This window comes from Tenrec ecaudatus, chromosome 16 (genome assembly GCF_050624435.1).
Source record: "Tenrec ecaudatus isolate mTenEca1 chromosome 16, mTenEca1.hap1, whole genome shotgun sequence".
In the NCBI taxonomy this organism is placed as follows: Eukaryota; Metazoa; Chordata; class Mammalia; order Afrosoricida; family Tenrecidae; genus Tenrec; species Tenrec ecaudatus.
In genome coordinates, this window is record NC_134545.1 from 20,889,619 (window position 1) to 20,958,153 (window position 68,535).

The 68,535-nt window shown below is 56.1% G+C and overlaps 3 protein-coding genes across 4 annotated transcripts in view; 2 read left to right on the forward strand and 1 right to left on the reverse strand.

Moving 5' to 3' along the window:
* The first annotated feature begins 15,713 nt into the window (after positions 1–15,713).
* LOC142429132 (glutathione hydrolase 1 proenzyme-like) lies at positions 15,714–26,389 on the forward strand. Its single transcript, XM_075534118.1, has 13 exons — positions 15,714–15,851; positions 16,115–16,279; positions 17,780–17,910; positions 18,052–18,138; positions 18,936–19,131; positions 19,381–19,538; positions 21,400–21,549; positions 21,814–21,950; positions 24,896–25,083; positions 25,560–25,687; positions 25,792–25,904; positions 26,003–26,116; positions 26,211–26,389. Exons 2-13 carry the CDS (start codon positions 16,119–16,121, stop codon positions 26,355–26,357), a joined length of 1,710 nt encoding a protein of 569 aa, XP_075390233.1. The 5' UTR covers positions 15,714–15,851; positions 16,115–16,118; the 3' UTR covers positions 26,358–26,389.
* A 3,595-nt stretch (positions 26,390–29,984) lies between these two features.
* On the forward strand, positions 29,985–54,502 carry GGT5 (gamma-glutamyltransferase 5). Of its 2 annotated transcripts, XM_075534433.1 has the most exons (12): positions 29,987–30,326; positions 43,242–43,372; positions 43,557–43,652; positions 43,835–44,030; positions 44,328–44,485; positions 45,016–45,162; positions 46,009–46,145; positions 46,249–46,439; positions 46,788–46,894; positions 47,074–47,192; positions 47,273–47,383; positions 54,122–54,500. In XM_075534433.1, the coding sequence occupies exons 1-12, from the start codon at positions 30,019–30,021 to the stop codon at positions 54,266–54,268; spliced, it is 1,848 nt and encodes a 615-aa protein (XP_075390548.1). In that variant the 5' UTR covers positions 29,987–30,018; the 3' UTR covers positions 54,269–54,500. The 2 variants fall into 2 exon arrangements, with proteins under 2 accessions (XP_075390549.1, XP_075390548.1); XM_075534434.1 differs by lacking the exon at positions 45,016–45,162 and having other exon boundaries at positions 29,985–30,326; positions 54,122–54,502.
* An 11,770-nt stretch (positions 54,503–66,272) lies between these two features.
* SUSD2 (sushi domain containing 2) overlaps positions 66,273–68,535 on the reverse strand; it is a 6,554-nt gene continuing 4,291 nt past the window's right edge. The window contains exons 11-16 of the mRNA XM_075533586.1: positions 68,419–68,535; positions 67,878–68,123; positions 67,533–67,793; positions 67,240–67,416; positions 67,044–67,146; positions 66,273–66,854 (exon numbers count right to left, since the gene is read on the reverse strand). The exon at positions 68,419–68,535 is cut by the window's right edge and continues 45 nt beyond it. Of these exons, the coding sequence (XP_075389701.1) occupies positions 66,827–66,854; positions 67,044–67,146; positions 67,240–67,416; positions 67,533–67,793; positions 67,878–68,123; positions 68,419–68,535 (932 nt within the window). The 3' untranslated portion in view covers positions 66,273–66,826. The remainder of the gene's footprint in view (positions 66,855–67,043; positions 67,147–67,239; positions 67,417–67,532; positions 67,794–67,877; positions 68,124–68,418) is intronic.

Below are 68,535 nucleotides of genomic sequence, written 5' to 3' on the forward strand. Positions count from 1 at the left end.
CGAGCTGCCAAGGTCTAGGCAGGCAGCCAGGGGCAATACAAAGAAGAACCTGCCTGGGCCTCAGTTTCCCTCTGGTAAATGGGGCATGGCCGTTGTGAGGCCCAAACACACAGGTTCAGCGGGGTTCAGGCACCGTGCCTGTCCCAAGCCCTCTGGGGGCCAGTGCAGCCATGACACCAAAGTGGTTATTTTTATAGTGGGAACAGCTGACCCCTGCTCCAGCTGGGTCCCTGCTCCAGCAGTGGAGGCAGCTGACCCACAGTCACACGCAAGTCACACACGGCAGCTCTCTGGGTGTCCCCATGGGCCTAGGGGACAGAGGAAGACAGGAGCAGGGAGGTTAGCAGGACAGAGCTGGAGGTGTGGCTGTGTGGAAAAAGGAGACCCCCATTGTGCCCCACCTCTAATGGAACCAGCCTGGCAGGCAAAGGGGTGGGTCAGCATGGGGTGCCCCACAGATGTGCAGGGGCCTCTGTGGGCTGTGGCGGCTCCAGGCTGAGCTGGGGATGACAGGCTGCAGAAACACGGGCAGGGTGGCCTCTCCAGACCTCATGCTTCTTCCCTGTAAAATGGGAATTGCACCCTGGTGGTCTCCGGAGGGAGGGCTTACCCATTGGGCTGCTAGCCTCAGATGGAGCAGTTTGCAACCTCCAGCCGCCCAATGGGAGAGGGACTTGGCTTTCTGCTCCTGTGAAGAGTCACGGTTGGAAGCTGGCAGGGGTGGCTCCATCCTGCTCTGTATGGTCTGGTTGCTATGAGTCAGTATTGAACTTGGTGTTTGTTTATTCACTTCCATTACAGCCCCCCGGGGAGAGAGACATCCAGGGCCTGCTGGGGCAACAGGGTGATGAGACCGGCCACACCTGGATGGAGGTGGGAGATGAGGGAAGCTGGGCTGGAGTGATGGGGGGCAGGTAGGGAGTCTTATAGGATGGGGCCCCAGAGAATTGGGCATAGGGGCCAGTTCTTCACTGGCTCCTATGTCAGCTGGAGCACCAGGGGCCGGGGGCCAGCCGAGGGGGTTCCCCTTGCAGTCGGGGTTTAGGCTGAGCTGGCAGACAAGCTGCAGGATGATCTTGTCCAAAGAAGGACCAGGTCTCAATGGCTCAGGGGCAGCATGGCCAGCAGGAGGCCAAGCCCCGCCCTCCAAGGTGTGTGTCCAAGTGTTATATATCTGGAAAGAGCACCCCCGCCAGCTCCCTATCCTGGTGGCAGCCTGGCCTCGGCCCAGGGAGGCCGCCCCACTGGGAACTGGGCAGGCTGCTCCGAGGCCTACAGACAATGGGCCCTTGTTCCTGGCCTTGAAGCTGGGGCCAGCTTCTCGGGCCACCGGCCAGCTGCCAGCCACCCTTGGTGCCCTTGGGGCTTGGAGCAGGGGCGGCCACAGCAGAGAACCCCCCTCAGGGAGCAGCAGCAGCCCAGGTCAGCCTGCCATCTCCTCTCTCCAAGCTGGATGGCACTGATGGGGCTGGGGCTGGGGCTGGGACAGTGGGCTGGGCGGTAAGTCTCCTACCTGGTGACATGGAGGGTCTGTGAGTCCCTGCTTCCTCCGGTCCCTGCCAGCAGCTCCCTCGGCTCAAGCTCTGGGTTGCTGTGACAGTGTGGGTGTCCAGGATGGGGAGGACACGTAGTGGCCATGCCTGCCTCCTGTGGGAGAGTCCTGTGGAGACTCCCCAGCGGGCGCAGCACACAGCAGGGACTGCCGTGGGAAGCATGCTGCTCTGAGAGGGGGACTTGCAGACAGGACTCCTTCCGGCCTGGTGTCAGCAAAGCCTGGGTTCCCAAGCCTCACCCTGCACCCACCCCCTGTGGAACTTCTGCCTGCCCCTGAGAAATGGGCCAGCCTTGCACACTGTGAGGCAGGGACACTGGCTCCCTGGTGCTCAGCTGCTGACCAGCTTCTGACAGGGACCAGGCACCAGGCCACCGAGAGGGGCATGGCCTGCCTCCACTACACAGCAGACCCTGCCATGGGAGGTAGAGTCTCCTGGCTGAAGGGGTCACATGCGTGTGGAGCCTGTGGGTAAGGAAAGTCCCCTGGAGCACCGTGGGGGGTGCTGAGAGTCAAGGAAAGGGGGATCCCTTTTCCAAGATTATCCGCCCCCCCCCCCCCCCCCGACTGAAAGGACTCACTCCTTGGGTTCCTCTGCCCCCATCTCCAGCCAACTATCCAGGATGGGGCAACCCTGCAGGTGACACCTGGGAGAGAGGCTTGTTCAGAGAATTCTCTGGGGGGGCCCTTAAATGCCGCTGTCCCCTGGTGTCCCCTGTTGAGCAGTGTCTGCTGACAGGTTCTGTGGGGGGCCCCTCTCCCCCTCTGGACCCCTCCCCTAGACACTGGGCATCACCAGCATTCTTCCTCCCTCCCTCCTCCCCCTCTACTGCCCCTGCCCAAACAGCGCCCCCTCCCCTCCCCCCAGCCTGCCCTGGCCTTCCTGCCCCACTCACGGGTCTCCTCTGTCCACACCCACAGGCCCAGCCTGGGTCTGAGCGCTGCAGGTCTCCTGGTGGCGCCCTGACTTAAGCGTTGTTCTGTTCATGGGAACTCACTTCTTGTTAGCTCGTGTGTGATTTTTTTTCCCTTCCTTTTCCTTAAAAAAAAAACCAAAACACCAACAAACCAAAAACCGTTCACCACTTCCTTGGCATCTCGACACGCCGTGCAGTAGTTTAAACCAACGGAGGCGTACTGCCATCACCTCCACAATCCACCCTCTCATTGCTATTAGCCCCTCATCCCCCCAACCCCAAGAAACACGAATGGAAGTTGAGAATGTGTCTTCAAACCAAGGCGACAATGAGTCAGATGAATTGATGTGAATGGAGCTTTGAAGGATGTGAATTTGGGGACAGTTGCAGACATGCTGACATCCGCTGTGTTCTGAATTCCCAAATACAAAACTACCCAAACTCTACTTGCATTCTATACAATTACTGATTTTGGAGATTAAAAAATAATTCTCTTTTTTGCTGATAGAAAAGGAGTGGATATACATAAAATAGAGTATTTATTGCCAGAGCATGTATCTCTGGAAAGTTGGCTGCCCACCCCTCTGTTTAATGTAGACGTAGAAAGAATTAACTCTGAAAAATAAGTCTTTTAATTGGCCTCCCCTTGAAAGATGATTCCTAACAAGTTTTTTTATATCTTGTCCTCTGTTGAGAAGAATGTGTTGGTGAATGTTCTCCCACCCCTGATTAGGGGAAAGAAAAAAAAAAAAGCATGGAAGCCCATCGGCCCTGGTGCTGGTGGCATCTTCTGAAGGCAGCTGGCGTCAGCATCCCTGTTCTATGGTGTCCTCTTAGTCTGCCAGCACAGTGGTCCTCAGACTCGGCTCACCCAAGCTTCCTTTGACAGAGAGTCTAAGGAATAGTTGCTATTGGTCAAGGTTGAGCCTAGAGGAAGTGAATCATCTGGAGGTGGAGATTACCGGAAATGGAGTCTTGGGATGTGGCCTGAAGCAAAAATTTATCTTATCATTCAGGAAACCCTCCCCCACCCCACCCCCGTCTGTCCCGCCCAAAGAATCAAGTATTTCACCAGCCTGCCAAGCGGAGATCAGCTGTCTTCATTGCAGATTCAGTGATTTTAAGAAGTCACATGATGCCTCATATCACTTGCTTCCCACGGGGATGCTGAATAGCAGGTGCCTGACTGTGATGGGATGCCCTGCAAGGAAACCAGCACTGGCCAGCTGGGCAAGGGAAGAGAAGAGGCCTGCAGAGTGGGGGGATGGAAATTCACATCCCTCCAGGCCCCACCCGGAATTCCCCGGGGAACACCATGTTCTTCTATTCTTAGCTGGACTCTCATCCAGCCAATGGGAAATGCACTACCTGGAACAGCACTTAGGAAGACTAGGAATTCAAATTGCTGGAGCGAACTGGAAATTTCCCTTGAGACAATTCCTCTTTGGCCAGCTTTTGAGGAGGTATAGAAGACGATTCCAGAGATTAGTGATCGAGAGAGAGAGAGTGTGTGTGTGTGTGTGTGTGTGTGTGTGTGTGTGTGTGTGAGAGAGAGAGAGAGAGAGAGAGAGAGAGAGAGAGAGAGAGAGAGAGAGAGAGAGAGAGAGAGATGATATTTGGGTTGGTGTTCTGGATTTTTTTTTTAAAGTATCACTTTTTACTTCGAAGGACAAAAAAAAATGTAGCTCTAACTTCCTGAGGAACTGCCAACTGTTTGCGAGCAACATTTTCACATCAATTTACATGCACAACGTCAGTGGGAAAGGGTTCTTTCCTCCGCATTTTTGCCAACACTTAGTATTGTCTGTGTTCTTGAGACAGAGGTATGTGAGCTCACTCTTCCTGCCAGCTAGTTGTGTTGTTTTTCTCCCTCGGATCCGCCGGTGGTTTTGAACTGCTGACCTTTGGGTGAGCAGCCCAACATGTAACTACCCCCACACCCAGACTCCTTGCTAATGGAAAGAATTGGTGGTTCAAGCCCCCCAGGGGCTCCTGAGGAGAAACAGGAGGCTGTGTGTGTCTGTGAGGATTGACGGCCTCAGAAACCCACAGGGTCATGCTATGGCATTGCTCTGAGTCAGGAAAGTCTGAGCGATAGTGGGTTTAGAGTAGGTTTGGCCAGCTGTGGCGGAGCTCTGGTGGCTTGCTGTTCAAACACTCTGCTGCTAAGCACAAGGTCAGCAGTTCAAAACCACCAGCCCCTTCTGATGAGAAAACTGAGCTTTCTACTCCCGTAAAGGGTCCCAGTCCCAGAAACGCACAGGGTCAGCTCTGCCCTGTCCTATTGGGTCACCGTGAGTCAGCATCAACTTGATGGCAGTGAGTCTAGTTTAGCTTTGTGTTTTCTTTGAGGACCAGCTGGGGGACAGACACAGCTGGGAGGGGCTCCAGGTCCCTTAGGTCAAGAAGGGCCAGATGCAGAGTCTGAGGCCCGGCCTGTGGGTGGCACCCTCTCATAGCCCCAACCCCTGGCACCTGGGGGAGCAGGAGGGGGCCTCTTCCTGCTAAAACCCAGCTGTTGGCTTAGGGCAAGTTCATCCCTCCTCTGCTCTTTGCATTTAAACTCCCAAGGTGCCAGGTAGGAAGGGTGGGGGCAGGAAGGGTGGCTGGTGCCTGGGCTGACCCAGACTGGGCCCCAGACCACAGCCTGCTTCCCAGGCCTGGCAGTGTCTCTTAAAGGGCCAGCTCCACAGTGGAGCCCAGGGAGCCCAGGGAAAGAAACCCAGGATGCTGGCTGGAGGGCTCTGGAGCCTGGGCCAGCTCTCTGCTCTAAGACACCACCCCCCCCACCCCCCGGCCACCTTCTGCAGGCCAGCACCCAGCATGTGGGATGGGGATCCAGGAGCTGTCAGGAGGCTGTGAAGAGTACACCCCCTGCCCAGGGGAGCCCAGGCATCAGGGTCTGGTTTTAGTGGTGTGTAGAGATGTGTGTATGTAGGGGGGGGGGGTTCGTGTGTGCACGCACATGTGCGCGTGGCAGGGGCTGTGGCCTCTCCCCACACCCTCTCAACATAAAGAGAGGGGCATCCTGCCTGGCTTCTCCAGGACCTGGGTTCTGTGCTCAGACTGGGTCTCATTTCCACCCCACCCCACCCCCTTCCACTACCCTGGAGCCCCTCCACTGGCAGTGACCCCCATGGGACTGAGGAAGGAGAGCTGTTAGAACTGACAGATGCAGATGGCAAAGCCTTGTCCTGTAGACAGGAGGAAGGGGGTGAGGGCGTGTTCCCATCATCCGCCCCTCTCAACGCTTAACACACTGCGCCACCAGGACTCCTTGGTCCTGAAAACAAGAAAGCAGATCCACGTCCTCAACGTGGGTGCCAACTCTGAGTGGCCCTCTACCCACTTTCTCAGACTGCCATCCTTTAGGGAAGTGCGCAGCCTCTTCCTGGTCTCAGGGAGCGGCTGGTAGGTTCGAACCGCTGACTTGTTGCTGAGCAGCCCAGCCCCAAAGCCACTGCGCCACCAAGGCTCCTAAGAGACAGAGAGAGAGAGCAAGACAGGCACCACCCAGCCCAGAGCCCTGGACAAAGCCAGCAGCCTCCACAGCTTCCCTTCCCCCACCCAGCAAGACCCCCCCCCCCCACTATGCATCGCCCGCCCCAGACAGTTCCCATCGCTGTCCCTCCCAGGTGCCCCGCCCGGGCCAGCCCCATCCCCTTCTCCCACCTGGCTGGGCACAGGCTAGCGCAACGGGTTCTGGGCGGCTCTAAAGGCAGGGAGGCCACCACGGCCCGCTGGGCTGGCTGCCCCGAGGGCGCCAGGCAGGCGGGAGGCTGAGCGTGATGGCCGGGCCAGGCGGTGGGCAGAGGCCCCCCTGTGGTGGCGCGCGAGGTCCGTCCGGAATGGCAGGGTGTGGTGCAGGGAGGAGACCAGGAGGTCGTGGGGAAGGGTGAGGGGGCTCAGGACCCCGTTTGTGGGGTGAGGGGGGTCAGAAGGGATTTCCGGGACAGGGTGGGCGCCGCCGAAGCCACTGTAGGGAAGGGTTGCCCCTCGGGCGTCGGTGGCATCTGGTTCAGCGCTGGCCCTCAGGCCTAGGCTTTAACTGAGCAAAGAGCACTGGGCATGGGGTCCACTGGCCACCTGCTGTAGAACTGTCCCGGAAGCAAGCAGACTATCTGAGGATCTGAACCTCTTCCTGCCCCAGAAGCAAGCAGGCTATCTGAGGATCTGAACCTCTCCCTGCCTGCCCCCACCCCACCCCCCAGCGTTCACTGCACTGCCATTACTGCCATCCTCGGGTGACAGATGGCGAGTGGGGTGGGGCTGCTAACGAGCCCTGCCTGGGGTCCTGGGAGAACTGTTTAAACGGCTGGGAGGAGGCACTGGGAGGTGCAATCTGTCTTCCAGGGACTAGGTGCGGACCCTTGGGTGGGGGAGGGGGCGGGGCATGGAAAAGTAGGAAAGGTGGGTTCCCAACTTTGGACGGGCACAGGTGTGTGATGTGCGTGCATGTGTGTGTCTACTCCTGACCGCAGTGGTGAGGGCAGTGTGGCCTGGCCGTTGGGTAATCAGGACCCACCCAGCACCCTGCTCTTCTGGAGCTCTGGCATGAGTCTAAGACCAAGGAGTCCTGATCTTTGACCGCCACCCCCAGTCTCCACTGCCTGCTTCCACACCCTGCTAGAGCCTTGCAGGCCCTTCTTCAGGGTCCTGCCAGTTGGACCAGCTGCCCAACTGCACCCCCACCCACCCCCAGCCAGGCCACTGTACAAGGTGGCCAGGCTCTCAGGTGCCCAGAGGACTCTCACGGCACCTCGCCCCCTCAGGCTGTCCCTCCTGCCCCCTCAGGAACGGAGCTTGGGCTGGGGCATCTCCAGGTTCTGACCATGTCCTCCCTGGACAGCAGCCCGGGGAGTGTGAGAGGCTGACCCAGGTGGAGGGCAGAGGTGACCAGGGAAAGAGGGCTGAGCTGAGGTTTCACCAAGGGGACATATTGGCAGGGGCATGGAGGGTGCTCAGAGTGTAGAATTGTCACCTGCCAGCCTCTGGGGGTCTAGCTGAGACAGCTCTTTGCTCCCCAAGGGCTTGTGATCCTTGGTGGATCCCCCTCAGTTTGTGGTTGCTGGTTTGACCAGATGTGGGTTGGGGGCACTTAAAGTCAGAACAGCCTCCACCTCCAAGCCTCCTTGTATATTGAGCCATCTACTGCTAACCACAAGATCAGCAGTTCGAAACCACCAGCCTTTTTGCAGGAGAAAGACGGGGCTTTCTGCTTCCATGGGAAGTTACTGCCTTGGAAAACTACAAGGGTGGTTCTCAGCATCTCGGCAGACAGTGGGATGAATTTGTGCTGAATCTGTCTGGCCATGATGTGCCGTCATCGGTCCACTCAGTGTGGCTGCTGGGCGCTGTGTGTGGTTGTTCGGTGGCTTCGAGTCAGCTCCGACCCATAGCAACCGTGTGTGCTGCATAACAGAAGGAAACACTGCCCGTCCACGCCAGCCTCACAATCATGGTTCTGTGTGAGCCCACCGTCGCAGCCACGGGGTCTGTCCATCTCCTTGAGGCCCTTCCTCTCCTTGGCTGTCCGTCGACCTTCAGAACGCAATGTCCTTCTCCAGGGACTGGTCTCTGCTGACAGCATGTCCAAAGTACGTGAGATGGAGTCTCGCCATCCTTGCCTCCCAGGAGCATTCTAGCTGTACTTCTAAGATCCCTTTGTCCTTTTAGCATTTCAGCAGTACTTTTCTTCTCTGGAAGCACCATTTCAAGTGGGTTGATTTTTCCTGCAGGAGAAAGTGGGGGCTTTCTACTTCCATAGAGAGTGACTGCCCACAGGGGCAGTTCTCCCCTGTCCTGTGGGATCAGGGTCTTCCTTAGTCAATGTCCAGCATGCACGCGAGGCCACGGGAAATACCATGGCTTGCGTTATGACCACCTTAGTCCTGAAAGTAGCATCCTTGCTTCCGGACACTCTAGAGAGGTCTTGGGCAGCACATTGATCTCATGCGCTTCATCTTTTGGCCCCTGGACTGCTGCTTTCATGATCGATCACCAATTGTGGATCCAAGCAAGGCGAGAGCCTTGACCACGGCGACCTTTCCTCTGTGGAGGATGATGCAGTGAGCATTGGGGAGACTGAGTTGTGATCAAGGCCGTGCTCCCAGTCTTCCTCACTTTCGGCGAGCAAGGTTGTAGAATCTGCTTATGGCAGGTTGTTAATCAAGCGTCCCCGCCAATCCCGAGGCCTCTTCTTCATCGAGGAATGATCCAGGCACCGGGAAAACCCAGCCAATGTGCATGGGAGCAGCGGTCGCGAGATCAAATAGCTCATCGCACCAGCCAGTCTGCTTGCGTACGATCTCTTTGGAGTGTTGGAGAGCCAGGCTGTCCCTTTGAGGAATACCAAGTTATGGTGTCTCTGCGCGCTTTCACATCTGAAAATATGGACAACAGACGCGGAAGACGGCAGAGGGACGGCTGTATTTGGACATGGTGCCGGCAAAGAACAGCCAAGCTGTCTGGGAAGAGGTACAGCCAGAGGCAAGGCTGGTGAGATTTGGTCTCGTGGACCTTGGACGTACGTGTTCTCAGGAGAGCCAGCCAGTCCCTAAAGAAGGACGTCATGCTTGGTGGAGTAGATGGGCAGCGAACACGAGGAAAGTCCTCAAGGAGATGGATGGACGCAGTGGCTGCAAACAGAATGCCTGCTTGTGAGGACCCGCGGGACCCAGCGCGGGACCCAGCAGTGTTTTGCTCTCTTGCGCATAAGATCGCTACAGGGTGGCCCGGAGGCCAGGAGGGTTGGGAGGAGGGAATCATTCGGAGGGGTGGGGTCTGATGGCAGAGAATTTCCAAATAATAATGAGAGCAGGGGGGTAGGGGCTGGAGAAGGCAGGTCGAAGAGATGAGGCAGGCAGGACAGCAGGGCTGGAATTTATCCTCAGGCAGAAAGGACTACTGAAGGTTCTCCGGAAGGGTGGGGGCTGTCCTGAACTCCCTGAGGGCACTGTAGCTGCTGATGGGAGATGGTGAGGGGCTGGCCCACGAGGCTGGAGCCCAGTGGGGCGGGAACTGGGGGTGGAGTGGGGGCGGAGGCAGCTGGCCCGGACCCGCCGAGAGGCAAGGCACGGGCCAATGGGACACCGTCCTGGAATGGCCAAGGCGGGCAGGTCTGAGGTCAGGTTTGGGCTTGCTGGTCCAGGGGGTGAGGCGGCAGTGGTGGCAGGCCGGCAGGCAGGCAGCATCAGCCGTGGGACCTGCACTCCGCATGTGAGGGGGACCCAGCCTGAGCCGAGGTGGGGGCCGAGAGACAGGTGAGGACCCGGGGAGCCCATTTGGGCTGGCACAGACCGGAATCTGGAACAGTTTGGAGCAGGACAGGCTGGTGTGGAGAGGGAAAGAGGTGGGGGGTGCAGGAGGATGGAGGGGCCCTGAAAGTGGACACAGCAGATGATTATGGGGTGCAGCCTTGCTAGGTGTGGGGGGGATAGAGGAGGAGACTGTCTGCGGTCATAACCAGCACCTGGGTTTGGGGGCTGGGCTGGGCTAAGAGCCTTGAGTACTTCCTGCAAGCTGTGTCTCAGGGTGGGGGAGGGGGAGGAGGGAGTGGAGCCGATCCCCCCCCAGGCTGGAAGCTGAGGGCAGGAAGTACAGATTGGATCTCAGGGCTTCCAGGTGGCTTCTCAAGAGTTGACATCCTCTAGCGGAGTCCCAGCTTGGGCCCCACTCCAGCCCATCCTCACACTCAGGTAGGCGCTGGTCGCCCAGGTAGGGGCTGGTCGGGCCATTGACCAGACTCTCTGGGAGGTGAATGGGGGTGTAGGCTCAGTCTGGAGGAATGGGGGGCTCTGGGTAGGTCCTACCCCACCCCCCTGCCCTATGACCTCAGAGTCTAGGTCAAGTCCACCCATGCTGCTGCTGCTGCTCAGATGGTCCAAAAAGGCAGATCAGAATGCAGCACCCATTACCAGCCCCACACCCACCCAAAGCGCTGCCCTACCCCTACCTTCTCTGGAGGGCCTGGACAAAGCTCTCCTTCCAGCCAGCCCTGCTCCCTGGAGGTCACCGAAATGGCAGATCACAGACCAAAGCTTGTGATTTTATGATCCTAGAGTAGATTAATACTATAATGTTTGAGTTCGAAGTCAGTTTCGTCCAACCAGTTTGCCAAGTGCCTCCTTCCTGCTTCCAGACAGGAGGGACATGCAGCATGATGGTGGGGTGAGGGGGTAGGAGGTCCCCATCTGCACCATCCACAGTATTGGGGGCTGAATCAGGACTTGACCCCCTGGCCACCCCACCCGCTTCAGCAGAGACATCTTGTGAGATGATGTCTCATCCAGTGAGGCACGGGGCCTGCGGGGCTTCCTGACTGACAAGGGTGGGCCTGGGGAGGGCCCTCCAGAGCCGCCACTGTAGGACATGGCACGCAGGTGGGCTGGCCTGTCTGTCCTGGGTCACTGGCCTGCCCAGGCCAACTCCTTCTCCTTGGCTGTACTTTTCTGTACCACCTCACCTTCTTGTCCCCCCCTTCCCACAGCCTACTCTGGCGAACAGGAAGGGCTGGGAGGGGAGCACCTCTGAGGAGAGCTGGGCCACCCACCCACCTGCAGGCTGGCTCAGTCTGGGCTGTCTGGCCAAGACCCCTGAGGCCCTTTGGCAGAGGGGACCGTGTCAGTAAATCAGAGGTGCTTCTGCCCAGAGCTGCCTCTGACTGGAGGCCAGTGGACTCTAGGACATGGACTAAAGACACAAGTGCCCCGGCACCTCTTCCTGGCCCCTGAGCCCGGCCAGCTACTAGCAGGTAGCCCTGGCATGGTTAATGGCTTACCAGCCGGTGACACATTCAAAACCTGTGTGAGCTCTCAAAGTCCAGCATTGCCGCCTCCCTTCCCAGCCAAACACTTCAGGCTCAGGAAGGGCTGGGGCCAAGGGGCATGCCCTCTCCCTGGCCCTAGACCAGCTGCTGTTCCTGGAGACTCCAGGCCATGATTCAAGTGGGGGCCCTCTGCCTCGCTTGTCTCAGTCTCGAAACGCCGCTCCTGACCTCTCTGTCCTTGGTGATTTGTCCCTCGGGGCAGAAGGGAACGTTCTTTAAGAGAAGGCCCAGAGAACAGTCAGCACGGTGAATGAATGAATGAATGGATGCTACTCTGCAGGGCCAGGTGGGGGTGGGGTGCATCATGGCAGGTGGCAGGCTGCATGCATAGGGACGTGATCAGGGATAGGCAGGCCAATTGGGTGCCAGTCCCCCTACCCTTCTGGCCTTCACTGCCCCCTGAACCCCAGCACACCTGTCAACACCTCTGGAAGTTGGGGGACAGAGGCAGGCTCCCTTTTACCGAGATGGGACACTCCCCTACAGCCCTAGCGATGGGAGGGGGCACAGGGCATGTTTGGGGGGTACCCCAACCCTGGAGTTGTGCAGGGACCTAAGGTATAGGTGCTCACACTCTTCATCTGACCCAGAGCTCACCTCCTCCCAGCACCTGTAGATCTGACCCTTGGGCTTAGCCTTGGTCTCTATGGAAGCACCGCTTGCTTTGCCCAGCCCAGAGGATTCAATAGCTCAGGAGCCACCCTAGGACTCACAGCCTCCCCTCACCTGGAACAACTGTCCTGTGCCTTTAATGCCGCCCTCCCCCGGGGAGGGGGGGCGAAGGGAGGAGCTACCGTGGCCCAGGACCAGGCTCTGAGCTGGAACTCCATGGGACTGGCCAGAACCTGAGCTAAAAGCCTGCTGGCGGGAGTGTGGCTGCGACCCCTTGTGCCGTGACCTCTCTGAGTGGTTGAATGTCACAGGTGAGAGAGCTGGACTCTGCCAGCCCCAGCCTACTTGCAAGCTTCAGTTTATGCATCTGCGAAATGGGCCTAAGCTGACCAAGGGGAAGATTGTTAGCGAGTGTGTGGGTTGAGCTTCATGTTCCTGGTGGCAGTGGCAGCGTTGTTTACTCAATGGGCTACTCACAGCCAGCGAGGTCAGCAGTTCAAGCCCACCAGATGCTCGGATGAAGAAAGATGAGGCAGTTTGCTGTCATAAAGACTTGCCGCTTTGGAGGCTCCACGGGCCAGTTTTCTGTTCTGTAGAGGTGCCTGTGGGTCGGAGTGGACTGGGCAGCAGTGGATTTGGGTGCGTTTGATCCAGGCTGGCTGTGTGGAATGGGGGTGCGTGTGGGGGGGTGCAGGGGGAGATGAAGACTCTGACTTCTCCGAAGCAACTTCCTGGAAGCAAGTGGATCTCTTGGAATTGATCAGGAGGGGTGCCCTCCAATCTCTGGTGCTCAGTGGGGGTGCGCCAGCCCTGGGGTGCCAGGTGGCAGCTGGGTCAGGGGCTGGGTAGGGTGGGGGATGGGGTAGGGTCTGTTGTTCAAGGGGCGTTGCCGCCACTTAGTGGTTGCGACAGTTTCCTCTGTAAGTCTGGTATCACATCCTGGCTTTGCCTAATCCCAGCCCAGTGCCACCTGAGGCAGGGCAGTGTCCAGCTTCAGGCTGGGGAAGCACCTTGGAGCCCACCTGGATCCAGGAGCCTCTGAGATGTCTAAGCCTCTGTTTCCTAGCCAGGCTCTGGGGTGAATGACACCAGGCTGACACATCATGGACTGGGCTGCAGGATCAGCTGGGGAACTTCAATTCTTCCTGCTCTGTTCTCAATTCTCCAGCATCCCAGGGGCTGCTCCACCCAGAGTCCATTGTGTGTGTGTGTGTGTGTGTGTGTGTGTGTGTGTATGTGTGTGTGTGTGTAGGAGAGAGAGAGAGAGAGAGAGAGGGACCCATGGTGCCCCTCATCATTCCCCAGGCTGCCTGGGGCAGAATCTCCTCCTTCATTCTGTGCCTCATACCTCTTGTGATATGACCCTTGATTAAACATTTCCCCTTTTGGGGGTGACTGGCAGCTGCTGCTAGTCATCCCGTGGGCTCCACCACAGGATCTCTCCCAATTGGCCCCCTTTGGAGACTGGGTTGCCTTATGCCCCCTGCTTCTGATCCTGATGCCCCCAGCCATCCAGGGTAGAGAAGATGCAGGAGTTCGTCCTGTAGCTCAGCCCCATAGCCTCCCAGCTTTGACCCTGGAGGGCCAGGTCCCCTTGGGGCTAGATACTGAGCCTCCTGTCCATGGATTCTGCCCCATCCACCCTTGGAGTCTTCAAGAGTCAGCTGGGGGGAGGAGGGAGATTGGAGAGGGGCAGGGCTCTGCATGTGCTGCGGGGGGGGGGGGGGGGACGGGGACTAATGGGAATTTCAGGGAGGGTGTGTTGAGGGGTTCCCTCCTGACTTAGCCAGAGGTGCTGGGGATCAAAGCAGGTCCTGTGGGGGGGGGGGAAGCTCTGTCATGGCAGGGAGTGAGGTGGCTGAAGGGCCTGTGCACAGTGGGTCTGGGGTGGGGTGGGCAGTGATTCAGGAGATACTGACCCTTGTCCTTGGCAGACTGGAGTGAGGAGCAGTGTCCAAGGTCTAGACACTGAGCTGGTTGGGGACGCACAGGGGCAGGGGTGGAGTGGCCAGGCATGTGGGCAGGGAGTGGCCCTGGCTCCTTTGGGCCAGGCTCTGTTCAGCTGTCAGACACTGGGTTCCCTTGGCCTCGGGCGCTAACCTTCCAGTTCCAGGACAGGTGGGGAAACTAGCCCTGGAGTGCTGGATGCAGGAGGCTACCATGGCCTCGGGCTTGGGGTGTGGTAAGGCGGCTGTGCCCAGGTTCTGAGCTGCTTCCAGAACCTTCTCTGCCAGACAAGGGGCTTGCTTCCCTGGAATTCGACTCTCGGAGGAGCAGGAACAGTGGGAGCCTGGGGGTGGGTGGGTTGGAGCTCCCCAGGGGGCATGGAGTCTAAGAGAGCTGGAGGGCCCCCTGAGGCATCCTGTGGGAGGCGAAGGCGGGGCTCTGAATGCTCCTGGGGGGAGGGGGGAAGGCTGCTGACCCCGTGATGAGATTTTCCCAGGCGGCCAGTCGGCCTCCTTCCCTAGTCCAGCCAGCTGCCTGAGAGAGGGGCTGCCTGGCCTCAGGTAAGCAGGGCAGCCTATATTGCAGGCTGAGGACAGGGCCCCCACTCGCCTGCCTCTGGATCCCCTCTTGATGCCCACTTGGGGCTGGGCTGGACCTCTGGGCTTGGATGTGGGGCTGTGGAGTCTTTGTGAACTTGGGTGGGGGTGCAGGGGCTGGAAAGCGGAAGCTAGGCGCCCAGCAGGGTGTCTTCCGTAGGGGGTGGGGGTATGGGGGACGGCTGTCTGCAGGGGCTGGGCTGCCCTCCCGCTGTCTGACCCTTCCCCCATTCCTGGCAGACTGCTATCAGTAGAAAGGCTGCTGTGGGAGGAGAGGACCACAGGTGCCCACCCCAAGGTCCTGGGTGGGCAGCAAGTGTCCAAGGGAGTCTTGCTCTGGCTGTACAGCTCAGGAATGATGAGCCTGCGCCCCCTATGACTGACCAAAGTGGCAGCCACTGAGCCTCTGGGGCTCGGGGACTGGCTAGCTCGACCCCACTGACTCAGCCACCTGGTCTGAAGGCCAGTAGCCCCCCCGGGACTTCTGTGACTTACACACGGGCTGGGGTGCGCTGTATGCTGGGCGGTGGGGGCGGGGCATGCCCTGGAGGGCACTGTTCTGTGGCTTTGGGTTTTGATGGGGACCTGGTTTGGAGCTGTGGGAAGGAGACGCAGTAGCCAGTCCCTCAGCATCACTGCTTGCTACAGGGAGGACAGCGGTCCTCTCACAAATGAGGTCCCACACACATCACCCCCATGTTCCCTGTGTCACAAGGACCCCTCCAACTGGATCCCACCTCTCTCCCTCACATCAGGGTCAGGTGCCTGGGCCACTGGCACCGCCACAGGGGCCCAAAGTCCTCCTGCCTGTCCTTGCCCAGGCTGGGCGAAGGCAGAGGGAGAGAGGACACAGCACTTGGGGGGCTGGCTGCTCAACTCTCTTGGGAGTCCCCAAACTTTCCACTGTCGTGCCCATCCTCACCCCTACCCTCACACGGCCCTGGGCAAGGGGGCTGGTGGCCGGGCCCACCGGCTGAGTGGACAGTCCAGCTTCTTGGAGGCCCCTCTGGCTGCCTGGCTGTGCCATCTGCTCTGGAGACAATTGAGCCTACCCTCTGCTGGTAACCCCTGGGGTGGAGGAGAGCTAACAGGCTTTAGGGGAGCAGAAGCCTCATCCTTCTGCGCCCCAGGGATTCCAGAGCAATTCTAACACCTTGTTCAAAGTCACCCCACCCCATTTCACCTGGGAGGTGAGCTAGAAGCAGCCCAGGAGGTGTGTGGAAATGTAAGTCCCATGCCTCACCATTTCAGGAGGAGCCAGGGGGCTGCCTAGTTGGGAGGCGTGGAGAAGACCCTTGCATGTCCTGAGGGAGACCCCAGTTACCTCACTGGCCCTGTCAGCTGAGCCCTCCCCCCTTTCCTGAACCCCTCCAACAGTGGTGCCCACCCCGGAACAAGAGGTAAGTCCCATCCATCCTTTGGTGGGAAACTGTGGGGCACCCCTTCGAAGGCAGTGGGGTGTGCTGGGCCTGGGTCCAGGTGGAGAGACATGGGTGGGCTGGGCCCCTTGGCAGTGAGGGGGCAGTTCCTGGCCCACCCAAGATGAGCAGTGAGGATTTCTGGGTAACAGGGAGGCCAGGGGAGAGGGCCGGGGCCTGGGGGAGACCCAGGCTATGTCTGGGAGCTGGAAGTACACCCTGACTCTGCTCCCTCCCGCGTCCAGAGCCATGAAGAAGCGGTATGCAGCGCTGGGCCTAGTGGCCATCGCCTTAGTGGTCCTCATCGTGGTCCTCTGCCTCTGTCTGCCCTCGTCCCCCCAGCATACCGACCATGTGTACCCCCGAGCGGCTGTGGCTACAGATGCCAAGCGGTGCTCAGAGATTGGGAGGTGAGTGGGCCCTGCCTCACTCATCCAGGACAGGGTGTGGGGTCTGCGAGGTGGCCCAGGCCCAGGGCCACCCACCCCTCACACATGGCCCTGGACAAGACCCTCACATGCAGAGACCGACTTCTCTGCTGTCTGAGGAGCGCGGCATACGGGGAGTCCCTTGGGGGTTTGGAGAGGAGGAGGGTGCTGACCCTGAGGTCAGCCTCCATACTGACTCTTTGTGGGTCAGCTCCGCTGTGAGCATTAATTTCCAACCAACTTACTTCACGCTGCCCTATAATCCCACCACTGCTACCACCACCTCCATCTTTACCTCCATCTCCGCCACCAGCACCACCTCCTGTTCTACCTCCACCTTGACCTCCATTTCCACCGCCACCACCTCTGCCTCCACTTCCTCCTCCTCCTCCTCTTCCACCCTACCCCCACCATGGTCAGCAGTCTATCTGGAGTCCCAGTGCCCCCGCCTGAGTCAGAGAACCCGTCCCCACAGAGGTGTTGGTCAAGGGCTGCGCTTGGGGGCAGTCTGTCACGGGCCTTCCTTCCTTCCTCCCAAGCCGGGCGGCCTTGGCCCTCCAACCTTTTGGTCAGCAGCCCGGCACATGAACCATTCACACCCCTCCCACACGGCCGGGGACAAAGCCCAGTTTTCACTTAATTAAAGATTCTAACAGGAAAAGAAAAAGTTATTAATTAAAGAACCAGGTTTTGTTTCTTTTCAATGCCAGTCGGCTCAGGGTGTCAGAGGAGCGGCTCGGGGCCAAGGCTGGTGGTTCTGACTGCAGCTGAGAATGTGGCACCCCACGGGGCAGGTCTACTGTATGGAGAGGGGGCTTCAGGATTGCTTTCAGAGGCTTCAGAAAACCCACAGATAACTGCTTTCTGACAAAGGGCTGAAAGACATTAAAAGGAGCAGAGCCCCTTCAGCTGAGTTAACTTGGCTTCAGAGAGCTCATGGGGGTGGGAGGGCTGGTTCAGGGAGCTCTCGGGTGTGGACTGTGCGGAGCCTGAGCAGCCTCCATGGACCTGCCCCCAGGTCCCTCCCAGTGTGGTTGCCAGGCCACTCTTTTGCGGCCTCTTTGACCTCTGCCAGGCGGGAATCCAGCCCTCCACCATGTGGGTCACCAGGGCCTCCCATTTTAGCTTGGCAAACCCGCTATTGAAAGAACAACTATACAATCCACATCCCTACTGGTGCTCAGAGGAGCTGTGGTGGGCAATGGCTTAAGCACTGGGTTCGAGACAAGGTCAGTGGTTCGAACCCAAGAGCCTCTGTGAAGGAGCAAGATGAGGCTGTCTGCTCCTGGAAGACGGGCAGGCTCGGACACCATTGGGAGACTCTGCTCTGCCCTGCATGGTTGCTGTGAGTTGAAATTGACTCCATAGCAGCAGTGGGATTTAGGGGTCCTCTTAGCCCCCTCTGGCAGTAGGGTTTAGGGGGCCTCATAGCCCCGATCCCGCAGTGGGTGTCTGGGGTCCTCACTGCCCCCTCCTCTGCAGGGACGCACTGCGAGATGGCGGCTCGGCAGTGGATGCGGCCATCGCGGCTCTGCTGTGTGTGGGTCTCATGAACGCCCACAGCATGGGGATCGGGGGCGGCCTGTTCTTCACCATCTATAACAGTACCACCCGTGAGTGCCCGGCCTGGGGGCGGGGGGCACGAGGGGCTGGCTCTTCTGGGGCTGGTCTTAGGCCTCAGGCTGCCCCTGGTGCCCATGGGGAGAGGGTCCCTGTGTTGGTCTGTGTCAACAACCACCGGCCTCCCCCCCCAGGGAAAGCAGAGGTCATCAACGCCCGGGAGGTGGCCCCTGCGCTGGCCACCACCACCATGTTCAACAGCTCGGAGCAGTCGAAGGAAGGTATGGGGGTGGGCGGGAGGCTGGGGCAGGCGCTGCACTTACCCAGAGGGGGAAAGTGAGGTCCAGCCAGCACAAGGGGGGGGGCGGGTCTGGGCTCTGGGGTGGGGGGTCTGGCTCAGCCTTGGGGAGGGGCCCAGCCTGGCTTTTGGGGAGGTGTTGGGCACCAGAGGACTGAACAAAGGAGGCCAGCACCCATGCCCTCACCCCTCTTTCATCAGCCAGCCTGCTCGTGGCAACCCCATAGAGCAGTGGTTCTCAACCTTCCTATGCTGCGTCCTTTTAATACAGTTCCTGAGGTGGTGGCGACCCCCCCAACCATAAAATTATTTTCATTGCTACTTTATCACTGTCATTTTGCAATGTTATGAATCAGGTGACCCCTGTGAAAGGGTCATTCGACCCCCTCCCCAAAGGGGTCGAGACCCACAGGTTGAGGTCACCAGTTTGGTTGCATGCTGGTGATCTGCTAACTATAAGATCGCCGGTTCAAATCCACCAGCTGCTCCTCAGGGGAAAGACTGGGCTTTCTACTCCCATAAAGAATTACAGTCTCGGAAACCCATAGGGACAGATCTACCCTGACCCAGGGTCCCTATGGGTCGGGACCCACTTGGTGGCAGGGAGTTTGGTTTGGAATCGGGGGAGCAGACAGTCTTATCTTTGTCCATCAGAGCAGCTAGTGGGTTTGAACCGACGACCTTGCAGCGAGCAGCCCACCAAGTCCCTCTCCAGATGAACAGGTCACGTCACAAGGAGGTGCCCTGATGCCCCTTCTTGCAACGGGTCTCTTCCCACAGGGGGGCTCTCCGTGGCCGTCCCAGGGGAGATCCGAGGCTATGAGTTGGCCCACCTGCGACACGGGCGGCTGCCCTGGGCCCGCCTCTTCCAGCCCAGCATCCAGCTGGCGCGGAATGGCTTCCCTGTGGGCAAGGGCCTGGCTGCGGCCCTGGAGAGACAGCGGGTCACCATTGAGCAGCAGCAACCGGCACTGTGGTGAGTCTACACCTGGTCAAGGTCCTTGGGCACAGGTGTGTGTGTGTGTGTTGGGGGGTGGGGATGCGGGGTGGACAAGTATGGCCTCCAGGACCCCGAGAGGATGAGTATGCGGTACTCCTAGCATGAAGGGGGTGGGGACACCTCCTGAGTCTGAGGAATTGGGAGCTGGACGATCGAGACAATGACCATGCTGGGGCCTCGATTTCCCTGCACGGTGAGGGTTTCACCTGAGCACCCTCTGCCCAGTGAGGTGTTCTGCCGGAACGGGAAGGTGTTGCGGGAGGGCGAGCTGCTGACCCTGCCAAAGCTGGCAGACACCTACGAGACGCTGGCCCGAGAGGGTGCCCAGGCTTTCTACAATGGGAGCCTCACCGCCCAGATCGTCCGGGACGTCCAGGCTGCTGGTGAGGGGTCACCCCGGCTGAGGGTGGGGGTCCACGAGGGAACCTGGGCCGAGGGCGGGCAGGTGTGTCACCCTGTTGTTGGTCCCCAAGGGGTTCAGGAGAGCCTGTCACCGGAGCCAAAAAAACGGAGACCAGGATGATCGCAGACATCCTGGTGCTAGGTTGATTGGTTGATACCAGCAGCCAGGTTCCCCAGCTCCCTCCTGAGTCCTGCAAGTTCAAAGGCCAGAAGCTGTGCTTCACAGCAGGTGGCCACCTTGTCCCAGGATGCCCCTGATGGCCCACGAAGGGGTTAGCTTTCTGGGCTGGTTCCTGCTTCCAAGAGTTCCCGCAGCAGAAGCACGTTTGAGGGAAAGGGAAGTCTTGCAGGTATGACGGTCTCAGACAGCACACGCTCTCTCTGGAAAGCATGCAAGCCCCTGGAGCTTGCAACTGATGGCGGCCACTTCAGGAGAGCGTGCAAACCACACCTGTGAGCAGGAAGTCCCCAGAGGCCGAGCCTGGGGAGTGGGGGGGCCCTGAGAAACCCCTGAATGGTGGCATGACAGCTCATTCAGGAAGACCACCCCCTTTGCCCCTAATCTGTGAAAGGCAGGTCTTGCAGTGGTCCCTAGAAAGTTCTCTATGCCTCTAGTTCCCTTCCCCTGGGGCCCTGAGACCAGCCCTGCCACCCCACCCCCCACCCTGAAGCCTCACTTGCTCTTGTAGATGCTGGACAGCCCATCCCTGCTGCTGAAGCTTAAAAGGAATTTACTGCAGGGAGGAGAGGGGCTGTCCCATGTTGGGTGTTTCACCAACTAAATCGTAATTTGCATTCTATTTCTAATATTGATTTTCCCCTATGTCAGCACTACCCCCGGGGAAGCCCCACCCCCTTGCAGGGTGGGCAGGAGTCTGGGGGAGGGGTTCGGTTCCCCAGGCAGGCTGATTCTCCTGGAAGAGACAGGGGTGGCTTGTCCATCAGAGAGGACTAGCACCCTGGCTGCGGCGGCTGGAGAGAGGGCTGTCGTTCCCCAGGGACGGGCTTGTCAGTGTCTGTGGGGTGGGGTGTCTCTGGGAGCACAGCAAGAGAATTCAAGGAGGAGAGGCTTGCTTCAAGGGAGTGACTCTAAATGGCCAAAGGTCAGGGGGCAAACGGGAGACCCAGGTCTGGTGATGAAGAGAATGCAGTGGGGGAGGAAGAGAGAGAGAGGAGGGGAGGGCCGAGGGAGGGGGAAGAGGAGTAGAGGCCAGAGAGGAAGTGGGGGAGGGGAGGAAGGGCTAGGGCCGAAGGGAGAGTGAGAGACCCCTGCCACACATTGATTTTTTGGGGGGGGGCGGGGTTTTACTGAGACAGACTTCACCCCCCTGAAAAAGACCCCTTCTTCCTTGGACTGGCTGGTCCGTCCCCTCCTGGCAGGTTTTGTGGGCTGACAGAACTGTCCAATGTCTGTCTACATCCTGAGAGCCCCAGTCAACCTGGGTGGGACAACCTGGGTGGGACTGGTGGGAGAGATTACAGCTGAAAGGCTGAGTCTAGGGTGGGGCCACTTTCCCCGCACTGGCTAGGGTGGTTCGCTCAGAGTTTACTCAGCCCTGGGAAGACTGACTGCCATGGATCATCTGCCTTAGAAGCAGGGGCAGGGCAGGGTGAGGAGGGAGAGGCCACCTGGCAGGGAAGGTTGTCCCCCCTCTGGGCACCTGGTCCCAGAGGGGGGCTGGCTTGGTCCTGACTGGGAGGGCAGGCTCAACTGTGGGGGACTGGAGTAACTGGGGAGGTGGCAGGGGGTAGTAGAGAGTATCCTAGCTGGGTGGGTGTGGGGGGGAACCCCCACAGTGAGCCCCCTTACCTCCGCTGGGCTCAGCTATGCCCACCTCACAGGGGGCATCCTGACGGCCGAGGACCTGTACAGATACCGAGCCGAGCTGATTGAGCACCCTCTGAATATCAGCCTTGGGGACTGGGTGGTCTACATGCCCAGTGCCCCCCTCAGCGGGCCCGTGCTGTCCCTCATCCTCCATACCCTACAGGGTGAGATACTGCTGCCCACCCCTCACCTACCCCGGGGGCACATATTCAGGGGTCCAGGAGGCCAGGCTGGGTGGAATCAGGGAGCAGATGTGGGGCCCTGAGGGTTGGGGCACCTCTCCTGCCAGGTTGCCAGAAGGAACCCTTATCCAGCCTGGCCCTCACCCCACCCACAGCTTCCCAAGGTGGGCGGAGGCACTGGGACACCCAGGGCAGCTCCCTCTCTGCCCCAGGGCCTGTAATGGGGGTCTGACTTTGCCCAACCAGGGTACAACTTTTCCCGGGCCAGTGTGGAGACCCCCGAGCAGAAGGGCTTGACATACCACCGCATCGTGGAGGCCTTCCGATTTGCCTACGCCAAGAGGACCTTACTTGGGGATCCCAAGTTCGTTGATGTCACTGAGGTGAGGGGCACCCCAGCCTCACTGGTGGTAGGCCTGCTCTGGGCCAGGAATGGGACAGAGACATAGTATGTGTCCTGCTCTGGCCTTCTACTGGGGGTGGCCCATTGCCCTGAAGTCACGTGCCTGTGCCCCTCTAGAGAGACCCCTACTGGTCAGCTCTGTCGTTCCTGCCCTCTGAACCCACTACTGTAGGCTCTACGGTTGGGCTCTCTGGTGCCCCATCCAGTCTCACCACACATCACTCCCTGTCTCCAAAATGTCCCAACTCATGGAGACAGAGGACAGGGCCGAGCTGCTCCCTGGGGCTTCGGAGGCTGTGAATCCATGCTGCTTTCCAAGGCAGGCCCTGGTACTGGGTATCATCTTTGTGCGCGCCGCAATTCAGAGGCATGGCCTTTTCTTTGGTCTTCCTTATTCCAAGTCCAAGTTTCACAAGCATATGAGGGAATGGAACATTGATAGGCATGTGACCCGTGGCTTGGGTCAGGCACTCTTCCTTAGTGTTCAAAGTAATACACGTGCTTTTCAGCTAAAGAGGTCTCGGGCGGCAGATTCACCCACCGCAACGGGCCATCCGATGTCTTGACTGTGGCCTCCACGAGCACGCATGGGGGATCCAAGCAAGACCATGTCCGTCTTTTTCTCTGTTTATCATGGTGTCAGCCACTGTGAGGATTTAGGTGGTCTTTGCACGGGGCCATAACCCAAACTGAAGGCGGCAGGCCTGGATCTTCATCAGCAAGTGCGTTAAGTCCTTCTCGCTTTCAGCAAGCCAGGTTGAGTCATCTGCATGTCCCAGGTTGTCAGGAAGCCTTCCTGTAATCCTGACGCCACATTCTTCTTCATGCACACCCAGCTTCTCGGATAGTTGCTCAGCACACAGATCAAATAAGTATGAGGAGAGGAGACAAGCCAGACACACACCTGGCCTGATTTTAAACCATGCTTGTTCCGTTCACACCACTGCCTCAGAGGCCCAGGTAAAGGCCCTCCCTGAGCACAGTCAAGGGCTCCGGGATTCTCATTCTTCTCAGGGCTCTCCTTAGTCTGTTATGGTCCACACGGGCATTCACATCGTCAGTGAGACACAAGCACATCTTTCTGCTCTCAGCAAAGATGACACCCACAACGATATCCCTTAATCCCCATCCTCTTTTGAATCTGTCCTGAACCTTTGGCAGTTCCCTGTCAATGTACCGTAACTGTTATTCAGTGATCTTGGCAGTTCCCTGTCAATGTACCGTAACTGTTATTGAATGATCTTGGCAGTTCCCCGTCAATGTACCGGAACTGTTGTTGAGTGATCTTGGCAGTTCCCCGTCAATGTACCGGAACTGTTGTTGAGTGATCTTGGCAGTTCCCCGTCAATGTACCGGAACTGTTGTTGAGTGATCTTGGCAGTTCCCCGTCAATGTACCGGAACTGTTGTTGAGTGATCTTGGCAGTTCCCCGTCAATGTACTGTAACTGTTATTGAGTGATCTTGGCAGTTCCCCGTCAAATATACCGTAACTGTTATTGAGTGATCTTGGCAATTCCCTGTCAATGTATCGTAACTGTTATTGAGTGATCCTCCGCAAACCTTTACTTGCGTGCAATATTTCTCGATAATCTGTTTTCTATTGGGTCACCTTTCTTTGGAATGGGCACCGGTATGGTTCTCTTCCAGTCAGTTGGCCAAGTAGCTGTCTCAAATTTCCTGTCATAGACAATGAGTGCTTCCAGTGCTTTGCAGATGTCGTTGAAACATCTCAGTTGGTGTCCCATCAATTCCTGGAGCTTTGTTTTTGGCTAATGCGTTCAGTGCAGCTGGCCTTCTTCCTTCAGAGTGTGTGTGTGTGTGTGTGTGTGTGTGTGTGTGTGTGTGTGTGTGTGAATTAGGTTGGGAGTAACATTGGTTCTTGCTCACATGCTACCTCTTTAAATGGTGGAATGTCGACTAGCTCCTTTTGGTAGTGACTCTGTGTATTCCTACCATCTTCCTTGGATGTACCTTGCATCAGTCAGTAATTTGTCCATAGAATCCTTCAATACTACAACTCAACACTTGAATTCTTTTTTCTTGTGTTCTTTCCATTTAAGATATGCTGAGAGTGTTCTTCCTTTTTTGGTTTTCTGACTCTAGGTCTTCGCACATGTCATTATAATGCTTGACTTTGTCTTCTGGATCTGCCCTTTGGAGTTTTCTGCTCAGCTCTTTGATGGCATCCTTCCTTCCATTGACTTTGGCTACTCTACCACCGAATGCAAGCTTCATGGTCTCTTCTGACATCTGCCACGAGTGGGAGTTAGGGATCGAGAGCTAATCACAATCAAACAGCTCTGACCTTGTCCACGATTTCCACCACCTACCCCGGGGCCGTGTCCGGTATCCAGTGGGCAGTCCCTGCCTGTCCCTAGCATGGCTTTTCTGCACCTAGCTCCCTGGCCATAGCAATTTCAGGTACAGGCTGTCTTGACTGCTACCTGAATCACCTTACTCTTTTCCCCTGGCCCCTTCCTAACTGGGTACCCCTTGAACACAGCTCAGTCAGCTAACTGCTCCACTTCCTGTTCCACAGTCCTCCCTCAGCCTCAGTCTTCCCTCATTCCTCTGACACATTCCCGGCCCACTGAATTCCTCTTCCCTGAGAGCCAGGTGTCACCTCCACCTCCCTGACCACCCCCCTAGGCTCCTGCACCCTGGCCTGCTATTGTGTTTCCTGGGGTCAGCGTGTCAGTGCCCCCCGAGTGAAAGAATGAATGCTGAGGGAGGCTGGGAGCTGGGGGACAGCACTGATGTTGCTGGGGTGCAGGAGACGGGCTACACAGTGGTTGGTCAGCCAGCTGGCCAGGGACATAGGTGTGAGGGTGCAGGAGGCTCAGAGTCAAGGTGGTGGGCTTTCTGAGACCCTGTGCCCGTCCCACCCTCCCACCTCCTCAGGCCAGCTCTGGGGTCTCCTGCAGGTGGTCCGAAACTTGACCTCCGAGTTCTTCGCCAACCAGCTCCGGGCACGCATCACAGACAACACCACGCACCCCGAGTCCTACTACGAGCCCGAGTTCTACACGCCCAATGATGGGGGCACGGCGCACCTGTCCGTGGTCTCAGAGGATGGCAGCGCCGTGTCAGCCACCAGTACCATCAATCTCTAGTAGGGTGCCAGCACGTGGGGCGCAGGGGATGTAATCACAATCAAACTGGGAGCATGGGGGCTGGAAGCAGGAGTTGGGGGACAGGGCCTGCCTGTCCTCCATAGGTGGCCTCAGTAGGGGGGCTGGTGTAGTGTGGGCAGAACCCTAGGAGGGGCCTCAGTTGTGGTGGATTGCAGTGGATTGCTGAGGGCCTTCAGGGTCATGGCCATGGCCCATTGCCAGTAGGGCCAGCAGGGAGACCCCACTGAGGTTGGGAGATTAGGGTAGGATGAGGGTCTACAAAAGCACAGGTTAGGGGGCGGTTCCAGTGGGTGGGCCTACCCCTAGGTGGTGTGTTTCAGCATAGGCGACTCTAGGGTTTGGTCACGGTGGAATGGGTGGAGGCTGGCATGAGGGGCAGGGTGGGGGAAGGGCGGCGCGCTGCGTCTGCCCAGCACCTGCCATCACTGCCTGACTCTAACTCCGCCCTCTGAAGTTTCGGCTCCAAGATCCGCTCGAGGACCAGCGGGATACTATTCAACGATGAGATGGACGACTTCAGCTCCCCGAACATCATCAACGACTTCGGGGTGCCCCCCTCCCCCGCCAACTTCATCCAGCCAGGTGTGGAAGGAGGGGGTACGGTGGAGCCAGGTGGGGTGGGGGCGGCCCCTGGTGCAGCCCGGCTGACCCGCCCCTGCCCATCCGCCCCTCTCCCGCGGCCTCAGGGAAGCAGCCCCTCTCGTCCATGTGTCCGACCATCGTCGTGGGCAGGGACGGCCGGGTCCACATGGTGGTGGGCGCCTCCGGGGGCACGCAGATCACCACGGCCACGGCTCTGGTAAGGGCCCCCGCCCCCTCCTGCCTCCCTTCCCCCGCTGCGCCTGTGCCAACCGCCTCGGGTCCCCCCTTCCCCACGCTGTCTGTCCCCCCCACCAGGCCATCATTCACCACCTGTGGTTCGGCTATGACGTGAAACGCGCGGTGGAGGAACCCAGGCTGCATAACCAGCTCTTGCCCAACACCACCACGCTGGAGAGGGACATGGACCAGGTGGGCGCGGGTGGGCACGCCCGGGGGTGGCGGCCCGAGCCCACGGTGCCAGTCCCCGCCCTCTGAACACCACCCCGCCCCCCACCTCCCCCAGGCGGTGATATCGGCCCTGAAGAGCCGCCTTCACCAAACCGAGTTCACGTCCACCTTCATCGCCGTGGTGCAGGCTGTCGTGCGGACAGCCGGCGGCTGGGCGGCTGCGTCCGACTCGCGGAAAGGCGGGGAGCCTGCGGGATACTGATGAGCCTGCGGCTGCGCTGACCCGTGACCCAGGGACGGATGCCCTTCGGGGCCAGGAGCGGGACTTTGGGGCCTGCTTGGTCCCCGGGATGGCCAAGCTGTGCAATAAACAGGATGATGGCGCCAGGCAGGCTGGTCACCGGGTCTCCGAGTCCCCTCACGGGGACAGCGCCGCTTCCTCGTGTGGGCCACCAGGGGGCGCGACCGCCCAGGCTAAAGCCTGTGGGCGGGACTGGGAGCTGGTGGGCGTGGCTGGGAGCCGGTGGGCGGGGCTGGGAACTTGGGGTGGGGCTGGGGCGGTGGGCGGGGCTGGGAACTTGGGGTGGGCGCCGCTGGCCTGCGCTGGAGGGAGAGAGGCTGGGCGCTGAGGTCTGAACCCGGGTCCACATGGGGAGCTCCGGCGTGGCTGGGGGAATGTTCGGTCTGGAGAGTGGAGAAAGCATTGCCAGGAGGAGCTCAGCAGGGTTTTTCCAAGCACAAACCTCCTATCCCCCAACCCCCCAAACTGGGGTCACCTCCAGCAGGCTTGGTTCCCAGGGAGCAGGGCGGGGGGCTGGCTGGGGACTTAGCTGGTACACTGGCTCTCCAAGCCTACTTCCCCGAACCCAAGGCAAACTCATTGCCATCCAGCCGGTTCTGACTCATAGTGACTCTGTAAGGCAGAGTAGACCTGCCCCTGTGGGCTTCCAAGATCGTGACTCTTGGCAGGAGTGGAAAACCACGTCTTCCTCCCTCAGAGCGGCTAGTGGTTTTGAGCTGCAGACCCTGCGCTTAACAGCCCAAAGCATAAACATGACACCACCAGGGCTCCTAAGCCTCCCTTAGGGTGGGGGTGGGGGGCTGCTTTTTAATTTCTCCATCGGTTTTATTGGCGTATAATTCACATCTCCAGTCCAGTAGTTCAGCCACATCACCACGAGGTGTACGGTCACCAGGATGATCAGTTTTAGAACCTCTTCATTCTTGTCCTCACCCCCCCCCAACCTCCTTGCCACACCCCCAAGGAGCCATTCATTCAGTTCCTCTCTATAGATTCATCGGTCTTGGAGGTCATAAACAGCAAAACAACAACAAAACTAACAAGAATAACAAAGTAAGACAGATTTTAAAAACCCATCGGAAAGAAGCAGAAAACATTAAAGACTAGTGCACTGGGCTAGATCAACCATACCACTTTATTAACAATTAACACCTTTATTAAACAGCTGGATTGAAAGGGGGCGATCACCCTTGAACACTCTCGACCCAGGACAAAGAAATTCCATGATTTTTAGAGTTGGAAGTTGAGTGGAGCAGCTACCTTCTTATCAGACCGGCAGGGTATAGGGGTGCCAGGGGGAACAGCACTGCTGCAAGTAATAATTCCGGGTCTAACAGGATAGTTTGCATTTCTTGCTCTTTGGGCAGGCAGAGTTTGGAGACATCACCAGAGAATCCAGGTCTGTCAGGAGAAGGAGGAGGGTGAAGTGGGAGCTGGCTACTGGCAGGGGTTGAAGCAGTTTCAAACAAATTAGAGTTCCTTACGCTAAGCTGGGTTACTACACTGGGGCAAATTTAAATGGATCAGAAGGGAGATCAAATGATAGGGTGTGCTAAATTTTAGCCTAGCTGCATCTACAACAATCCACTTTCAGGGGGTCGGGGCATTTCTACTCACACCATCATGACCTCAAACCAGGTGGCCTGGTGGCAACGCCACAGCCAGGCACCACCTTGTCCAGTGAACATAGGGGACCAGGAGGCCTGGGCAGGGTCCCTTCATGAGACAGGACAACCTGAGGTCCCAGCCCACCCAAAGGGACTGAGGGTCCCGTGCATGTGGAGCTGGGGCTTGTAGACAGCCAAACTGGCCACAGGGCTTCTAGGACAGTGACTAAGGAACGGAGCTCCAAAGAGCAATCAATGTCTCCGAACGACAGTGCAGGCAAAGAATGAGCATAACATGTGTGGACATCGATCTTGGGGAAAACCAAACATTTGGGAGGGTCTTTAGAAACAAGGGTAAAAACCAAACTCGGCCTGGCTGCCCCTGAGCCAGGCCACCCAATTGGAACCTTGGCCAAATTTCTGCAATAAAACACATCTGATTCACACACACACACACACAAAAACTCACTGCCATCAAGTTGCCACTGACCCAAAGAAACAAGGATGGGGAGAGCCAGTGTTAGGTACTTTGGACACATCAGGAGAAACCAGTCCCTGGAGAAGGACAGCGTACTTGGTAATGGAGGGGCAGCGAAAAAGAGGGAGACCCTCCAGGAGACGGATTCGGCCCATGGCTGTGAGGATGGCGCCGGACCGGGCAGTGTTTTGTTCTGCTGTGCACTGTTGTGCACGGGGTCGCGACTGACTCTATAGCACCTACCACAACAGCCAGGTTTCCAAGGCTGCAGGAGCAGACTCACAGGGTGGCTGGTGGGCTTGAACTGCCAACCTTTGGGTCGGTGGCCAAATGCTTTAGCCACTGCACCACCCAGGCTCCTTCCCAGAGGGCAGGGCCACAGGGTGATTTGTTTGGTGATGCAGAGTTCTGAGAGGTGCTAGGGCACCCTGGGGTGCTCAGTCTGGGCCACCTCCGCGCTGAGTTTCCCCTGAAGCCCCTCAGAGTTTGATGATGTTCCCTCTCATGTCACCTGGGGCAGAGGAGTCCTGGGGGTGCAGTGGTTACATGTTGGCCTACTAACTGCAAGGTCAGCAGTTCGAAACCACTAGCCGCTCCTCTGGAGGAAGATGAGGTGCTCTACTCTTGTGAAGACTTGCAGTCTTGGAAACTCTCAGAAACAATTCTATCCTGTCCTATAGGGTTGTTATGAGGAGGAAGTGAGTGCGGTTTTTGTTTGCTTTTGTTTCCTGGGAGGACATGCAAGTCCTCCCCCAGCTGGGCCTCCTGGCCATGTGCCTCCAGCCAGCACCAATGGTGTCGTGGCCCCACTCCCGGCTCTGTCGCCGAGTGCCTGGGGTGCTGTGGGAACTGGCCCCAGACCAGGAAGACACTGTGACTCCAGATTGAGCAATGTCACTGAAGTGAGGGATGGGGCGGGGGGGGGGGTGTGTCGGAGCTGGAGAGGAGAAGGACAGACTTCCAGCAAAATTCATACCCCCCTTCTCCTCCCCCGGGCCTCCAGGGTCCAGGCTGGCCAGGGCTCTGTCCCCGGGAACACGGTAGGCTGTGGGGCCGGTGGGTCTCAGGTTTTCAATCTGATTGCTTGGGCTCAGCTGAGAGGCCATAAAGGGCTTTGAGTGGGCACCCAGCCCTGTCAAGGGGCACCTGCCCAGCTGTCTCCCTTCTGGGAGGGCAGAGAAGCAGGCAGGGCTGGGGCTCAGGACAGGCGGGCTGGTGGGGGGGCGGTGGGCGGGGAGGGGAGGGGACAGGCTGTTTCTCTGGCTGCTTACTTCACAGGCTGGAAAGCTGGGGACAACCCCCTCCCCAGGCCAGGCTGTGGTCAAGCTGAACTTGAACAAGCTCTTGAATGACTTGGCATTGAGTCCCTTCCTGCTGCCTCTTGCCTGTTCCCCTGCTTTCCTGGAAACTCCCCTGGGCAGGTTGGCAGTCCGCCCGGCACTGAGAGAGTTAAGGGCGGGGGTGGGGTAGGTGGGAGGACTGTCCTCTCAAAAGAAGACGCCCCCACCACCAGACACCCAGCCAGGACCTCGAGGGGATGCAATCAGAAAGGCGAGTGGTCAGAGTCACTTTAGAGTGTTCAGCTGCGAAGAGGCCCTGCCGTCCCATCTGTGGGTCTTGCTTGGTGGTCCATCTGGCTGACCATCTCTGCCTCTGTCCATCCATCCCCGCAGCTATGGCTCGACGACGCAGTGGGGTCACACTTAGCCTGGTGGTGCTGGGGCTGATCCTGGCCATCACCGTGCCTCTGGTGGTCTTCTTCCGACACCACGCCCCCTGTGGCCCCCGAGCCTTTGTCCACGCGGCTGTAGCTGCCGACTCCAAGGTCTGCTCGGACATTGGACGGTGAGTCGGAGGGGTGGGGAGCTCTGTGCAGCTACGTGGCCCTGGGCAATGTCCGGCGCATGCTGGGGGCGGGGGTTGGCACCATGGGTCCTGGCTCCCAGTTGGAGGTGAGTCCAGCCTCAGGAGGTGTGGGCAGAGCAGATGGGTTCTCAGGGACCATCTTGACCCAGGTGCTCAGTGGGACTTTCACAGGATGCTGGCAAAGCCAGTTGTGCCAGGCTGTGCCCCCATCCCAGGGCACAGGCCAGGGGACAGCACATCTGGCCCTGACCTGTGTGGGGGAGGGGGCACCAGACACTGCTCAGCACTGAACGGGGGAGGGCTGTGACATAGAGAACTGACCCCCCGGGGCTGTGTAGCACCAAGTCCCCCTCCTTCTCCCGGTGAATGCTGGGCCCTGACGTTTGTGGGGTTGAGGGTGGAGGTGCAGCTGGTATTTCCCACACCTTTTCCAGGAAGCCCGGCCCTAGGGAACCCCTCAGCTTCCACCCACTCCCCACCCCTCACCCCATCAATGTAGCGGAGTGTGATTCCTGGAACATCCGCTGCCTCACAGGCTGCTGCTCATAAGTGTGCTGTGTCATTGAGGGGGACTGTCCCCAAGTAGAGAGTGCAGAGCAGGCCCCCTCCCCCTACCTGTCCCTGCCCCCAAAGCTCTGGCCGGCCAGATCCCACCCCCACCCCGGAAGCTCTGTGTCCACAACAGTGAGGTGGTAGTTCAGGGATTGAGTGGGGGACGCAGAGGACGCCCCACAGGAGGGAGAGAGTCCAGTGGGGCCTGAGGAGCAGCGGATGTGGTGTTGTTCCCCTCGCCCTCCTCACCCCACCCACCCCCGCCCCGAAATTTCTTGTTCAACAGCAGCTTCCGGAAATCTTGTTTGAAGGAGCTGAAGCGGGCCGGGGCGGGGGATGTAGAGGGAGCCTGAAGCTGGATCCAGCTGCTGCCTTGGGTCTGGGGTGGTCACCAACCTTCCCCACCCCACCTCTCCCCTGAGGGGCCCCCTCACTGGCTAACCCCCATGTCAGCGCCAGCACCAGGCCTGTGGGGGAGGGTCCCTGCTGGCCCCCCATGGCCAGCCCCTTCCCTGGGTGGGTCGGCCAGTGCGAGGCTGAGTTAAGGGCTGCCTGGAAGAGAGTTTGGGCAGTGTGCCCACTGGGGCTTCTCAGAGACACCCCCTGGCCCCACTGAGTGGTCTGCAGGGTCCTGGAGAAGTGAGGGTCTCCCGGGGAGGAGGGCAGCATCCTTTCAACTCCACCCCTGGAGGGTTATGGCCATCCCAGAGCCTGCCCCCTACTGCCCTCCCCTTTGCAGCCCATCAAGGCTAAGGGGGTACATGGAGTCCTGGGGTCCCATCCAGGGGGTAAAGGCTAGCTGCCACGAGGGTGAAGGCCAGGTCTGGGCAGCTGCTCCTGGAACACCCCCAGGGCAGAGGGTGTGTGTGTGTATGTATGTATGGGGCGGGGGTAGGACAAATGCCTGTGTCCAGGATCCTCAGTTTCTCTACCTGTAGAATGGGCCACCTCAGGATTGGCTTCTCAGACCAGAGGGCATGCTCTGGGAACAGCTCAGAGGGGGTTTCCAGAGTGGCCCCAGCTCCTGTGCTCTCAGCCCCAGGCCTCCTCCCTCACCCAGCCCCACCTGGGCCCTCTGTGCCCCATGCCAACTTTCTAGGAAAAACCTGTTTCCTCCCCTCTGGGAGTCCGCCTGAAATAGCCTGCACGTTCCTGTGGACACACGTGCCTGGGACAGCCCTCTCCTCTCGGGCAACGCCTAGACTCAGGGGGGCTCTTGGCTGCATCCTGGAGGCGGGCATTCAGCACTCACATGGCCGACCAGGCGTGGCCATGCGGACTGGACTCGGGCGTTCTTCCTCACCCTCTGCTTGTCCTGCATCAACTGTGAATGGGGCCCCCACTCCCTGTGGATTCCAGAGGGGCAGAAAAAGGAACCCTGGAAATGCAGGGAGCTGAAATGTCAGTCTGCTCACCACAAGGTCATCGGTTCCAATCCCCCAGCCGCTCCTCAGGAGAAAGACGAGGCCACCGTCTGCTCCCATCAAGATGTGCAGTCTCAGAAACCCTGTTGTGCCTAGTCCACTCCGGGGCAGTGGGTTGGGTCAGATAGTGGGGAGAGCTCTGCTGCTAAATGCAAGGTCAGCAGTTCGCATCCACGTGCCGCTCCTCAGGAGGAAGACGGACTGTTTGCTCCTGTAAAAACTGACAGCCTCGGAAGCCCTCAGGAATACCCTTTCCTAGAGGGGCACGGTGGGTTAGAATCGACTATACAACAGTGGCTATTTTTGTTGATTCTAGGGACCTGGCCAACAGGAGCCCTAGTGGTATCGTAGTTAAAGTATTGGGCTGTTAACCACAAGGTCAGCAGTTCAAAACCACCAGCGGTTCGATGGGAGATAGAGTGGACCTTCTATTCTGTAAGATCCTAGAGGGTCGCCAGGAGGCGGGTCGACTCTAGGGCAGGGAGGTTCGGTTTTCGGTGTGGAGGGTCCCCATCGAGATCCCGCTGGACAAGCACCCCCACTTCTTGTTTGGGGAGACAGACAATAGACAGATTCTGGCCGGGGCTGAGGACTGGCCCTGACCATGGAGACTCTTCCCAGATGGGAGGGTCGGGCCCTCCTTTTCCAGCAAGTTGTACGCCCTGTGCATGTTGCTTTGGTGAGTTGCTGGCGAGTCGGTTCTGAACCCTAAGTGACCCGATCCCCAACAGAAGGAGGCTCTGCCCATAGTCGCAGCCTCAGCCACCCCCAGGGGCTCTGCTCCGCCAATGTTAGGGTCATTGGAGAGTCAGCGTGGAGTCGATGGCTGTGGGTTTGGTTTGGGGTTTTCTTTTAAGCCTTGGGAATTATGTCCTGACTAAAACAGTGTTCTGAGGCAGGGCTATGTGTGAGCCTATGAAGACTTTGTCCGGGACGGAAACCGACGTTTAATTGTGGACGGGGTGGAAGTCCACAGGGCGGGTCGGTTTCCCATTCAACTGTTGGGACATCGTTTTTGCTTCATCTCCTTAACTGCCCTCCTGTGGACCACCCGCATTCCACTTCCTCCCTGTGGTCCCAGTCCCCTCCCCACTCTTCCCTAGCCCTTCTGAGCTGTCCCTGGGTAAACACTGCCTTTCCAAAAAATCCCCAAGAGTTGATGGTTCGAAGGAGTGCGTCTCTCGCTACGTGTCATGGTCCCCTCATACACAGACCTGCTTATTGTTTGGACGGCTCTCGAGGAGCTGCAGCAGTGGGCTCGGGCCCAGGAACAATGCTGAGGCTCGTGCAGGACCAGGCAGTGTTCCTTCTGTGGTGCACGGGGTCACTGGGTCAGAACCACCTTGATGGTACCTCACGACAATAGCCATTTGGCTGACGACTGAGCCACAGGGGTGAGTTCAGCTCCAGCCCTTCTGGGGTTCCCCCAGTCTCTGGCCGGTGAGCCTGGTCTTTTTGTGAGATGTTGGGGCTTGCTGGGTGGAAACTTTCCCACGACGGACCACCATGTCCTCAAGGGATCTAAACTGATCAAGTTTCTGTTTGTGTCGTTCTACCGTGTAGTTCGATTTCTTCTCGTGTCAGCTTTTCGGTGATTTCTTCCCAGGAGATGAGTCTGGTTGATCTGAATTGTCAACCCTCTTCCTGCCATACCCTTTGCCACAGCACCTCCTTACCCTTTTCATGTCTGCTGGTGTTAGCTGCTGTCTAGTGAGTTCTGACCCTCCTCTGTATGTTGGAACGAAACACCGACCCGTCCTGGGTCATCCTCACAAGTGTTTCTCCACTGGAGCCCATGGTGGCGGCCACTGTGTCCATCTGTCCCTGCAGGGCCTTCCTCTCCTTCGCTGACACCAAGCATGATGCCCTTCTCCATCATGTCTCTCCTGAGAGCATGCCCAAAGTACATGAGACGCAGCCTCTCCATCTTTTGCCTCTAAGGAGCATTCTGGCCATACTTCATCCAATATTTGTTGGTTCTTTTGGCAGCCCGTGGTACTATCAATGTATTTTTTAAAATAAATCATTTTATTGGGGCTCATACAACTCTTATCACAATCCATACATACATCAATTGAGTAAAGCACACTTATACATTCATTGCCCTTGTCATTCTCAAAATTCACCTTCCACCTGGGTTCCTGGAATCAACTCATTTTCCTTTTTTTGGATACTTTCAATATTTTTTGCAAGCTCCGTAGTTCAAGCACACTGAATCTTCTTTGGTCTTTCTGCCCAATTTTTACATGCATAAAAGGTGACTGGAAATACCCTGGCTTGGCTCTACAGGGACCGTAATAAAGCCACTTCTTGGCTCCCGAAACAGGTCGGTAATATTGTCTCTCTTGGTTCTTGGCGAGTCTCACTCCGGGTCTTATCAAGCGTAGAGTGTGCATCTTCAAATCAAGTCCGAACATTTTAATTTACCTCTGTTAATTTTTAATCGATAAAACAACAACAACAACAACAGCTCATGACCTTCTTGGTTTCTGCTGTCCGTCAGATTCTTCCTCTTGTCTTGCTTGTTTGGAGTTTCCGTCCCACGTGGACGCACCGAGAGACACTAACGGATGAGGCAGGTGGAGGGTCGTGGCTCTTGCTGCCCTCTGGTGTGAGAAGAACCGTGGTGGTAGAGCCAGTTTGGTGTTGGCCTGAGAACCAAACAGCCAGTGCTTGGAAACCCGCAGCCACTCCGTGTGTCATACAAGAAGCCTGTTGCCGGCCAGTCTGCCTGTTGCTTGTGTGAGGTGTCCTGGGTCCCGTGCTGGCTCACGGCGACTCTGCGTCCAGCCAAACGAGACACCTCCCGGTCCTGCACCGTCCTCACACGGTTCCTGCGCTTGAGCCCCTTGTTGCGGCCACTGTGTCCGTCCGTTTTGTCAAAGATCTCCCTCGGTTTCCCTGCCTCTCTACTTGACCAAGTGCGAAGCCCTTCTCCAGGGCCTGGTCCCTCCTGACGACACGTCCAAAGTGCATGAGGTGAAGTCTTGCCCTCCTGACCTGCGAGGGGCGCTCTGGCTGTACTTCTCCAGTTCACGGTTCTTCCAATCTTCCTGTCTAGCGCCACGATTCAAGTGCACCGACTCTTCTTGGGCCATCCTGATTCAGTGGGCAGCGTTCGCATGCAGATGACTCCACCGGCAATATCACGGCTCGCGTCGGGCGCACCTTAGCCCTCAAAGCACCCTTGCTTTTTAACCCTTTGAAGAGCTCTTATGCGGCGGTCACTCTTCAGCGATGACCTCATAGCAACCTGACGCCAGACGGTGCAGCTGCCCCAAAGGGTTTCCAAGGGTGCCCCTCGTTTTTTTTGGTAAAGATCATTTTTGGGGGGCTCTTACAGCTCTTATAACAATCCATCCATCCATAATATCAAGCAGGTTTGTCCATATGTTGCCATCATTCTTTTCAAAACTCTCTTTGAATCCTTACTATCAGCTCCTCTTCTTTCCCTACCCCTCCCACCCTCGTGACCCCTTGATAAATTATAAATTATTATTTTCATATCTTACACCAACCTTCCCCTGAGCTTGCTTTCCCCCTCCTCTCCCTACCTCTCCCTTCCTCTCCTGGGATCACTACTCCCATTTCTGTTCCTGAGGGGTTTATCTGACCTGCATTCCATGTGCCCTGAGCTTTTATCTGTGCCTGTGTACATGCTCTGGCCTAGCCCACAGTGAAAGACAGGACTGGGGTCATGATAGTGGGGGGTGAGGAAGCCTCTAGGAGCCAGAGGAATACTGTGTGTTTCATCGGTGCTATACTGCACCCTAGTTGACGCATCCCTTCCTTGTGACCCTTCTGTGAGGGGATGTCGCATTGTCCACAGATAAGTTTTGCGTCTCTGCTCTGAGTCTCCTCGTTCTTAACAATATGTTGTTTTTTTGGGGGGGGGGGTCTTCTGATGCCTGTTACCTGATTCCTTCTACACCTCATGATCGCAAAGGCTGATGTGCTTCTTCCATGTGGGCTTGTTGCTTCTCTGCTAGATGACTGCTTGTTTAACTTCAAGCCTCTAAGACCCCAGATGCTATATCTTTTGATAGCCGGGCACCATTGGCTTTCTTCACCACATTTGCTTGTGCACCTATTTTGTCTTCAGTGATCATGCAGGGAGGGTGAGCATCACAGAGTGCCAGGTTGTTAGAACAAAGTGTTCTTGGATTGAGGGAGGGCTTGAGCAGAGGCCCAAAGTCCGTCCACTTCCGCATTGTACTGCCATATAAATATATGTACCTATGCCAATACCTCTATTTTCATGAATTAATATTTTTATGTAAGTACACACCTATGTTTATACCTCTATCCATAGCTTTGCTTCTTAGATCTTTCCTGTTTCCTTTTACCTTCCTCCTGCCCCACCATCACACTCACCCTTCTTCCGCCTCTTAGTACTTCCTCTCAGCTAGATTGCTGTTGCTCCAACACCCCTAGGATCTCTATGTCCTCCTTGTTGCTGATTTTAATTCCCTAGTTGTTCCCCTGACTATGGCATTGTTTGTTCACTGCTCCCTCCTCCCACCTCCTCCTCCCCCTAGTCCCTCTGGACCTGTCCACCTGTTGCTTTCTCCTCGGGCTTGCTTCCCATGCCTTTCTTATATAGATAGGCGAACCAAGAATCATGTAGGCAATTACAAAAAGAAAACAAAAAAATAAATAAAGTGGGTGAAGGGAGACGTCGGACAGTATGACAAAATAATAACATAAATTGTCAGGGGTTTATGAGGGAACGGAGAAGGGGGATGGAGGGGGAAAATCAGCTGATGCCAAGGGCTTCAGTAGGGAGCATATGTTTTGAGAATGATGAGGGCAATGAATGTACAAATGTGCTTGACACAATGCATGAATGTATGGGTTGTGATAAGAATTGTATGAGCCCCCAATAAAATGATTTTTAAAAAATTAAATAAAAAGAGGCAAAAGAAGAAGCAGAATATATATTAAAAAAATAATAATAACTTGCAAAAAAACCTGAGAAAGCCTAGATAATTCCAGTCTGTCCGCTGACCTTTATGACTACCTCCCCTCTGGTTCTGAGGGTTCTGAGAGCTGCCCCTTCTGGCACGAAGTCTATTTTGGGGGCTCCTCAGGGACTTTGTGGCTTTGCTTTGCTCCCGTTGCTGATCTGTTACGTTCCCTTCTTGGTTCGCCCCGCTGTGAACCAAGCAAGGCTGAAGTCTTAAAAAAAAAATCATTTTATTGGGGGCTCACACAGCTCTTATCACAATCTGCGCATCCATCCATGTGTCAAGCACACTTGCACATTCGTTGCCCTCATCATTCTCAAGCCATTTGCTTTCTGCTTGAGTCCTTGGTATCAGTTCATCTTTTTCCTCTTCCTCCCCTACCCTCCCTCCCTCATGAGCCCTTGATGATTTATAATTTATTATTTTTCCATGTCTTACACCGACTGAAGTCTCCCTTCACCCACTTTTCTGTTGCCTGCCCCCTGGGAGGGGGTTATATATAGATCGCTGTGACTGCTTCTGCCTTTCTCCCCCCTCACCCCCCACCTTTCCCTGATGCTCATTCATGGTCCTGAGGGGTTTCTCTGTCCTGGATTCCCTGTTTCCAAGGCTGAGCTCTTAATGGAAATACATGGCCTCCTCTTTCCCCCTCGGAGCAGAGAGTGGTTTCTGATGACCAACTTTTCTGTCAGCAGCCGAGCGCTTAACCTCTGCTCCACCAGGCCTCTGTTCTTCCCTAATGACTTCAGCATATCTCTACTGAGAACACGATCTTTGCCCACAAATCCTTAACACCAATATCTGCAGTAAACAGAGGGGGGCTGGGGGGGGCCCTTATTCAGCCTCTTCTGACTTCCTAATTTCCCTGAGCCAGAGGTGAGGCATGCTTCCACCCATCCTCATCCTTCTCTACCTGTTCTGATACCAACGGTCCCTCCCACAGCACCTCACTTCTGTGTTCGAGAATGCATTGCAATGGCCGCACAGAGTACACAGACAAGACTCACAATTGTGGGGGTCTACTAGGGGAGTTAATAGGTTATTGGCCCATAGTAGCGCTTCCTCTCAGCCAGAAGCCAAGTCTCTCTCGGGCCCTTCCGCCTCTCAGGCACGCGGTCCTTGGGGCTATGCAAATAAGGTGTGTGTAACACTAACGAGGGGATTGGACAGTTTTCATTGACACCCCCTGGCTGTAAGGATGGGTCGTCTCTGAAGCAGCACCAGAGACAAGAGAAACCTGGGGACCCTGGTAGCCCATGTCCCAGAGCTCTGTCTCAAGTGGTGCAGGCCGCCCAGACCAGATGCACCAGAGGCCGTGGCTTGCAGACTCGGAGGAGCACGGCCAAGATCATGGGCTGCCTTCTCCTCGTGTGGCCTGAGACGACGGGACTGTGGGACAGAGGGATGGTGGGGCTGGCTTCCTGTCCCATGGAGGCAAAGGCCAAGAGCCGCATGGCTGAGAGGCTGAGAACCAGAGAGAGACGTAGCTGCTGGGACGAGACTCAGAACTGTCTCCTTTCTGTGTCCTGATCCTGACTTGTAGTAACCTGTCACCTTCCCTAAGAGACTCCCTGACCTGTGAGTGTCATCTCTGAGTTCTGTGTGGCGCTGCAATGGGGGTTTGCATCTGGCACAGCGGTGGAGTGGCGGGGGAGGAATGGCTGGTGTCAGACAGGTGACAGGGCTGGCGCAGGGAAGCACGTGTGACTCTTGCCTTGTGGCCAGGGGGGAGCCAGTGGGGGGCCAGATAGGCCCTCCTCCACTGCCGTTTATGGCAAACCCTGCCTTAGTCCTGTCTTTTCGCATAGCAGATAACTCGTTCCCAAATGGAGCTGTGGTCACAGATCTAGAGGCCAGAGTTCTGGCTGGAAGGATCATCTTCATTGACTACGTCTCATGATCACATTCAGGAAATCGAACCTTGGTGTCAGATACACTGTGGACTGATCCAGAGTGTCCGACTGGGTTGTCTAGAGAAACCAGTCAGTGTACCGAGGAAGAAGGCGATCTCAAAAAGCAACTTCACGTGAAGAAGGTGCCCCAGCCCAGGTCAACTCACGTCCACAGGTTCAGTGCTAACCCTCTTTAGGGTCATGTAGCTGCAGGCTGATGGTGCAGAAAAGTGAGGCGGGGAGCAGGGAGCTCACAGGCCAGTGGATGCAGTCACGTGGGTCCAAGGTCAGGGGAATGGTGGCCCGGCACCAATAGCTGGAGCAGTCCCCATGGGGCCACCCTGGAGGCCGACCCCGAGTCCCAGTGAATACCATTGAGTGGCAGAGAGAAATCATCCCCGTTCTAGCTTTCTCTTGAACAAACGGCCACACCCCCAGGGACGTGGCACGAAGCTACCACCTGATTGACAGGTTGAACCCTGCCCCCTAGCCAGGAGTGTCCAGTTGACATAATATCTAACTACCGCACCTAGTATCCTATTTAGGTTTTTGATATCGTGTATCCAATCAGTGATTATCATAGTTCTTTATTCTGTTCTAGAATAATCCCTTGGTTTAAAAAAAATTTTTTTTAAAGCACTTGGTCTTTGGTGACATAGGCATTTCTTAAGAATGCAGGCAAGCTGCATGGTTCAGGTGATATGTACCTGCCAGGAACACAAGCCCAGTGATGCTATGTCGTTGTGGTCGAATCACATAGAGGCCAAACCTCAGGCATCCCATCGCCAGATGTCGTCCAGGTCTCTCCATCATAAAGGGAATCGATCATTCCCCTCCATTAAATCCCTAACGTCGTTTGGTGCTTTGAGACCCGGAGGAACTTCCTTTGCTCGAACACTGTACCCCGTGATTTCCATATCTGTTCTTAGCCTTCTCTAAAGACATAACATTGTGTTTGCAATAGGTGATTTTGCTAAGCTCATCAAAGAATACAATACCGTGGTCTACCAAGAGCACAATCAGATCTGTCTGGAAGAAGTACAGCCAGCATGCTCCTTAGAGGGCAAGATGACGAGACTTCATCTCACATTCTTCGGACATGCGATCTGGAGAGGCCAGTCCCTGGAGAAGGACATCGTGCTTGTTCAGGTAGAAGGTCAGCGGGAAAGAGGAAGATTCTCAAGGTGGCGGTGCCATGCGGTGGCTGCAACCATGGGCTCAAACGTGACAGTTGTGAGGATGTGTTTGGCTGTACTCAAGGTCTCTGTGGGTTGGGACCAACTCAATGGCACCTAACAACAACAGCAAGCGCAGCCATGCAATATTTGTCCTTTCACGACTGAATTCTCTCAGCTAGTCTTTTGTCTTCAAGCTCCATCTGTGTTGTTGCATCTCTCAAGGATGGAAATTCTGTGCTACATCTCCCCCCTTTTGAGCAGTATTCTCCTTAGAATCCTTGATCACGATGTCCGGGCATGGAAGCTGGGCACGTCTCATTCTTTTGGTCTCAGGACGAAGGAGGCCATTGTTCTTAGAGTCAGTCACACATTCTGTGTCTTATTGACTTGGTAATCGTCCATCACATACACACACCACGATTTGTCTATGCATTCGTTCGTGGATGGGCACTTGGGATGTTCCCAGCTTTGGGCCATTTTGGATCGTGCTGCTGTGAACATTAGTGTACAAGGCTCTTTGTACTGCCAATTTCAAGGCTTTGGGGGCATATAGGGTATATCCCCTCCAAACCGGATTTTCTTTTTTTTAAAAACAATTTATTAGGGGCTCATACAACTCTTATCACAGTCCATACATGGATTTTCTTTCAATGGTTTGTATTAAAATTGTTTTCTGTTTTTACAAAACAACCTTGTCACCTTCAAAGTACTCTCCATTACACTCAATACATTGGTCAGATCTGAGATTCCATTCTTGGAAACATGTTTCAAACTCATCTGTTCGGAAGGCTGACAGCACCTCCTCTTCTACATCGCCAAATCGCTGTCCTTTCACGTCCTTCGGCATTTGTGGGAACAAAAATAAGTGGACCACAGCGAGGTCAGGCGAGTAAGGTGTGTGGGGCAAGAGAGGCGTGCTGTGATTTACCAAAAACTAGTGTCCTGAGACGGCTGCACGAGCAGGTGCGTTGTCGTGGTGGCAAGATCAATCCCCGTCTGCCACAAATCAGGCCTTTTTTGTCAAACTCTGTTGCACGCAATATTTTTAGAACCTCTGAATAGAAAGCTTGAGTAACAGTCTGACCTGGTGGAATGAACTTCAAATGCACTACGAGTGGACATTTTCATCTGTTCAGGAAATTGACGGACCTCCAGACATAATCCAGATTTCACCTTTTGAAAAGAGAAACTTACTGGTACACTTGAGTTTTTCCCATAGTGCTGTCCTTGTAAGCCGTGTTCAACATTGCAACAGTTTCTTTTTTTCCCAGAGCAGGAAACAAAATGTCACAGCCGAATGCTGTTCTCTTAAATCAGCCATCACAAAACACGAGCTCCAAGTGAAAATGCTTTTACAAAAAAGTTCACTGTGACCACAGAGAACCTTCCCAGGTGACACCACTGGGTGCACTACCTCAGAGTGAGTTGCTCGATGCTCACCTAGTGGGGAAAAGGTGTACTACGAAAAATCCGCTCCACCCAGTGCAAACAATTCCGGCTTAGGGGGGACCCCCTGGCATTCCTAGGAGCGGAATTTCTAGGTTGCATGGAGGTGTTGGCAGGGAGGTAGAATTGGAGCCTTGTCCATTAGAAAGCAGGTCCAGTCAGAGTTGACATGACAGTGACCAATAACAAGGCCACTGGTCCCCCCTGCCTTCTCGAGGTCCACACTTTCTGTTAGTACTTTTACCTCATTTGTGTGAGAATTTTTCTTTTCTTAGGAGCTAATCCAGACATCCGTACCATGCCCTACTTTGAACATTTCGGAGTCTAATCCGAAATCATATCAAGCCGTGTGGTGCAATTGCTGTTAAAATCAGTTTCAAAACATGTTCTTCCATTTTGAATTCCTTGATAGCAGTTCCCCCTATTTCCCCCATCTCCCCTGCCACCATCACTGCCCTCCCCCCCAGAACCTTTATTCTGGTTGTCTGTATAAATTCACCTATCCTGGGTTTCATAAACCAGAAAACATAGCAAAACACATCCCAGGGAGTCAAGAAGGCTACCCACAGTGACGAGACCAGAGCATGGCCCACAGTGAATCAGAAAGGAGATCGAGGGACTTTGACCATGAAAGTCAGCGTGATTCTTTTAACCTACGGTAGTCGTCTCTCCAACGCCCTCTGTCTGATAACCAGGCTATTCCCGTCCCTCGATTATGGTTAGAGGGAAATCGCCGGAGTCTCATTTCCCATGTCATCGTGCAATGGGATGTTGGGCTTCCACGGTCATGCACGGCCTTCTGCAAGCCAGGATCTCACGCTTCCCGCGCTGATACCATGCTGAGATCACGGGTGCTAGTGTGCTTCCTCCATGTGGGTTAAGTGGAGGTGTGAGTGGGTTCCCCACAGGACAGGTGGAACCCGCCGCCCCAGGGCTTTTGAGACAGTCTATCTTTCTCCCTGGGTGGGTTTGAACCGCTGACTTAGCAGTTAGCAATCCAACGCTCAGACCACTTGGTTATCAGGGCTCCTAGTCTGACTTATACCCACTGCCACTGATGAGGCACAGGACCAGGCAGGGTTTCGTCCTGCGGTGCATAAGGTCACTGTGGATCAGAACCGACTCGATGGCACCGAACAACATCACCAGTTGCTTCAGACTTATAGCAACCCGATAGGATAGGGCACACTGAGTGGGTTCGGTCTTTACAGAAGTGAACTGCCTTGTCTTTCTCCCACCGAGTGGCTGGTGGGTTTGAATCCCCCACCTTACACTTCGTAGCCCAATGCTGAACACACGGGGCCAGGAAGGAGGTAGTGGTGTCCAGGGGCCAGTCGGGAACATTCTGGCTTCTCGTGGCGCTTGGGGCAGCAGACGGGCCCAAGTATCTCTCCCCTGCGGGAAGGGGGCCCCTCACGGAGCATGCGCCCTCTAGTGCCATCCTGCAGCAGCACGGCTCGCCCACGGATGCTGCCATTGCTGCCCTGGTCTGCACCAGCGTCGTCAACCCCCAGAGCATGGGCCTGGGCGGAGGGGTCATCTTCACCATCTACAATGCTACCACAGGTGGGTCCCCCCAAGAGGACAGCTCTGCCAGGCCTCAAGGAGTGCCTGCCGGGACCCCTTGCCCCCCCACCCAACCTTCTCCTCAGATGCCTGCACAAAGCCCCCATGGTAGGGTCTGGCCCTGAGGATCCAGAGGGGGCCCTGAAGGCCCGCTGACCACCTTCATGTCCTGCCCTGGCTCTAGGAAAGACAGAAGTTGTCAATGCCCGGGAAACAGTGCCTGCCAGAACTGCCCCGGGCCTGCTGAACCATTGTGAGCAGGCACAGCCACTGGGCACAGGTGAGGCTAGCAAGGGGCCCTGGGACTGACCAGTCCCCATCCAGGGGACAGCGAGGCTCTCCGATTGGCCGGGGCACCTAACACCGAGTGCCCTCGGGGTGGGGCTCCAGGCAAAGGGGCCAGAGGAGATGGCCATGATGGTTGGTGGGCTGAGCTGGGAGCTGATGCCAGCTGCCCTGCAGGGACCCGCTGGATCGGGGTCCCCGGGGAGCTCCGGGGTTATGCTGAGGCCCACCGCCGCCACGGCCGCCTGCCCTGGGCGAGGCTCTTCCAGCCCACCATTGAGCTGCTGAAGGGGGCGTACCAGGTGCCTCCTGTCCTCGGCCAATTCCTGAACAGCACCTTCCTGCGGCCCTTTCTGCTGGCCTCCTCCCTCAGGTGAGTTCACACCACGGTGGCCCATCTGTCCATCTCGAGGGGGCGGGGGTGGGCACTGAACCCAGAGTGTGGAGGGGATTCTGGGAGCCTGCCCGGGGAGGCTCTGCCCTCCAGCACTACTCTGCAGTGTGTGTGTGTGGCGGCGGGGGGTGGGGGGTGGGGTGCAGGGAAAGAGTAAAGGGGACTGCAGGGCTCTGGCCATGCCCCTCCCATCCTTCCAGGCTTGGAGAATCTGTCCCTGATGCCCACCCAGCCCTCCAGCCTGAGGCTACTCCCCACCCCCTCCCGCCACCCCAGGCAGCTCTTCTTCAATGGGACAGAGCCCCTGAGGGCTGGGAACCCACTGCTGTGGCCTGCACTGGTGAAGACCCTGGAGACAGTGGCCGCAGAGGGAGCAGAGGCCTTCTACACGGGGGAGCTGGCCCACCGGCTGGTGGAGGATATCGCCAAAGAAGGTGAGAGGCTCAGGGTCTGGGCACCAGGCAGGCCTCCAGGAGGGCGCTGTGCCGGGGATGCCCACTGGTGCCCTAGGCTCTGGGCTCCCTGATGCATGACCCGAGATCAAGGCTCTTGAGGAGGGAGGAGCAGAAGTGGCTGCTGAAGGCCCCCCCCCAGGTGCCTGGCCTCTGGAAGCTTCTCTGTTCCTCCACCCAGTGTCCTGCCTCTGGACTCTGCCCACCCATCCCATTGCCAGCCCTTCTGCCCTCATCGCCAGCTCCGTGCCTCCGTTTCCCTAGCTCAGTGGTTCTCAACTGTACCTTCCTAATGCGGAGACCCTTTAATACAGTTCCTCATGACCTGGTGACCCCATATTTGGCATATCTGCATGTGGGTGGAGCCGCCTGGAGACGGATATAGGAACAGTGTCTTGGTTCCTATGTGTTTTCCAATGGTCTTAGGTGACCCCAGGTTTAGAACCGCTGCCCTAGATGGGTCTGTTGGGTCCGGGGTGCCTTGCTCCTCCAATGCCTGTGTCTCACCCCAGGGAGTCAGCTGACTCTGCAGGACTTGGCCGCCTTCCAGCCTAAGGTGATGGATGCGCTGGCCTTGCCCTTGGGGGACTACACCCTGTACACACCGCTGCCTCCTTCAGGGGGTGCCCTTCTTGGGTTCATCCTCAACGTGCTGCAAGGTGAGGCCCTGTCCCCCGCTGTCCTGCCCCAGGGAGCCAGCCCGGGGCCTCCCATCTGCGACCTGGGGTCAGCAGACCCATGGGGCTGAACCCAGGGCAGCGGGGAATGAGAGGGTGGGGAACAGGCTGTTGGGAGGCCCATGAAGGTCCTCCCCCGACACTGGGTGGGCCTGTTGGGGCTGAAGGTCCAGGCCAAGGCGGGGTGAATACCAAGCTAACACAACACCACTTCGAACAACAAAAAGTTACTGTCTGATAGCTCTGGAGTTCAGGATCTCGGGGTCAGTGGGGGCCTGACTCCCTCAAGGCCTCCAGGGGAGCCCCTTCTGTGGCGTCGGGCTTTTGATGGCTGCCAGCACACCCTGGCTTTTGGCCGCATCCCTCCCCCCATCTTCACGTGCTTTCTCTTCTCTGTGTGCCTGTCTTGTGATGCACATGCATGACGGTGTGTGGGGCCGCCTCTCAAACGCCTCGAATTGGCGCCATCATCGACTTTCGCAGCAGACACGCACCTCTCACGTCCTAGAATGACCCCAAAATGCCGCCTGCTGCCCTCGGGTCGATTCTGTCTCCTAGCGACCCTGTAGGACAGAAGTCGAGCTGCCCCACAGGGGTTTCAAGGTGGTAAAATCTTCACGAAAGCAGACGGCCTCGTCTCTCTCCCCCCAGAGCAGCTGGTGGGTTTGAACGGCTGACCTTTCTGTGAGCTGCCCAAGGACATGAACTGCTGACCATTCTGTGAGCTGCCCAAGGACACGGGTCTTTCAATGGGGTGTCAACCTATGCCTCAATATAATTCACCCTCATGGCGACCCCCAGCTGTTCCCCCCCCTCCCGCCCTCCCAGGGTTCAACTTCTCTGCGGAGTCCGCGGCCAGGCCAGAAGGGCGCGTGAGCATGTACCATCACCTGGTGGAGACCCTCAAGTTTGCCTGGGGACAGAGGTGGCGCCTGTGGGACCCTCAGAGCCACCCGGAGGCCCAAGTAAAGTGGCGGCGGGGTCAGCAGCTGGAGGGGCTGAGTCTCCTGGAACCTCGCAGGACCCCACTAACCCCATACCTGCGCTGCTCTCCCCCCACCCCACCAGAATGTCTCCCTGGACCTGTTGGGGGATGCCCTGGCCCAGAGCGTACTCCAGCAGATCGACCCCCGGGGAGACCACCCGCTCAGCCACTACGGCCTCGCCGGGGCCCGGGGCCTGCAGACGGGCACTGCCCACGTGTCCGTACTGGGGGAGGACGGCAGTGCGGTGGCCGCCACCAGCACCATCAACACGCCGTGCGTGCGGGGGCAGGGCGGGGGGCTTTGCTCCCTCCACCTTAGGCCCCGCCCAGGCCCCGCCCCCTCCGCCCCGCCCCGCCCCCAGCTTCCACAGCAGTTCTTCCTCACCTCTCTCCCTTCTGGCTCAGTAAGGCTGCTGGTGGACGGCCCTGAGCCCACCCAGAAAGATACCTGGTTTTGGGGGGGGGGGGGCGGTGTGTGGGCAGTACCACGGGTGGTGATGGCGGTGGGGGAACAGTGTGTGTGTGCGCGCGCGGAAGGCAGCTGCCTTGTCCCGAGAGATCAGAGATGGGGAGACCTAGCCCCCCACGCCCCGCATACTCAGGCTCTGCTCCCTGGCCGCAGCTTCGGCGCCATGGTCTACTCCCCCCAGACGGGCATCCTGCTTAACAATGAACTCCTGGACTTGTGCTGGAGACACCGGCCAGGCCCCGGCGAAACCCCTCCACCGGGTGAGATCAGGGGGCCTCCAGCATCTCCCCAGCCCACTCCCCGCCCCCAGCCAGCGACCCCGAGACTCAGCTTAGTGGGGGCAGAGCTAGGTCACTCCACCACCCACCCAGCCGTGAGCGGGGATGGAGAACCGAGCTCATCCGCTGTGATGTCTGGAGCGACCTTGTCTGGCCCCCAGTTCCAGGAGAACAGCCCCCCTCATCCATGGCACCCTCCATCTTGGTCCACACTGCCCAGCCATCCACACTGGTCATCGGTGGTGCTGGAGGGGAGCTGATCATCTCTGCCATGGCCCAGGTGAGGCCGGGTCCCCCCCTCTGGTTGGAGCGCCCCTTCTGGGCAGCCTGCTCCTCTCAGAGCCTTCTTCTCCTCCCCAGGTCATCATGAACAAGCTGTGGCTTGGCTTTGACCTGCGGACAGCCATCACAGCCCCCATCCTGCATGTCGACCGCATGGGTCGTGTGGCGTATGAGCCCAGGTTCAACCAGGTGAGGCCACAGAAGGAGCCACTTGTGGGCTGGACACCAGGGGTGGGCGCCCCTCTAGGCTCCGCCCCCCCCATCCCCGCTGAGAGAAGCTCAGCTACTGCTGTCTGAGGCTTGGAGACTGTCAGGTGGGGAAGCATACGGCTGGGCCTGTGGACTCCTGGGCAGAGTCTGGGCGAGGCTGGCTAAGAACTACAGCGTCTCCGTCTCCATCCTCTTGAAGCTGTGGGTTCCCTGGGCGATGCATTTCCTTATAGGATTTGCTACTTGTCTCTGTGTGATTCATCTCTCAAAGGGCTTGTTCTTCCTGGGAATGTCGGCAGAAGGATTTGTGCTCCAGGCACCGAGAGGCGGATTGGTGGTGTTCATTTCCTCCCCCAAATCCCAGGGGGCAGGTCTGGTTGGGGGTTGGCTTCTCTTGGGCAACTTTTTCCCATCCCACGCCCGATGGTCAGCTTCATCGGAGAGCCTTTGAGCTGGCAGATGGAACTTGCTTGAAAGGTAGTTGCTCTTCAAGGCGCCAAGCTGTAGGTACCTGGGGGGCGGGGGGAGGGGGGCGTCAATCCAGCCAGCTGGGCCCAAGGTTCTCAAAGCCATCTTTCCTCTGGGGAGTCTCACTTGATCTCAAGCCTCTTTCGATGACCCCTTTCTGAGGAGCTTAGATGGAGGGTGGTCCAAGAGAGGTGTGTTATCTGAGAACCTTGGTTTTTAGGACTTGGGACAAAGGACTTAAGTCCATCAGGTTCAAGTTCCCGGAGTCTGAGGCCCTTGGATCCGCTCAGTGGCAGGAGACTTGAGTGCTCCCGTGGGGTCTGTAGTCTGGAGGATCTCAGGATGCAGGTCTAGGGATTGTGGACCCTTCCACCTTGACATTAGGCTCGGTCTTTCAGGGCCTGTGAGTGCTGATTCTTACACTTGGCACACTACCTACCTAAATTAACACAGGCGGATGTGGAAAAGCTGAACAAATCTATGACGCAAGAAGCAACAAATCCAGGGCCAGATGACGTCACCCAGAAGCACTGCTAAGCATTCAGGGGAGAAATGATACCGATTTTACAGAAGCTCCCCCCAAATATAGAAAAAGACAGCAAACTCCTAAACTCGTTTTACGAAGCGAGTATTACTCCTGGAGCCAAAGGCAGGCAAAGACAGGAACAGAATATGATGTTACAGATCAATATCCCTCATGAAGATAGTTGCGAAAAATCTTAGCCAATGGAATGCAACAAAACCGTTGAGAAAATACACGATGAAGCGATGGGATTTGGACCAAGTGTGCATGAATGGGCTCAATATTAGAAAAACGGATCATGTTATTCACCACACGAATGAAACAAAATAACCATCGGATCCTATCAGTCGATACAGAAAAAGGCATTTGACCAAATCCAGCACAAAATTATTTTCACACAACACTCAAAATGCAAAACAAAAAACCCACCCACTCCCAAACAAAACCAAACTCACTGTCACAGAGTCCGTCCTGATTCCTGGTGACCCTCTAGGACAGGGCAGAACTGCCCCCCGTGCGTTTCCAAGACTGTTAACTCTTTACAGGAGGAGAAAGCCTCGTTTTTCTACCAAGCAGGAGCTGGTGGTTTCCAACCGCTGACCTTGCAGATCACAGCCCAAGGCATAACCACCGTGTGTGTCCCCAGGGCTCCTTGTAAAACACAACTTTCTTTTCCTTTCCTTTGAGTTTCAGTCGCAGCTTTATTTGAAAGGTGCATCTGCCAATTTAGCGTTTGTCCACCAACCCGGGAAGCGGAAGGAGCCGGAGCCGCAGCCGTTGCTGCCTTTGTAGACGCTCGCTTTGCCTGTTCCGCTTCCTGGGCAGCCCTGAGAACCTGTTCTCCTTGGGCCTTTCTACCTCCGGGTTCCCGATTCCTCGTGGCCATTGTATCAGCAAGAGGTGCACCCGTGATGGCTGGCTCTCTGGAATGTGACAGCACGGGACTCCTTTCTTTCGAATTTCTCCCAATTGCCCTTGGGTGCAGTCCAGTGGATCGGCCGAAAGTTCCTCTCGGAAAGGAATGCTGATTCCCATTTTGCACTAGGAAACTAGAAAACCTTTCCAGCGGTCCTGGCTGCACCTGCACAGCTTTGCCTTCATGGCTGCGGCAGCAATGGAACAGGTAAGATGGCAAAGAGCTAAAACACTATTTTCGATAAAGGAGGTAGAGAGCCTTCTTGGGCTCCGATGTGTGCTGCCTTAGCTTGGTCAAGCTGAAGCCAACAGGGCGGAGCCCGTGTCACCCAGACAGTGACTGTGGTGACAGCCCAGTCTGGGTCCTAGGTTGTCATGCTGGGGACACTGGTTTTTGATTCGGATCCCGGCAGTGCCCCAGGTCCCAGTTCTTTGGGTGTCAAGACAGGAGGAGGGCCAGGCTTCCCTGGGACAAGTGGGACCTGCAGCCTGGAGGTCACCCCCTTCAGGCTGTCCTCAGGAAACCAGCACAGCCACAAGGTGACCCTTCCCTTCCACATGGCTCAAAGACCACCAGCACATCCCTGCCATTGAGAACTCTTGTCTTTGGAAACAGCTAGTTAGAAGGAGAAGGTATAGGTCAAAGAAGGGTTGTTGAGAACAAGATTGGGGAACACCCTGGGGGCACCTGCTCCCTGGAGGGCCCAGTTGTTGCCCTGACTGCCGAGATCTGCCATTATGAAGCACACGTGCAGAAACATAGAAAGAACAAAGGCCACAAGCGCCATCTAATCATGACCATCGAAATTCCCCAAACCCTCTGCAATGCCAGCTATTGGGAAGATGTGCTGGGAGCTGGGCACTGAGTACAGCTTCCCTCCTCTGTGGTACCGGAACGCCCACTGCCACTGGGTGGCCAGCAAGGCTCTGTGCATTCGGGATTTCCAGGAGGCACAAAAGCTGAAGAACCAATAAAGAGCCTTAAACGCTGCAGTCACGGCCTGAGGGGCCTCCCAGGGGAGCTCCTGGAAGTCAGACCAAAGACACTCAGAGAAAAGTCAATAAACTCTATTTCCATTGGAAAAATGTTTTTTTAATAAAATAAGTATGGAAGGGAAATTCTTTAACATAATAAAGGCCATATGGACAAAACCAGCAGCCAGCATTTTGTTCAATGGGGAGAAACTGAAAGCACCCCCCCCCCTTTTAACAGGAACCAGACAATGTCTTTTTCTCACCAGTCTTATTTAATATAGTTCTGGACATCAGCCAACGCCAGAAATCAAGGGCATCCAAATTGGCAAAGGGGAAGCACAGCTCTGTCTGCAGATGATATGGTTCCACACGTAGACTACTCCAAAGACCCGACACCCCCCCCCGCTCCGCAAAATAACTGATGCAACTAATGGAAAAGTTTGCAACATGGCAGGCTGCAAGATGAACACACAAAACCCAATTAGGTCCCTGGACACTAAAGAAGAAAACTTCAAAATGGAAATTAAGAAAACAATACCATTTATGATAACTACGTAAAAGACGAAATACTTAGCAATAAACTTAGCCAGAAAAACAGAAGACGGACAAAGAAAACTACAAAACAGTACTACAAGATGGGGAGGGACGGAGGGAGGGGAAAAATGAGGAGCTGATACCAAGGGCTCAAGTAGAAAGAAAATGTTTTGAGAATGATGATGGCAACAGACGCACAAATGTGCTTGACACGATGGATGGATGGAAGGATGGATTGTGATAAGAGTTGTACGAGCCCCCAATAAAATGATTAAAACATTACTACAAGAAACCAAAAGAGACCTACATGGATTGAAGAGTGTTCCACATGCATGGATGGAAAGACTTGATATTGTAAAGATGCTAATACAACCCAAAGTAACCTATAAATATAATGCAATTAAAAATATATATAATGCAATTTTAATCCAGATCCCATAATCATTCTTCAAAGAAGTGGAAAAACTAAGCGCCAACTTTACATGGAAAGGGAAGAAGGCCAAGGTAGGCAAAGCACGACGGAAAAGGAGAGCAAAGCAGGAAGTCTCTCGATCCCTGGCGGCAACACTACAGTAGTTCAAGCAGCCTGGTATTGGTACAGCGATAGACATGTAGACCAATCCATTCACAGACTAGAGAACTCAAAACTAAAACCAGGCACCTACAGACACCTGATTTGTTTTAAACGAAGGGCTGAAACACATGAAATTGGGAAAAGGTAGTCTCTTCAACAACAGGTGCTGGAAAAACTGCATCTCCATTGGCAGAAAAAAACGAAACAGAACTCCTACCATATATGAAGCCAAACCCAAGATAGACCAAAGACCGACCTGTAAACTCTTAGAATGATAGAGGTCATCAATGAAAAAAATGGAGACAAACGTACAGACCCTAACACCAGGCATAATTACACAGTGAACATAACCAACAACCTCCACAGAACAGAAGACAAAAAAGAGGCTCCAAACCTCTTGGAAATAGGACATCCAAAGACTTTTCATCCAGAGCATAAAAACCTCAGACTGGGAAAAAGCTTTTGGTAATGATCTATCGATAAAGGGCTAGCCTCAAAAAACTATAGAACACGGCAAGACGTCAACAAGAAGAAAATGAGTCATCCGATTTAGAAGTGGGCAGAGACATGAATGGGTAATTCACCGAAGATGACGTCCGGGCGGCCAGCAAATGTGCTTGCCTGCCGCCACCAGCCGCTCGAGAGATGCAAATCAAAACAATGATGAGATGCCAGTACTGACAGCAGACTTTTAAAAATAGAAGCTAACAAAGGCTGGAGAGAACGTGGGGAGATTGGAACCCTCATCCTCTGTAAAACTGAGCACCCACTGTGGACAGTGGTGTGGGATTTTTCCTCAAACAAACAGGAATAGAAATGCCCTAGGATTCATCTAGCTCTCTGCTTGGTACATGCCCTATAGGAATAAAGAGCAAAGTGCAGACAGGTAGATGCATTTATCGCAGCGTGATCCAGTCTCCGAAGGATCCAGTCTGCGGATGAGGAAAGTTCGGTACATACATACAACGGAGCACTCTCCATCCCGGAAGAACTGTGGTCTGGGTGTCGAACCTGCTCTGGATGAGTTTGGAAGATGTACCCCGCTGGGCAAGTGGAGTCAGTCCCATGAAGACAGCTACTGTAGGAGACCGTGATTGTAGAATGGAAAAAAATGCCACTAAATAAGTCATACATGAAATGGTCTTCACAGCAAAAGAAGCAGACTTGGATGGCTATGGAAAGGCCAGAGTGAAGGGTTGGGGGGCAGGGGGTCGGGGACAGGGAGGGAGAGGGAAGGAAAAGAAAGCAAAGACAAAACCAACCCACAGCCATCAAGTTGATGGAGTAGAACTGCCCCTTTGGGTTCCCGAGGCTGTAAATCTCGGAGGAGCAGGCAGCCTCCTCTTTTCCCTGCAAGGCAGCTGGTGGGCTCAAACTGCTGACTTTGAGGTTAACAGCCCAACGCATAACCCACTTGTGTTCGTCTGGGTTGACTAGAGAAACAGATTCATAGACACTCATATGGGTGTAAGAGAAAACTTTATCTCCAAGAGCAATTGTACATTATGAAAACACCCCAGCCCAGTCCAGATCAAACCCACAAGTCTAATCTTAACCCATGCGCCCAATACCAATCTATAAATTCCTCTTCAGACTCACACAACACATGCAGTGATGATGAAGGCAGGAAGATCACAGGCCAGTGGATGGAAAGTCTTGTGGATCCAGTGGCGGTGGAAGCATCTCAGTGCTGGCGGGGGTCTCCAGCTGGCTCCTTCAGCTCCAGGGCTCTAGCGCAGCCCCATGTGTCTTGTCAACAGGAATGTCTCCCAGGGATTGTGTCCCGCCTCCAGCGAGCTATTTATCTCCTTCGCTCCTCCAAAGGAGGTCATGAAGCTGTCACCTGATTGACAGGCTAAACACCCCTTCACTCTTAATAGTCTCAAGTTGGCAGCAGATTATGTGACTGCCACACTGCTACATCACCCAAGCTCATTCTGAGCGCCTTGTTGTCGCCATTGGGTCAATTCTGAGCCACAACAACCCCGAGCACAACTAAACGAAACACCGCCCGGTCCTGTACCATCAGCCCCGGTGTCAGTCCATCTCCTTGAGAGCCTTGCTCTTCTGGCTGCCCCTCTGCTTAGAGACCTTGGCCTCTAAGGATTTGGGAGAGGATCGTCAAGGACCCAGGGTGTGTGAAATCCAGCAACCCAGCATCCCTTGGAGAGTCAAGGTCTTATCTGTGCGAGCCTCAGGCTCCTTCAGCAAGAACATTCTAGACTCTGGACATGGAGACTTCAGTTATCCAAGGTCCTTCACAGCCAAGACCCAGAGCTGAGACCTTGAGTCCCCTTGTGTGTGCTGGGACCTCAGGCCGGGTGTTCCCGGGTGCCACGGGTCCTGTGTCTCCTTGTGTGTTGTGGGGATCTCAGGTCTCACACTGTACATACTCAGGTTGACAGCACCCCGCGCGAGCCTCTCCCTCCTCAGTGTGCGGAGGTCCCTGGGCATGAAGAACTCCAAAGCTGAGTGGTCTCTTTGAGGGCTTTGCTGTTGGGTCCTTCCACTCTTCTTCCTCCACCAAACACCCCCAGCCCTCCCCCACTGCTGACTCCCGAGCCCCAGCAGCACAGAGATGCACTTACATCCCACGCTCCGACTGGCGAGGGATCCTGGGCTGCAGACTCCACAGGCATCTCAGACTCCACAGGTCATCTGAGGACTGGCTCTTGTACATCCTCCCTTGCTTTTCTCAGACTCCCGCCCCACCCTCTCTCCCCTCCAGGAGGTGCGGTCGGGGCTCCGGGACAGGGGTCAGAAAGAGACCAGCATACCATACTTCCTGAACGTGGTGCAGGCTGTGTCCCAGGAGGGGCCCTGCGTGGTCGCCGTGTCGGACCCCAGGAAGGGCGGGGAGGCCGCTGGCTACTAACAGGAATGACGTCTCCCACCAGCCCGGGCTTCCCTCCCTCTCCACCTCTCCCAGCCCCGGGGAGCTTCCTTAAGATCAGCCCCCCCCCCCGCCCCCTGCCACTGCCACCAGGAACTTCCTTAAGATCAGCCCCCCCCCACCTCCTGGCCCCTGCCATCTCGTGCATGTGTATCCTATTAAAGTGGAGGTCCTGTTCACGCTGCCACTGCATGACGCTTCACCATGGGGAACCCAGGGCGCAGAGCGGGGCGGGGCTGCTGGGAACAGACGAGGCCCCCCTGCTCCGTGCACATACAGAGTATCCGGCCGACCAGGGGGCTGACTGTGGGGTCAGCGGTCCTGTCCTCGGAGCCAGGCAACGTTGGAGGTAACAAGGCCACACATCACTCAGCTTCCCTAGAGCCGGGGCCTCATCTGCGCCGTGGACACCCATGGGGCTGCTAGCCAAAAGGTCAGCAGTTCGAAACCACCACCAGCCGCCATGTGGGAGAAGGACCGGGGCTTTCTACTCCCGTAGAGTTTCAGTGTCAGAAACCCACAGGGGCGGTTCTACCCTGTCTACACTACCTGGTTCTATCCTGCTGTGAGTCAGCATCGACTCGATGGCATGGAGTATGTGGGGCCCATGTGGTGCACACTGCTAACTGGCTGGGCAATTAACCAAAAGATTGGAGGCTCAATTGCACCCAGAGGTGCCTCACAAGAGAAGCCTGGCAGTCGACTTCTGAAATGTCACTCATAGGAAATTCTTTTTAAAAAAGTTCCGGGTCTGTTTGTTGACTTTTAGGAGTGTTTTTCGGTTGAGTCTGAGGGGGTGCCACACCCTGGCCCCAAAGTCTATTTTGATCTTCCCTGGGGACTTCCTTGCTCTGCTCCCCTTGATGCTCTGTTGTACACCCTTAGCGTACCAGCCCGGTGTGGTGGGGTCAGATCAGGCATAATTCCTGCCCTGTTCCTCCAGTGTTGTCCCCCATAGCGCTATGGGTCAGTGAGGGACGTCGTGTCTCGTGGTGGGGCTGGGCCTATGGTCCTCTCTGTGCATTGGCTGCTCTGAGCAGGAATATCGTCCTTGGGGCTTGGTGGGCCAGGATGTGATCCACTCTCTCCTTCCCTTCTCATTTGGGAAATTCTATAGTGTGAGCGCATGTTCACTGTGATTCAGTTGGCTTCAATGGCAACTGCCTTGATTTGTTCAGCCTCCCAGTGGATAGAAGGGTCTGGGGAGGGGGAGTGAGGAGGGATCTGGAGGGGCAGGGTGGGGAGGGTCAAGACTCCGGTCAAGGTTGGTGTGTCTTTCCAATGGCAGGAGAGATGGCGCCAAGGGTGGCCAGGCCTGCTCTGTCCCTCTTGTTACCTTGGAGGGACCCCCTGTGAACACTCACATACATGTGTGATCACCAGCCACCCCTGGGGTTCTGGATTTCGAAGGGTCAGTCCGACTCAGGGGTTAAGGTGCAAAAAAAGTGGGTTCCGGGCCGGAGAGGGCTTTATTGGAGTTGAGGGGCTTCAGTTGTGATGGGACCCAGGGCCTGGCCATGTTCCATGTGTTGGTCTCATCCCAGACAGGCTCCCAGTCACTGTCAGTGAGGTGTAGCACATCCCCGCATACTAACAGAACTGGTCTCTGCTCCCACCCCTGCAGTCATTGGCCTTAGATCAACACGTCCCCCACGAACCACCCCTGGACATCTGAGGTTCACTGGCCCTGGGACTCTGCACACATGACCAGAACCTGTCAGTGCCAAGACTGACGGGAGCCCTTTGATGTTCTGTCTTATCTTACTTATCAATCTTGAACATCCTTGTCATCGGCACCACCTCAACCCACTCCCGATGCCCTGGAAAGTGCACTCTGACCCTGCCCTGACCTCCTGGGAAGCCCTCCTTGGCTTGTGAGACCCATGCAGAAAGCCCCACTCCTCTCCCTCCTTGCACACACATCCTTCCCTGGGAGACTGTCCAGCCCTTGTCTGTATGCCAGCAACACCAGCAGACAAACAGCTCCAGCCCACCGTCCCTTTAACCGCTTCACAGTTCACACGGGAAATCAAAAACCAAACAGTAACATCCTGAAAATACTGTGGAGAACAGTACCTACCCAGAATGCAGCTAAAGCAAGACTCTGAGGAAAATTCATAGCCTTCATTGGTTGCCTTAGTAAGAATCAAAATTAAGTGCCCAAGTTAGGAGGTTATTATGAAAAGCAGACAGAAGCAATAAAGAACAAGCAAAATAGGAGCAAGACCTGAAGCAAAACGGGATCAATTTGAAACAAAGTTTGTATTTCCCCAAGTCTTTGGGACGGGGTGGGGTGGGGAGGGGAGTGGGGAGGGATGCGATAAGTAAGCTACTGCCTGGCCACGTATAGAAAGGATGTGAGTGTGGGTAAGCAAAATGAAAAGTGGGAATGTAGAAATTATCTCAAATCTAACGTAAAATGAAAACCCAGACCAAAACCCTGCCACTGGGTGGATGCTGACTCACGGCCATGCTGATAGACGGAGAGTTGCTCCATAGAGTTTCCAAGGCTGCCATTTTTTTCAGGAAGCAGATAGCCTCGTTTTGTCTCCCCCAGAGTGGCTGGCGGGTTCAAACTGCTAACCTGTTGGCTAGTGGCACAGCACTTTAACCACCGCAACACCAGGGTTCCTTGACAGGCAGCCAGGCCATGGGAATTACTTTCTGTGTCAGTCTAAAGAGGCCGGTCATATTTGGTAAATACTTGTACTGCAAGGCAATGTCTCCTGCTCATCTGATGTCAAGGACTCTTGGTGGCATCGTGGGTTACAAGGTGGGATATTACCTGCAGCATGAGCAGTTCAAATCCACCAGCTGCTCCACAGGAGCAAGACGAGGCTGGCTGTGCCTGTAAAGACGTACAGCCTCAGACACCCACAGGGGCAATTCTACTCTGTCCTGGAAAATGGCTCTAAGTTGGTATCGACTCGATGGCGGTGAGTTTTTATCTGACATCCAAATTTAGCTGCACAGTCTGCTTTTATTTGGGATAAAAATACAGAAATGTGGGTATAAATGAAAAGAGAGAGAGAGAGAACAAACTTTGATATAAATGAGAAACAACCACAGAAGGGAAAAAGATGTAAACAGATCATGAACCAATGAGGAAATTGGGGATTTTCCCAGAACATGTACAAACTCAAACCAATTCTGTCATCTGGACCCTGTGGGACAAGTTTTAGAAGCTTGGGTTTCCAAGACTGTAACTCTTGACTGGGACAGAAAGCCTCCTCCTGCTCCCACTGCAAGGCTTGTGGTTGATAAACTGCTGACCTTGCAGTTAGCAGCCCAGTGCGTCCTCCTTCAGCACGACTACACACAAAACTGAAGCCCTCTGCCATGGAGTGGATGCGACCCCCAGCGACCCCTGTGGGACACAGGAGAACCGAGACTGTCACTCTTTGCAGCAGTGGAAGGTCCCGTCTTTCTCCCCAGCTGAAATTGAGTTGGCTCCAACCTTACATACAGCGGAAGACATGACATTAACTGAGAAAAGAGAGGTGATTCCTACCAGGTAAAAATGACAGAGAGAGAGAGAGAGAGAGAGAGAGAGAGAGAGAGAGAGAGAGAGAGAGAGAGAGAGAAAACTTGCTTGGGGAAAAAACTTATTTCCCACAAGTAATAAGACATGGGGCTGGTTCCTTTATATTTATGCACTTAAATACTTAATAGGAAAGACCAATTGTCTGCTAGAAATACACACACGGATATGACTCATCGATCTCAGAAACTAGACTACAAAATAATAGCTGTTACAACACATGGCCATTTGCTTAAGCTCTCTCCCTCTCAGAGCCGAGGCTGGCCAAGGCAAACAAACAGGCTCTCAAGAGACACCACCACAACCGGGAACTCTTGTGTTGCCCGACCCGACCCGTCTCCCACAGACGGTGTGGGATGCCCAAGCACAGCACGGGAGCTTCGATCACCTGGCCATCGAACCTTTGCATGCACAAAAGGATTGGCGCTGTCTCGCAAAACTCCCCAGCAGTGTCTTCACTCAAACCCCAAAAGATGGCGAGGGAGAGATTGTGAGGGAGCGACAATGTATTAGGTTTACACCCGCACAGCACAGCGGGCTCAGCAGCCACCAGGGACAGGGGAGGGCATGTCACAACACTTCCTGGTGTTCGGTCAGCCTCCCACCATGGGAACAGAGGAGCATCGTCCTGCACTGGGTGGGCATGTCTACAGAACATACACACAAACATGAGGAGCCCTGGTGGCAAAGTGGTTACACATTGGGTGGCTAACTGCCAGGTTGGCAGTTCGAGACCACCAGCTGCTCTTGGGGAGAACAATAGTACTTTCTACTCCCATAATCAGTTCCCTTCTCGGAAACTCTGAGGGGCAGGTCTAGCCTGCCCTATGAGGTCACTATGAGTCGATATCAACTAGCTGGCAGCGAGTTTGGTTTTGGAAGTATAAAATACCATAAACCAACCCACCAAACGCTCTGCCATTGAGTAGATTCTGATTGGGAGTGATTCTCTCAGACAGGGGAGGAACTTTTTTTCCCCCTGCCAAGGGCCATTTGGCTATTTATAACATCATTTGTGGGCCACATACAATTATCTATTTAAGAATTAGCCAGCTAGATGTGCTCCCAGATTCAGAGGAGGAGTCCTGTTGGCAGTGATTACACAGGGACTGCTAACTAACCACAAGGTCAGCAGTTCAAAACCCCCAGCCACTGAGGTCTCGACAGGATTAGGCATCAAAGACCCAGAACAAAAAAAAATCACATCAATGTGAATGAGGGGGAGGACGGAGTGGAGACCCAAAGCCCATCTGTAGGCAACTGGCCATCTCCTTACAGAAGGGTCACAAGGAAGAGATGAGCCAGTCAGGGTGCAGTACAGCACCAATAAAACATATAACTTTAGTTCTTTAATGCTTCCTCCCCCTGCATTCTCATGACCCCAATTACACCTTACAAATCCTGCTAGACCAGAGCATGCACATTGGTACAGATGAGAGCTGGAAACACAGAGAATCCAGAACAGATAAATCCCTCAGGACCAATAATGAGAATAACAATACCAGGAGGGTAAGGGGAAGGTGGGGGGGGTGGGGGGGAAGAAAGGAGGAAACGATCACAATGATCTATATATAATCCCCTCCTAGGGGGATGGACAACAGGAAAGTGGGTGAAGGTGTAAGACATGAAAAAATAATAAATCATAAATTATCAAGGGTTTATGAGGGGGAGGGAGGGAGAAATGAGCTGATACCAAGGGCTCAGTGGAAAGCAAATGTTTTGAAAATGATGATGGCAATATATGTACGTGTGCTTGACACCATGGATGGATTGTGATAAGAGCTGTACGAGCCCCCAATAAAATGATAAAAAAACAAAACAGCCACTCTGAGGGTGCAAGACAAGGCTTCCTAGTCCCATAAAGAGTTACAGTCTCAGAAGCCCACAGAGGCCATTCTACTCTGTCCGACAAGGTCACTGTGAGTCAGAACTGACTCAGCGACAGAGGGTTTGTCCCGGTGGAGTGACAGGACATGTCAAAGGGCAGCCCGAGAAGACAAAGTAAAATATTAGCGTGAACTGTGCAAAGACCCAGAGCAAGGAAACAAACAAACAAAAAAAGACATATCTTATCTTCCACAGAAATAATTAAAACAAGACAAAAATCTAAGCCTTGAGTTGCAATCCGGAAAGATTCTGTGGGCAAATCCAGAGAAACTGGAGCGAATGCCCAGCATCGCTGCATTCCAAAGAACTAGCCGGCATTGGCCAATTATCCCATGCTGCCGAAGGAAGAAGTCCAAGCTGCATTGCAGGCTTTAATCAAAAACAAGACTCCAGGAATTGACGAAATACCAATTGAAATGTTCCAACAGCCTGCTGAAGCACTGGAAGCGCTCGCTCATCTCTGCCAGGAAATTTGGAAAACAGCTACTTGGCCAACTGACTAGAAAAGATCCATATTTGTACCCATTCTAAAGAAAGGCGACCCCAAAGAAATCTCAGATTATAGAAGAATGTCATTACGATCACAGGCAAGGAACATTTTTCCCCCACCCTGAAAATTCTTCAACAGTGATCGCCACAGTCCATTGAGAGGGAGCTGCCAGAGATCCAGAGAAGGACATGGAATCAAGGCTGTGACCGCTGGTGTCACATGGATCGTGGCTGAAAGCAGAGAGACGACCAGAAAGAATTTTACGTGTGTTGCATTGACTACGCAAAGGCATTCGACTGTGCGGATCATCACAAACCACCCCTCCTCGTCCCGAGAAGAATGGGCGTTCCAGAGCACTGCATTGTGTTCACGGGGGAACTTGTACACGGATCGACAAGCAGTTGTGCGAACAGAACAAGGGAGTACTGCGTGGTTTAAATCAGGAAAAGGTGTGCAGGAGGGTGTGTCCTCTCACCACAGCGATTCAAACTCTATGCTGAGCAAGTAACCAGAAAAGCTGGATCATATGAACACGAAAGCAACATCAGGATTGGGAGAGGGCGTATTAGCAACCTGCAATAGGCAGACGACCCACCCTTGTTTGCTGAGAGTGAGGAGGACTTGAAGCACTCGCTGATGGAGATCAAGGACGGCGGCCTCCAGTCTGGATCACCGCTCCATGTCAAGAAGACCCAAAGCCTCACCACTGGGCCGGTAGGTAACATGATAAATGGAGAAAAGACTGGCGTCATCATGGATTTCACAACCACTGCTAATGGAAACAGCAGTCTAGAGATCGAATGACACCTTGCATTGGGTAAATCTGCTGCACAAGACCTCGTTTAGGTGTTAAAAAGCAAAGAGGTTACTTTGAGGACTGAGGTGTGCCTGACTCAAGCCAGGGTATTTTCAATCGCCTCATATTCATGAGAAGTCAGACATTGAAGAAGGAAGACGGACGAAGAATCGATGAGTTTGAAGTGTGGTGCTGGCACATAATATGGAAAATACCCCGGACAAGCAGAAGGACAGACAGCTCTGTCTTGGAAGAAGTACAGCCCGAATGCTCCTTGGAGGCCAGGATGGTGTGTTAGTCCGGGTTGACTAGAGAAACAAATTCATTGACACTCATATATGTGCGAGAGAGAATTTTATATCAATGAGCAATTGTGTATTAAGAAACATCCCAGCCCAGTCCAGATCAAGTCCATAAGTCTGATATTAGCGCCTTTGTCTGATACTAGTCCACAATTTCCTTTAGACTCACGCAGCTGTGCATTGATGCCCAAATGTAGGAAGATCACAGGCCAGTGGGGGGAAAGTCTTATAAATTCAGTGGCGGTGGAAGCATCTCAACCCTGGCGTGGGTCTCCACGTGGTTCCTCCAGCTCCCGGGCTCTGGCTCCATCAGCGTGACTCCATCTGGCTTGTTAGGAAGAATGTGAAGCCTGAGTGTGTGTCCTGCCTCCAGGGAGGAAGACAGGAGAAGGCCATGCCCACACAGAGGCCTCCTTGGCCAAGACCTGATTGACAGGTTTGACTCCACCCCTTCGCTCAAGTTGACGGATGATGTAACTGCTGCAGATGGTGAGGTGTTGTTAGGTAGCAGAGACCAGTCCCTGGAGAAGGACATCCTGCTTGGTCAAGTGGAGGGGCAGCGAAGGAGAGGAAGGGCCTCAACAAGATGGACGGACACTGGCTGCAACACCGGACTCACATGCAGGAACAACTTTGAGGAAGGCACAGGACCGAGCAGTTTCATTTTGTCGCCTTTGAACATTTTCTTGTACTGAAGTAAGGCTAAATAACTACTACAGGAATCTATTCTGTGTACAGATTTTGCCAGTAGAAATTCTTAAAGACGTAGAGCTGGACCTCAGGTATTACTTGCATAGCTCTGTCCATGCTCTGGGGCTCTTATGAGTGAGCCTGGATTCAGTGGCAGTGCGTTTGAGCTCTGGAATGGGATGGCTGGCACAGCTTCTCTGTGGTGGGGCCTGGGATCTCAGCTGGTGTCGATCATTTCATCACTGTGACCTAATATGACGGGTCTCATATGCCCTCGGGTGGATGGTCCCACCCCTGCTCCAGGGCCGCAGGACTACCCCTGGATTTTCATGGCTATACATCTTGACGGGAGCAGAAAGCCTCCTTTTACCCACTGGCGGTGGCAAGTGCTTTTGAACTGCTGACCTTGGGGCTAGCCCCCCAACTCACGACCCCCTATGACACCAGGCCCCTTATCAAAGACATCACAAACCCCAAAGCACGTACTGGTACCCACCTTGCCATCGAGCCGATTCTGACTCACCGCAACCCCGTCCCGGGTCTCTGATCTTTACACTGGCTCACAGCCTCGCCTTTCTCTTGTGCTGTCACTGGAGGGGTTTGAAGTGCCCACCTTGCAGTTAGCAGCCCAAGGCCTAACCCACAGCCCCACCCCGGAGCAGAAGTCTTCGTGTTGTGAACCGGAGCTTCTGGGTGACTGGAATGGTCAGTTAGCTTCGCCGCTAACTGGAAGGGGGTCAGTGGTCAGTTCCAGTCCACCCAGATGCACCTCGCAAGAAAGACCTGGCAATGGACTACAGTAAAGCCAGCCACTGAACCATGTGGCCCCCCAATTCCCCTTGGAGTCGTGTGGTTTCCACACGCTCGGGCCTTTGACACTCCAGCTGCCCGTGCGTGATGGGTGGGGGATGCACTGAGTTAAGAGTGGGCTGACACTCTGCTGTCGGATTGATGGGGTTCCAGTCCCAATCCCAGCAGGGATTTTGTGGGCCCTGGCTAAGGAGCCTCAGTGGCATAGTGCTCCTGCACTGGGCTGTTAACCACAAGGTCAGCAGTTCGAAACCACCTGCCTCTCCAAGGGAGAAAGACAGGGCTTCCTACTCCTGTAAAGAGTTACAGTCTTGGAAACCCACAGGGGCAGTTCTATCCAGCCCCCCAAGGTCGCTGTGAAGCCGCATGGATTCAGTGGCAGTGAGTTTGGTTTGCGTGGGGGGTGGGGGTGGTGCATGAGCACAGAGATCCGGGACGCACCGGGGGCAATTGTACAGAACAATGGCACCACCACACCCTGGAGCTCAGAGCAGGCAGTGGTGCTAAGAGAAAGAACAGTCTGTGTCCCCCGGGCAGCGGACAGCGGCGGCAGCAGCAGCAGTGAGCGGGAGCCGAGCCCAGCAAGCCCAGCGTGGTGTTCTGGAAGTCACATGGCACGATGGCAGGAAGCCATGATGGGGTTGAGTGGGTGGGGCAGGGGGCGTGGAGATTCCAAGCCTGGCTGGACCCACATAGCTCCATCTGGGACCCGTGCACTTAGGCTAAAGCCCGAGGCCCGTCTGTCACCTGGCCCCTGCACTCCGATCTTGGGGACCAGGCTTTCTGCGGGACCCCCGAGTGAGGACCCAAATACATACCATTGCCAGGGCAGGGTGGAGCAGGGCTGGCACCCTCGGTGGCCTGATAGTGGAGCTGATAAGCAACACCCAGGGAGAGCTACCCAACACCTCCACCCCTCTAGCATTCCCAGCACTCTCGCTGGGCACCGTGCCCACAATCCTGGTTCGATGCCGACCCATGTTTGCAGCCACTGGGTCCACCCATCCGGTCCAGGGTCTTCCTCTTTGCGATTACCCTCTACTAGCCTAAGCATGATGTCCTCGTTCCAGGATCTGGTCCCTCCGGATTCAACCAAAGTACACGAGAGACAAAGAAGTCTTTTGCCTTTTTCCTTTCGTTTCTTTTGAGACCGAGTCTTGCTAGCCTTGCTTCGAAGGAACCTTCTGGCTGCATTTCTCCCAAGACACGATTTGTTCTTCTGGCAGTCCGTGGTAACCTTTAATATTCTTGGCCGGCACCACAATTCAAAGACTGCTGTTCTTCTCCAGGGCTAACTCCTTCCCTGGTTCAGCGTTCACACATCTCGGAGGTGGAAGAGACCCTCACGGCTTGGGGCAGGTCTAGCTGAACTCCTGTTTCTCCGCTGGCAGCCCTCACAGGGACTCCTTGGCCCTTCAATACTTTACAGAAATGGTCTCGTGCAGCAGATTTGCCCAGGGCCTAGGAGCTGGCTCAGTGGTCAAGAGCAGCGCCGTGGGTTACAAATTGGGTTGCTAACCGCAAGGTTCACGGTTTGAACTTCCCCCACCCCCCCACCGGCCCTCCAAAAGGGAGAAACGTGAGGCTGTCTCTTTCCATGGTGGGCGACCTCGGAAGCCCTCAGGAGCCTTTCCCCACTGTCCTCCAGGGTGGCCGTGAGTCAGAATTGACTCGAGGGCCGTTGGTTTGATTTATATCTGATGCAACGCACTTTGCTTTTCCCATGGCTGTTTCCAGGGGCAGCGAGTGCGGGCTGGAGTCAAACCAAATCCCGGACGTCGTCAAGGGCGGTGCCACGGGCCAAGCATCAGGTTGTTAATTGCAGCTGGTGGGTTTGAACTGCCGACCTTGCAGTTCAGCAGGCCTATGTGAAGCCACCCGAAGCTACCGGGGCTCCTTTAACCTTCACATCAGCTCAAAAACACGAGCCAAGCGTGTCCCTCCCTTCCCTCATGAAAGTGACCACTGGTACATTCTGGCTTTTCCATGCTCCCAGAGTCTCCGCTCTCTGCCCTCAGTGGAGACCATCCAGGTGGAGGTAGTGTGTGAGTCTCATGTCCAAACTCTTTCCCCAGGGCCCGGATAGCTCAGACACACGGCCACCAGCGGGCACTCCTGCCTGCCAGCCAGGAGCAGTCCCCACCTGGTCTCCTGCAGGCATCTGGAGGGGCTACTTGGAGGCGAGGTGGGCTGTTCTGGGTGGGCATTGGGGAGGGTGATGCCTGACCCAGTAGTCGGGGGGCCCCTCGCCCTGTGTGTCTGTGGTAGCAGCAGTGACGGGTGTGGAGGGGACCGATGCCTCACAGATCACGGCCAGAGGGCACAGGGCGCCACCCTCTGTAGATGCAGGTGTCTGGGTACCTGTCACTCCACCCCCAGGCCTGGAAGCCCCCTCAAAGACCCCCTCCTCCGTGTCCTGGGAGACCTGGCTGTGACCTGAGACCACCACCACATAGCTGAGTCCAGGGACAGAGTCAGGCCACCTGGATCCCATCGTGCCTCCCTCTGCTGCCCCCACATGGACACTCCTGGAACTTCAGGCTGGCCTCTGCTCCCCATGGCCAAGGCTCTGCACCCCCAACTCCCCATCCTGTCCTGCTGGGCCCTCATGCCCACCCCCCTATATCACCGTGCCACAAAAGAGACTTTATGCTGGAGGGGGTGGACGCCCACACCCTCACCTCTCTTCCAGCCAGTGTCTCTCCCCACACCTCCCACCCCACCCTTCTGGCTACGCTGCCTGGGCCCCTGTCCTGAATAAACCAGGAGAGCATTACCAGTCACTGTGTCTGGTCCGCCCACCCAGCTCAGGAGAAACCTGTGCTCAGGAGATGGGGGTCAGAGTGTTGGGGACCCAGGAGGCCAGCAGAGTAGGTTCTGCAGTGCCAAAGATACCAGGAGGCTGAGGGGCCCAGGAAATGGGGGACCTCGGAGACTGGGGTCTGGGGACCCAGGGATGGGGGACCTGGGAGACTGGAGGAAGGGGGAAAAGGGGTCAAAGGACTGAGGGTCCAGAAATTTGAGTCAGGTGACCTGGGAGAGGGGATCTGGGAGCACAACAGTTGGGGTATCCAGGAGACTGGAGTCTGGGGGGCCAAAGGGGCAAGGGTGCTAAGGTCCCAAAAGATGGGGGAATCACGTGGCCTGGGAGACTGGGTTCTGGGAGTCAGGGTCCCCAGGACCAGTCTGAGTGGGCTTGTTCCAGGTGGGGAGCAAAGACAGGCACTGTGTGCATGACATCACCTGAGCAGTCTAGTCCAACAGCCATGCTCAACACCCCTTGTCCGCCCCAAGAGATGGCCGCTGTTTGGAAACCAGCTCACAGACAGAGGCCGAGGCGATCTGGGCCAGGGGATGGGTAGTGGGTGGAGGGGTGGGAGTCAGGTCCCCCTAGGCGCTGTGGAGGGTGCCCATGGGCCAGTGGGGAAGTCGCCAGCCCTGAGGCAGACCATCAACACGGACTGACAGCGGTGGGCACATTGGCTGTATTTTCTCCTTCCCTACAGTGAGATTGCCTCCCAGACTCCGGACTCATCAGCCACCAGGGAGGCAGGTCCTCGGAGCAACGCATCATGCTTGATAAATTAGAGGGTCACTGATAGAGAGGCCGGGTACACGGTGGCTCCGACACGGGGAGGGTGGTGCAGGGGCGGCCTCAGTTTCCTGGTCTGTGGGTGGCCATGAGCTGGGGCCGCCCGGGGAACCTGACACACGGGCAGGGAGCTCCAGAGAGTGCCCGTGTGTGAGTGACAGGTCAGGGCTGGAGCGTGGGCAGCACCTCCACGATGGGTCCTGCTCCGGGGAGCAGGCACTAGAGGCTGGGAGCGCATGCCCAGGCGTCGGGTGACAGGCATGTGGTCTCGCGCCTGAGTCGTGATGCAGGGTCTGGGGTCTGAGACCCCAGGGTCTGGTAGAAGCTCAGTCATGACCAGAGTCAGGCATCAGCCTGTAGGCAGCAACTCTGGTCTGAGCAGTGTGCTCACTGGCTCCTGGGCGTCCAGGCCACGGGGAGCTGGCTCGGTGCTCACGCCCGCGAGCCCCAAAGGACATCGCTGCAACAGACAAGACAGAGTGGCCTTCAGACGGGGCGGGGCCTGGACGGGGTGGGCCGGAGTCATGGGCGCCCGAGCGTCCAGGAGCAGATGGGGTGGGGCCAGATAGATGGAGCAGGGTTATGAGGGCAGGGCCAGGTGGGGGTGGAGGTGGGGCCTGGGCGGGGCGGGCGAGGGGTGGGCGCTCACCGGTGGCCCTTGCGACGCTGGATGAGCAGGTACAATAGTACTGCCAGCAGGGCGGCGGCCAGGCCTCCGAAGATGATACTCAGCAATACAGTGTAACTCCGCCCTGGGGAGGGGGCCTCAGTGAGCGTGGCCGGGGGTGGGAAGGGGGGACGGCATGTCCCTGGACACCAGTGGGCACATGGGGGGCTCGACCTACCTTTCTGGCACTTGGGGGTGGGCATGGTCCAGGTGCCATCTGCCTGGCAGGTGCTGGCCTCCGCCCCATCCAAGCTGTAGCCGGACTGGCAGCCAAAGTGGATGGTGGAGCCGGCCAGGTACTGGAAGTTATTCTTGTAGCCATTAATAGGAGGGGCCAGCCAGCCGCAGGACACCACTGGGAGGCACGGGACAGTGGCAAGGCTGAGACGGGGGCCAGTGGGGGGGACCCCCACTGCCGGAGCCCCCGGCCTCCTCACCAGGAGCCCCCGTCCCTCCCCCGGCCGCCCTCACCTGGTTGCAGGCTCTGCACTCGATTCAGGTGCAGCTGGTGGGCCGTGCGGGTGGCATTGCCCACGCTCAGGCTCCCCGTGGCCACCACGTCGAAGCTGCAGAAAGGGTCGCCCTTACACAGGGAGTCCACCTGGGGCGGGGTGTCCACTTCGTCGGGGAAGAGGGGCAGGTAGGAGGGGTCGTGCTTGGGCCGGTATAAGAAGTTGTTGACCAGGAAGCGGGAGTCATAGGTGAACAGGGAGGACTCGTTCCGCACAGCCCCTGGGGATGGCGGACATGGAGTTGGGGTGGGGGGTCGTCAGGTGGTTCTCCTGGCCCCACGCCCTGCCCCCCTCAGCCACTCACAGTCCGCCCCGAACTCAAACAGCTGGCGGGCGCTGGCGCTGGCAGGCAGGACGCGGCCGCTGCGGAGGGTGAAGTCGTCCTCCGGGTTCCCGTTGAGTGTCCCCAGGAGGCCCCGGGTGCGGGCCTGGAACTTCTCCGGCAGCAGGACAGAGACGCTCAGGGAGGAGCCCTGGCTGCTGACCTCCAGGCCGGCCCCCGAGGACAGCATGATGGACACACGCTTGTCGGTTGTCGAAAGGAACATGCCTACGGGGGTGGTGGGAGGGTCCGATCAAGGGCCAAGGGGTAGCCATCCCAGGCCAACCTCTCTCCCCTCTGGTCATCTGTGATCAGACCTCAGGTGTCTGGCCCGACCCTAGCACTCAGGGTTCCCAAGGGACCGGACACAGTCGTTGCCCTAGCCGAGAGGTGGACGTCTCCCCAGGCAAAGGCCCACGGCCTGCAGACCCTCCGAGTTCAGTCTCTCAGTTCTCTCTGCAGTGGGTGGACCATGAGGCTGGTCACCACCCCTCGAGGAGCCCTGGGCCCCGCGGCCACTCACCCTTGAGGTCCATCCAGCTCTGCTCGTCGAAGCTGAGTATCCGCTGGTTCAGCAGCACCTGCAGGGGCGTCCCAGACCTGCTGGCCAGCCTCACCTCCAGCACGTCCGAGGGGCCTT

What these genes read in the sequence shown, in the direction of transcription:
- LOC142429132 (XM_075534118.1), top strand. Translation starts at nt 16,119, where the DNA reads ATGAAGAAGCGGTATGCAGCGCTGGGCCTAGTGGCCATCGCCTTAGTG. An exon ending in CGCCAACTTCATCCAGCCAG is followed by an intron (nt 25,688 to 25,791) that starts GTGTGGAAGGAG and finishes CCGCGGCCTCAG; the next exon opens with GGAAGCAGCCCCTCTCGTCC. An exon ending in TGGAGAGGGACATGGACCAG is followed by an intron (nt 26,117 to 26,210) that starts GTGGGCGCGGGT and finishes CACCTCCCCCAG; the next exon opens with GCGGTGATATCGGCCCTGAA.
- GGT5 (XM_075534433.1), top strand. Translation starts at nt 30,019, where the DNA reads ATGCAATCAGAAAGGCGAGTGGTCAGAGTCACTTTAGAGTGTTCAGCT. An exon ending in GGCACAGCCACTGGGCACAG is followed by an intron (nt 43,653 to 43,834) that starts GTGAGGCTAGCA and finishes GCTGCCCTGCAG; the next exon opens with GGACCCGCTGGATCGGGGTC. An exon ending in CATCCTCAACGTGCTGCAAG is followed by an intron (nt 45,163 to 46,008) that starts GTGAGGCCCTGT and finishes CCGCCCTCCCAG; the next exon opens with GGTTCAACTTCTCTGCGGAG.